Consider the following 72,089-nt stretch of genomic DNA (forward strand, 5'->3'; position numbering starts at 1 on the left):
TACGTATGGTAACTTCACAGTCAATAAATCAATAATTTGTTTTTCCATTGGCTAAAGGTTTTTCCTATAAAAAATTCTATCATATGATGTATTTTGTTTGTTACAGAAAAACAACTTCGGTTAGAGTAATATATTGGTCATTGGTTTTATGTTTAAAAATGATAAGAATCTATTGTCAATGTGCTCTAGGAAAGAAGTGGTGGGACTAGTAAAAATACTATCGTGAATAAACAAAATAACATAAATTCCTAGACGCCAAACAGCTCTTTTTCCCTAAACTTTCAGCATGTAAAAATAATCTAAAACGAAAGATATTAGTGTTCAATCCATAGTTTTTGCTGAGATGAATAATGACAATCTCGATGCCGTTTAAACTCAAGTTCAGCCCATCGAGGAATGGGATGGGAAAAGTCAGATATTCCAGAGTTGTATCATTCTGCTGTCATTGAAATGTGTATCTTAAGGGGGGCGGGAGGAAGAATATTCAAATATTTTCCGCAAAATCCATTCTCTACGTGCGAAGAACGGACATTCCAGCTGATTAGTAAATAATTATATCACTTTTAAATTTGGTGATATTTAGCAAGGTTCGTTTTGCTATCAATTTGAAAAATTATTTTTTAGGAAACAAAAAGGAGTAGTTTATTTATTTGTTTCTGAATTGTACATCCCAAGGTTGTGCCTTTCAGACGAAAGAAGACAATGAGAAATAAATACGGATTGTATGTAAGAAATGGTCAAATAATAACATATAACGTCCAACCCTTGTGTGAGATTCGAGCCAGCTTAGCTATAGTTAGGATTTGCGACTGAAAAACTAATACTTTAAGCCATAAATATAATGTTCCTATTGTTGTAATACTTACTTTCTATCTTATTATACGCGTATGACATTTAAAGGTTCATCACAGGATATGAAAGTTCTTCACCAAATCATATCTTCTGCAAATTGTTAACAATCAACATCCCAAGCTTCATCTTTATAGTAAAATATTTTATTCTTCTTGGATTATATCAAAATTTCTCTTTCCATCAGTGAATTGAAAATGTAAAGAAATCTTTAAGTTTTAGGTCCACGGTTATGCCGTCTAGGCTAAAGGAGATGGTGATGATGAGAAATGAATGAAATGGTGGATTGAAGAAAATGGGACGAAAGTGAGAATCTCGAGAAAATCCTCACACAGTGTTTGTCTAACACAAATTTTACTTGCATAAGTTGTGATCGAACCAAGAACCCCATGCACCAGGGGTGAACTCTCTACCATTTAGCTACCGCGGCCCTCTTCTCAATAATGTTCCTACGACATTAAAGTTGAGATTGTGTCGCCGCAAAAAGGTATCGCGAAAGTGATGTCTCGTCTTTTGCTATTGGAACACTTATGCAGGGGTGCATCCAAGAGGGGGACACAGGGTCCAGAACCCCCACACTTCCGAACTCACCATACATTTGTACACTTTCACAATAAAACCATAATTGTTTAACAGAGAAATTACTCATACAGCATGAAAATTTGATATTACACTTTAGAGATGGTACCGAGAAAGAGACGGACTTCTATAACCCGAGACAAGACCCAGAGGGAGGCCGAGATAGACCTCTATAAATCGAGACGAGACTTTGATCAGTCTCGAAAATCTCGAATATTGATAGCTATTAAAATTGCCTTTACGCAAAATTTGTTTCGTTGCTGTGTTAGAAAAAATGGGAACGGTTGACTGATGTAGAGTGGCTTATTTAGGGTGTGACTATCGGGCTCAGACCCCTCCCGAAATAAATTTGTGATCATTTTTTCGGATTGCACGTACAACACAAATGTTTCTTGCTCGTTCCTGAAGCCTCTCCTGAAAGAAAATCCACTGCTGATGTATATAGCCTTCTTTCTCTCTCTCTCTCTCTCTCTCTCTCTCTCTCTATCTATCTCTATATCTATCTATCTATATCTATATCTATATATCTATATCTATATCTATCTATCTATCTATCTATCTATCTATCTATCTATCTATCTATCTATCTATCTATCTATCTATCTATCTATCTATCTATCTATCTATCTATCTATCTATCTATAGCCGCGAATCTAGAATATCATCAAACGAGGGGCTGAACCATAGTTTGCCGCTTTATCCAGTGTAAAGAAAGCAGAACTGAAGCCAATTTTATACAGTGTATACTTGAGCGTCAAGAGAGAGCTATAATCCCTATAGCTCTCCCCTTGGATCCGCGTCCAGATATATAGAGCATTTTTATTATATCTATATCTATATCTATCTATCTATCTATATATATATATATATATATATATATATATATATATATATAGATAGATAGATAGATAGATAGATAGATAGAGATAGATAGATAGATAGATAGATAGATAGATAGATAGATAGATAGATAGATAGATAGATAGATAGATAGATAGATAGATAGATAGATAGATAGATAGATAGATAGATAGATAGATATAGATATAATAAAAATGCTAAAATTTTGTACTATGTTGTGTGAAATATTGAGCTGGAAATTCTTCTAGATACTCTACAATACCATTTGACAAACAAGCAACGTTGCTAAGACAACATATAGTTATATTTTCCCAATTTGCACTGCGTAAGTTATTACATATTTCTAATTTGGATATTAAGCAAAACTACAATACCACATAAATTATTCAGTGTAACAACGGACAATGCAGTATCACTAACATCAACATTTTGGAGATCTCTAATAACTCAAATGGCATGGACGGTGCACTGGGCATCAATTGTATCTTAGCGTTAAATACTATGATCATGGTATAACGTATTTCGAATGAATGAAGGAACAAAGTTACAAGAAATGGAAAATTTAACTTTTTCTAAAGACTTTACTTCGAAAATGGGCTGGCGTATCACATGTCTCATCATATAGATATTTCCAAAAGACTTAAATGATTAAGTGCCATTTGTGACAATTGTTATTTCAAACTGTTTCAGAGACACCAAATACATGAGTAGTGTTTATTATAGTGCTTAAAATGACGTATTTGTGTTAATTTTCACTAGCTAAGATAGGGTAAAAATGGATCCAAAATTTATCGAAAGTCGTACAGCGAAAAAAAAATAATTGACTATTCAATCCTTCATGTTGCAGCAAAACTATGAAAATTAATACAAAAGAAAACTAGGAAGTTAAGAATCATTTGTTTTTGCGAGAAAGAGAGAAAATAGATACAGATATTTTGAATTACTTATATACTTAAATAATATGTATGTCCATGTTTTGCAAGTAATTTTCAATCAATGTAAAATTTAAATGTTATGAACCACGATTAGGTTTCTCGAACAAAGATCACATGCGCTGCTGAGAGCTCATGAATAAGCTTAATCTATGTTACGGCACTGGATATATGCTTATGTAATGCATTATGACCTTATGAACTTGTATAAGAAATAGAATAGAAATTGAGACGCGAACTATGCGAAACAGGGGACTTTGAACCCAACTTGTTTGGTGATCCAACCCGAGACGACACATAGCAAAGATGAGTATCGTAGCTCCCACTAGGGAGTTCGTGTTATAAAATGTCAATTAAACACGGAGATGTGAAACGGTAGTAAAGCATTAGATCAATTTGATACAAAATGTATTGTAGTAATAATTTACCCTATTTGTTAAGATAATGGACCTTATATTCTGTTTTTAGTATGACAGCCAAAGCAAAAAAGTATTGGATAATAAATGAGAAATTGTAAAATTTCAATTTCGGTACTATTAAATACCGAATGCTGCTAAATGCTGCTATGTGTTGCCTTATCCGTTAGGAAGCATTGAACAATTCTGATTCAAAGGAAGGAAATAAACAACTGTATAGTACTGGATTTAATTTAATTGAGTTTAACTGTATAGGCAGTACTGAGGTTATATGAGACGAAGTCTATTGCTGAAAGTGAAATATAGGTTACTATTAGGGTTTTATCCTAGGTATGATATACCCATTGATGATTGAACCTATACCATGCATTTATTGTGAATATTCGCATTACTGTGAAGGTTTGCTTTCATTCAACTGTATGCTTGTCTCTTTTTGCATCTAATAATTTACACAAGGATTTTGTCTCTGATTTCCCTATGAATTTAATAATCGTATTATGTTTATATATATATATATATATATATATATATATATATATATATATATATATATATATATATATATATATATATATATATATATATATATATAAATTAACAAAATCAGTATATAACATCTGTATATTCCTTCTTGACCCACTTACTTGTTCTAGGGTTTACTTTATTTTCAAATTTAACCTTAGTTGCAGTTAAAAAAGGTTTTTTCTAATATACTTCTGTGTAAATAACAATTTTACCGCTGGTATTCTAGACGCCAGTAATGATCGAAGGGTATTTGGTTTGTTATATTAGCTACTAATGTCACATCCCATAACATCAACTCTTGTACACAGCGGTCTTTTAAACGTACTTAAAGGAAATATATGTCTGCCAGAAGATCTTGATCCTTATCAAGGTTTTTTTAAAAACAAATAGTTATTTTCATTCGAAAACAGATATTCGAAGTGAGCTAATGTCTTTTGCTGTTGGTCTTATCTTTAACATAATATGAAATACCTGGGTATATGTTGTTTTTAACTAACGTGTTAAATAACGATCTTGAAGAGTATATAAACTCAAAATTTACTAAACGTTTTATAGTTTTGTATATTCTATTGCAGAGAAACAACATTGATCATGAAGTCTGTAAGTAACAGTTTTCTCACTTAAAGTACATTAAATTGCATTTATTCAGTTCGTCTAAATCACACAAATTTGTTTCCACAATTAAGCAAGTCTTATTTAAAATAATGGATATGACAATTCTGGTGTAAACTACAGCAAACACAAAAAAATAACATCGCTGAGATCAATCCTGAGATGCATTGCATTTAATTTGTGGATAGTAAAGACACTTAATGTATAAAGCTTAGGATTTTCTTTTAATGTTCATAGTAGGTGTACTACAGTAGCAACACATAAGCAGTAGGTAGAGAGCAGTAGGTATTTTCTTAATGCGATATGTGCGAAACTGAAAAAATGGGTATATGTTTCTCCTCCTCAAAGAAACCTCAAATCTTTCGTTTCAGAGTCAGAAATCACGTTTATATTATAGCGAACTTTTTTTTTTTTTGCGAAATTTGGCTTTACTTGCGATAAATGCGAATAAAAACGAAAAAGATGAATTCTTGTTGATTATTGCTAATAATAACTAAAAAGAGTATTTCCAATATTATTTAATTTTAGAAAACGTTGCATTTACGAGAAAGTTCTGCGAGTTTATTTGATCCAGAAACTGCTTCACTTCGTAAAGATTTAGATATCAACAAAACTGACCTGTCGTTTAAACCGTTGACTGTTTTTTGTGATGAAAATGTTCATGATCTGTTGTTGGTTGCTTACCGTGAATTTAAAAGTAAAGTTGAAGTTCTCGACATTAGGGATAAGGAAGTTGACCTTGTATCATTGTTAAACAGTTTAAAAGTTAACCCCAGGTCTTTTGCTGTCAGTTCGTTACTTTCAATATAGTTGCCAGTCTCGAGTGTTGATGCCGAGAGATTCTTTTCCAAGTATAATATGATTGATTCTTACTGACAGGAGAACAATCTTAAGAGCCCTCACTACTTCTCGAGCATGTCAGATTTCAGTGTTCTGGGAGCGGGGAGAAGGGTAGTGTAGGTGTGGCCATTCGTCTGTCAGTCGAACTCGTCCTGTAGTGTTTCCACTTTGCATTAAATATCGTTATCGGTACTTAAATATTTTCCTCTTGTTTTGTCATTTGTTAGAAAAATTCTACCACATTCTCATAGGTGACGTATTCACACAAAAGATACTACAAATTTCTTACTGTTCTTCTTGCAGATTTCGTACAGAACGTTAACTTTCTTGTCGAATTATTTTTTTCCTTTAGACAATTCTTTCACATCAGATATGGTAACCTTGAAATTCCGCCCAAAATAGTTCTCATCAATAAAACGTGTAAATTTCGGTTATAAGTTTTCTTTAAAACTTTTCACTGTCTTTAAAACTTTTCACTGCTTGAAAACAATCATAGTGAATCTTCCTGACATCCCTACAGACACTGATCTCAGCATAAACGATGAATCCTATACTTCTGGGACAGTTTACTGCAATACTTCCGCGATGCTTGAATGACAATGAAGTTGCATTGTAGTCGACTTCGAAACTACCCTGTACTCTGCAACAGCGCTAGAGATATGAATAAGCGACATACCACACACACACAAATACACACACACACACTCACAACGTATGAACACAGGTTCTTCTTAGAAACGCGCGCGCAGACTTTTGATACCTGCCGGACAGATAGTAAAATTATTCCCGTACTCCACAGTCCATTGACACGGCTTCCAGCTGTGGAGGAGACCTTTCAGTTTGTCAAAAAGATGAAGGGACTTCATAATGAAAACTGCTATGTTGCGTTTCCTGAAGATTTGTTTTTTAGTCTCCCATTGTAAGAAAGCATATGCCCTATGCAATTTCAGAAACGTATATCACAATACTTCACACGCAAAAAATGCTAATACAGTGGCGTCACTAAAATATTTTGTTTGGGGGGCTGAAGATCTTTTGAGGGGCATACTCCCCAACAACCCAAAAACTCTGTTTAGTATTTTAGAATCATCTTCAATCAAGGACACAATGAAATTCGCTTTTGGGCGAGGGAAGGGGGGGAGGAGAATATTGTTGCTGCTCTACGCTTTCATATTTTTGTTATCATAGTCATGTTTATTTGTTTCACTTTTATCGTTGCGGAAATGCACATTCTTGTACTTCATCGATTCATTCAGATAAGAGGGTCACTACGAAAGGTTTGAGATACGCATTGTTGTGGCACAGTATTTGAATTCCAACAATTGCGTTCGGTAGTGGTATCCAGAGCGAAGAAGCGAAGCAAGTTTCAACTCGCCTCGCTTATCGGCATGGCCGTATCGCCTTCACTTGTTTGTTGATGTGAGCAGTGTTGCCAGATTGGGCTACAAGTAGCGGATTGGGCGATTTTTTAAGTACCCTCGCTACAAAAATTTCGAATTGGGCGACACGCTACTTTTTGGGCTACCTGTAATTATCTGTGGGCTATAAATCTTCAAAATACGCTACTTTTTTGTTTTGATATATAAAATTAAGGATCATGTTTTTTTTTTTTTTTTTTTTTTTTTAATTTTGTCATTGACGAATAAACCAATATTTCTTGTGAAACATTTATGTTTGTGTATTAGATATTGTAAGTCAAAGGATAATCGAATAGAATCTCAAATCCTGGGATTAATTCGTCACAGTTACTACTACAGACTGCATGATGCTGTTAAATATTTTTTTTTGTCTGATATTGATATCAGTATTCAACAATGCTTTGATATTACAACTGATGGTGCATCTAACCTGTGCGGTAATAATAATTCTCTTTGCATATGCATGAAAAACGATAACCCAAATATCATATTAATAATGTGCATCTGCATTCTCTTCATTTATCCTATTCACATGCATCAGAGGAATTATCTGAAACTATAGAGTATTTGATCAGAGAAACGTATAACTGGTTTCACAGATCTGCTCTGCTTAGTGATTCCTATATGGAGCTATATAAGTTGATAAACGATGGCGAGGAACTACTAATTCGTATTCTCCAAAATACGGAGATTCTACCAAATACTCGTAACTTTTCTCCTAAAATCTGTTTGTCTCACACACGACCGCCATTTTCCGCTCTACCATTAGAATTATTATCTAAGGGATCTCAGATTGGTGAGATAGAAAGTCAGTGGCGTTCTCTGCTGACAATGGACTGGGAAAATATTTTTCCTGATGGCATACCAACAAATGGAGCAGATTTATGGTGCAAAGCAAGAACCATTAAGAATTGTGCCGGTGATTTCGTTCTGAAATACCTGTCTAAATTTGCACTGGTTATGTATAAATACAGCTTGCCAATTAGTAATACGACAGCTGAAAGAGTGTTTTCGAGAGTAACTGTAACAAAAACAAAACTCCGAGACAGAATGGTACTATGGGGCTAGAACTTCTTTCGTCGATTCTCCTAGTTAAAATGATGTTTGAAAACTGAAATATACGCTGTTATAACTTCACATCATCAGCAAAAATCCTCAGATTTAATTCGTCAATCTATTACAAAGAACCAGCCGAAAACGAAGATGAAGAAACTACAGACATTGTTTTCTGCTATACAATTTTAGATAAAATGTAAGAGATAAATAATTCTGTACTTACTATATTATAAATTAATCTTATGATATATAAAATATTGCTGGGTTAGACAAAAATGAATATAAATTAGACTAAGCTTATTACTGAGCACTCATCAGCGTGTAATTTTTATTCCGAATGAACTGATTGTGTTCATTAAATTTATTTTTTATACCTGTTGATCGAGAATTGTGCAATGCCATTACGACTGTAATGTAGTGAAAAATAGATATCGGTGATACTTAGCATTAAATTTTATGCTTACTCTACCTAAATTATACATATCCTATCCCAACCTAACCTAACCATAAAGCAAATTTACCCCATCTCGTCTAACCAGACCTAATGGTACAAAATGTAACCTAACATAACCTAAATAAAAGTAAACTGTATATAAATTTACTTTAAATAACTTATATAATTGAAAACAAAATTTGAAGTCGCTACATCGCTAAATTCAAAAATAATGAGTCGCTCCGCCAAAAAAAGTCTCTTTTCGACAAGAGAAAGAAAACAGTCCTCTCTCTCTCTCTCTCTCTCTGTATATATATATATATATATAAATTAGTAAAACTAAATAGCTGCAATAGAATTTATTTTTATATTTGGGCTACAAGTAGTTCAAATCCGCTACTTTTGAAGCACAACCACGCTATTTTTTAATCTTCATATCTGGCAACACTGGATGTGAGCAGTATTCGGCTGTCTAGAATGGAGCTCGAAAGGGATTATTTTCGGGCAATGATCCTTTACGATTTTAAAAGTGGTTTGAACGAGACACAAAGCCTTGCCCGTTTGCAGGGGGAATTTGGGTACCTTGCTCCTTCCCGTGCTACAATTTTTCGGTGGTTTGGTGAAATCAGAAGAGGCCGGACATCGTTTAACCCGTAAGTACTATGGACCGTCTCTCAGACCGCTGCAACTTTTCGTATCATTATATCTTCCACAGTCTCACTACTACAAGTGGATCTTTTCGTCTACCTTCCTGTCTAGCAAATGGTTACGCATTGTAAAGTTCGTGTTGTAATTGATCCCCTGTGCGCGGCGCTGGAGGGGTCGAGCGGTCTCACAGACGTACTATAGTAGTTACGTGAGTATTTTTCTGTTCAGTTGTCTTTCGTTATCTACTGATTATTAGCAGTTTTGTGTCTTACCCTGTGGCACGGCTTGCACCACACATCAAATAATGACCCAGAGACTGGAAGACCTAAAATAATCATATTTTATAACATGAATAAAGGCGCAATGGATTCTCTAAACAAAAAATGTACAGATTACACATCAAGTCGTCGAACAAGACGATAGCCATTGACAATTTTCTTTATGCTGGTGGATGTTGCGTGTTGTGTCAATGCCTATGTCTTGCATCAAGTCTATGCTAAGTCTGCAGTCATTACAAGACTTGATTTCATGAAAACGTTGACAAAAGGACTTATTAGGGCTCACATAGAACGTAGATTGTTCATTGGACATCTGCCACGAGAACTGAGTTTTTCCATCAAAAGCATACTAAAGCTTTGAAAGTGAGTTTCCCACCATCGTGCACAAGGAATTGAAGAGGAAAACATAGTCTTCTATCCACTTGAGTTGTAAGCGGAAAGCAAAGATATTCGTGTCAGCGGTGTGGGCCGAGGTGCCAATTTCCTTGCAGTGCAGAAAAAATGATATAAGTGTCTACCTCAAGAAATAGCATGCTATTAGAAAAGTTAGTGCGATACTTTCTTTACCGGCAAAAGGTATTTTCTTTACTTTCGACATCGTATAAGAACTAAAAATAAGTTTTATTCATTGCCTTTTCACTACAAAAAATGTAACACTACAACTATAACAGCACTTTCTTGTAAGTTTTACAAAGCTAAAATTCCATGTTTTTCTCCGTTTTTACTGTATTTTTTATACTCAGTGCATCTATAAGAACACTTTACTTTAAATTAGTGTTATTTTGACTACATAGTAACGGAGAAAAAAATTGAATATTTCAACAATTACAATTCTAGAATAACAATGAAAGCATTGTTAAAATTTTGACTATGTTCTGTTTCTCATTGTTTTAAAAATATAAAGCTTTTTTTCCATCGTGAAATTACTATGTTTTATTTTTCTATATGCAACTAAGATATGTAGGATAGCATTTAAAAAAATATGCAATAAAACTACTATTTAGAAAATGTGAAACAACAATGCGGTCTGACAGACCGTTCCATAGTAGTTACGTGATTATTTTCGTCCATAGTACTTAAGGGTTAAAGATGAAGAGAGAGCTGGATGTCCGGCAACAGCTGTGTCAGATGAAAACATTGCCGGTGTGGAACAAATGATTCGAGAAAATCCTCGAACAACTTTCAAGAATATTGAATCTACAGTGAACACTGGATCGCCAGCAGTAACAAAAATTCTTCATGATCATCTTCGGCTCAGGAAGGTTTCATCTCGTTGGGTGCCTCACACTTTGACTGAACACAAGAAGCGCATGCGTGTGGAATGGTGTGAAGAAATGCTTGCAAGATTTGATGGAGGCAATTCTCGACGCGTCTCTGACATTGTTATTGGTGATGAGACTTGGATCTATCAATTGACCCTGAAAATAAACGCCAGTCTACAGTTTGGATCTTTCCAGACAAAAATTCACCCACAAAAGTGAAGCGACCGCAAAGTGTGGGAAAGAAGATGGTCGCAACTTTCTTTTCCAAATCTGGCCATGTTGCAACTGTTCCACTTGAAGAACAAATGACCGTTAATGCTCAGTGGTACACCACTGTTTGCCTAACAAAAGTGTTCCAGAAGCTTCGGGAACGGCGTCCAAGAACTGGATTTCGTGGGATCCTGCTTCATCATGACAACGCGTCCGCACACACGGCCAACATCACAATTCAGTTTTTAGAATCTACGGAGGTCAAACTTATGACTCATCCACCGTATAGCCCTGACCTGGCCCCGTGTGATTTTTTTCTATTCCCCAGGATCAAAGATCGCATGCGTGGGAAGAGATTTTGCAGCCCTGAAGAAGCTGTAGTGGCTTACGGGAATGAACTTTCAACATTTGAAGAAAAAGACTGGCAACACTGCTTCCAAAAGTGGTTTTCGAGAATGCAAAAGTGTGTACAGTGTAATGGTGAATACTTCGAGAAAATGTAAGTGTTAAATTGATTTTAAGTATGTAAGTTATTTCACATCTCAAAACTTTCGTAGTGACCCTCGTATAATCACGCAATTTTTTTCTTTCTTCATTTCCTTCTTTCCTTGATAGTTATTTTTCTTAAAAATACTTCATGAAAAACTTCTTTCTCAGCAATCTTATTTTTATATTCGACTTCTGACCTGCCTGAAATAGTAATACAATAAGATAAAAATAGGCAATAATAAATAACATATAAAATTTCTTAAAAGTTATCCATCTAAAATTTGCCGCATGAGATAGTTTATAGTTGAGACCTCACCTTGCGGAAACTAAGAAGTAAAGGAATGAGAAGTTCAGTTCACATAGTATTTCCAAGTGAGAAATACGATAGAAAAGCATAATTACGTCCAGTGGCGTATTTACGATTTTGTTTCGGAAGGGGCTTTCCTAACTTTCGGGTGGGGGAGCTTTGCCTGGAAATGTGAAAATTCTGCAAGATATTTCAGTTATTTTATTATAGTAAGATTTCAGGGGGGGAGGTTAAGCCCAGAAATCCCCCTAAATACGCCACTGATTACGTCATAATCATAATAGCTATCGCTTTTCTCAGCTAAATCTAACACATCAACAAGTATCTGTAGTCGCTCGCCGAAGTCTGAACTTCACATTGAGAACTCTATACAGAACGCGTTGCTGTTTGTTGAAGCAAAAAGAAGACAACCCAATATATCATAAGTCTACTGATGGCGTGTTAGAATCTTACTTTTGAAATAAATTTCTCAGTATATAACGTATTTTCAGTGTGAGATTTGGGAGGGGAGCTTGGAAGAAATTTCCGGGCTTTAACCCCCCAAATAAGGCCTAGTGACGCCACTGTACATATAGTCGTCTTCTGAAAATCAAAACGAAATTGGGTAAGTAAATATGTATATTTTTAAATAAAGTGCTTACATACTGAACTTGCATATAATAAAAAGTCTCATATCACAGAAACAGACACTTTGTATTGGGTCCACTACATAGTAAACAACAAGATGAAAAAAAAAGACACATGCTCAAATTGGTTATATTTACATATTATCCATACACTGAATAACTTACGTTTCGATTCTGTTCCTTTTCCCATCCCCTCTCTCTTTTGCAGGTACCGTAAGACACGGTTACTTTGCACACGATTTAAGGAATTTTAAAGAAAATCGCATGCAACTTAGAAACGTAATGATTTAGAACACTGTATTTTAAACATATTATAGCTAGATATGTGTGGAAAACATTCGTATAAGTTCATTAGTAAACATTCAGTATGACCATAGTTACTGAAATATAAACTTTGGTGAAAAGTAACCCCATAGTTGGGGTCACTTTGCACAACATACAAAAAAAAGTATGTTAACATACGAATATAACGTTTCTGTGCAATGTTTTCCCTTTAGTATTTATACATTATACTTTCTACACAAAAGTGCATACAGTTTACAACTATTGATATTAGAACGAGGGTACTGGTATCGATACTAAGTATGAATTACCAATATTTGTGAAGAAAATTATGTATTTGGTCTAGGAATTAATTCGTGCGGTTGGTACGCACACATTGAAGCTGTAGTACAAACACAAAATACATAAATACCTTAAGAAAAATATTGTCCATCGCTAGCCACCACTTTCGCCCATCTGTCAGGCAATGTACGGATTCCGTGGCTAAAGAAGTCCTCATCCTTGGAAGCGATCCAGTCAGAGACCCATGTTTCGATATCTTCTGAAGAAGTAAACCGCTGTACAATCAAATCGTTGTTCATGCAATCGAACAAGTAGTAGTCCGAAGGAGCAACGTCTGGTGAATACGGCGGGCGGGGTAAAACTTCCCATCCGACATTTTCTAAATAGGTTTTGACCGGTTTTGCGACATGTGGGCGAGCGTTATCATGTTGAACAATAAGTTTGTCATGTCTGTTCTCCCATTCTGGTCGTGTTCTGGCCAGAGCATGCTTCAAACGCATTAATTGTCGTCGATAACGTTCTCCATTCATAGTTTCACCCGGTTGCAGCAGCTCATAGTACACCACACCTTTCATATCCCACCATATGCACAGCATAACCTTTGCACAGTGAATATCTCGTTTTGGTTGTGATGGACCTGGTTCACCTGGTTTCACCCAGGCCTTTTTTCGTTTAGGGTTCTCGTAATGGATCCACTTCTCTTCACCCGTAATAATTCGATGCAGAAACCCCTTTCTGCTCTGTCGTTGAAGCAGCAATTCGCAAATGGTTTTTCGTCTTTCAACGTCTCTGTCTTTCAATTCATGTGGAACCCAATGTGACATCTTTTGAATCATTCCCATGGCTTTCAAGCGTTTGGAGACTGTTGTTTGATCAACGCCTAATGCTGCTGCAAGTTGTTCCTGCGTTTGACACGAATCCTGCTCGAGCAATGCTGTCAATTCTTCGTCTTGAAATTTTTTTGGCTATCCAGCTCGCTCTTGGTCTGCCAAGCCGAAATCACCACTTCTAAACCATGCAAACCACTTCTGACACGTTCGCTCAGCTAGAGCATGGTCACCATACACTTCCACCAAAATACGATGACTTTCAGTCGCACTTTTCTGCATGTTAAAGTAATGCAGCAGGACACCCCGCAAAAACACTTTATCAGGCACAAGTTGCGCCATGTTCACTTAACTACAAACTGGTGTTGTTGACGCTTTAATCCACTGCCCTATACTACGAACGATACGCGATGACAGGGGTTTGCAACACATGTGTGGATACACGGAACTGTGGGACGCTCCGTTCGTTGCGCCATCTCTTGTCCACCCGCACGAATTAATTCCTAGACCAAATATTTTCTGGTAGCGGCACAGGGACTACATTCTAATAGTTCAGCATATGTCCCACATAAATGCCAACTCAGGAACAGAAAAAAATCCCCGTGAACTGATTTGCCTGGGTTATTCCTTATACCCAAGAATATCATCCCAACCGTAATTAGTGGAAGATTTACGGAGTTTGAGACTTTCAGGCTGAAGTCCACCCAAATTGCATGATTTCTTTTTCAAAAAATCTAATGCTAATCATCGAGCCGTTGACAACCCTAAACTCGGGCCGAGCAGCTATGAACATGTTTGGCCGACGCTCTATGAGTTTTAACAACTTTTGGCTCAAGCCCGGAACTCAAACCCAGAACCTCGTAACCGATGTCCTTCCCTCCTGAAGACTCCTCGAATACCGAGATCGACAGTCAACTAGTTTTAAGTATTTCAGTCCAAACCGCCGACCTTTCATGGTTATACACAATGTTAATAATAATAATAATAATAATTAGTAGTAGTAGTAGTAGTAGTAGTAGTAGTAGTAGTAGTAGTAGTAGTAGTAGTATAATCATCATCATCATCATTGATAATTATACTGTCTATGTAGGATATTTGAAGAGAGTACTTGGAACTACACAGGGTTTAGCTCAAATTGGCTCGTTTTGGCTCGACTCGACTCGAAACTTGACCCAAATTCGAGTCGAGTTGGAAGAAATTTTTCGAGCCGAGTTTTCGAGTTGACCTCAAAGATATCTGTTTCAAGTTTAGTCGAGTTTCAAAGAAAACTCGCTCGTGCCCATCCCTGAGTATTACAGTCTTCATTGATAAATCAGTGGCCACCCCTAGAAACCTGGAACGGTGAAACGGATGTCAAATCAGGGAGTTTCTGGGGCAAACTTCTAATCTCCATACGTTGTTATTTATCATTATACCCATTATTACAATTTTGGCCTATTATGATTTGAAGCTAATTGAACTTTCATTCTCATTTGTGAAAATTGTATTATATGGAATATGATTACTTATCATCATTAACAGGAGATGGGCAAATATGGTTTTTCAGAGAGAAATGGAAAGTTTCGCCAGTAGGGACTGTTGCTGCCCTGATATTTCTGCTTTACTCTAGCAGAATTATAATCATTGATAATATTACCTCTGCCTTATATTAGCATGTTTCATAGTAAAATATATAATACTAAAAATATGCAAAATACAAGTCAATTACATACTATACAGTGACCCTGGTGGAATGAGTGGTTACGCTCGTCACATTCTAATCAGTGCTTGGGTTCAATTCTCTGTGGGACACAAGTGGCTCGTGTCTCACGTTAAACTATAGATCTCGTCCTTTGGACGTCATCATAATCCCATAGAAGATAATGGCAAACCACCATGGGCTTACCTTGCCAAGAGATATTCGGGTTAAAGATCTACTTTCGGGCAGAACACTCATCATCACATAATGTACATCGTTAGTTGTCTTCATTTTTTAAGTTCCGTTTACTTTCTACATCACTTTATGTGCAAGACTTTTTTTTTTTTTTGCGCTAGTAACCTCACCTTACGATACGTACAAGTAAAGTGAGACATTCATGAAAAACAAACAAACAAAAAGAAGAAAGAAAGAAAAGAAAAGAAATAAATAGTTGCAGGCACGTGTAATGTTAGATGCGTGGTATTCGCAAAAAAAAAAAAAAAAAAAAAAAAAAAGTTTTTAGTATTTGTTGCCAGGGTAACTCTATTATCACTGGCATGGTACTGTAACTTATCATTTAATATTAGCAATGTCCGTTGACTAAATACTAGCTCGGTTTCTGAAATGATGTTCGGGAAGAGAAACCGAAGTCAAATAGCAGTAATAGGTGAGACAATACCAAGAATGTATCTGCAGCACACCAACAAAATGAACTCAAAATTATAGCCTATTTGTGAGGTCCTAGAAAGGATAATGACTCCAGCTTTCTGAATTTCTCGTAACCTTCATTAGACCACCTGATTTTCTAGTCAGTAAAGTGTTTTTCCTTTGATTTTCCCTCAGTGATTTCGGTTGCTACTTTGCCACAGAACCGAGAATATTCAGGGCCGGCGAGAGGGGAGGGCAGGAGGGTCCAGAGCCCTGAGACCCGAGGCCCCAAAGGGGGCTCGGCGGCCGAGGATAAAGAATTACTAAATGTTGTATATTTTTACTCAGTTCGCTTCCAATCAGTGCGCTCTTTGTGTAACAATTTTTGTGTACTGTGGTCTTGCAAAGAAATGACAGGTGACCAGATCCAAGAACAAGCAGCTGCATTAGTCCAGCGATACCCAAAAGATTTAGGAGATGATCTTTCTGATGAACTACATAGCCTGAAATTGATATATTCGGCCAATTTTGGTGAGAAAACGCTTTCACCATGGGATCTCCTAAATAACATCAGAACTTTGAATCTAGAAACTTTATTTCCAAATCTGACAGTGGCCCTTCGTAAATTCGCCACAATCCTTGCTACCGTTGCTAGTGCAGAGCGCTCTTTCTCTTCGTTAAATAGAGTAAAAAATGTTTTACTCCCTACAATGTGTCAAGACAGATTATCAAGCTAAGGCTTGTTGGCATTGGAGACAGAACTTATCAAGTGTACCAAACTGGATGCTCTCATTGATGAATTCGCCCTGAAAAAGGCCAAAAAGGGAATTTTGTTGTAACTATACGTAGAAAAGGATAAATTGTACCTGTAACAGTTGTCTAGTAGTAATACATATAATAAATTTCTCATACAGACAATTACTATTAATATCACATTATTAATCACACTATAGTTAATTTGAGCAATATTTCATTGAAGTAACTAAATTAGGCCTAATGCCTCATATCTCTAGTTAAGGAAGACTAACTGCATAGCTTACTTCTATATAATTATTTATAGCAACAATTTGTGCAAAGATATACATAGTACAGGGTAGGTTGGATGGTTGAGAACATTTACTTTCTCAACTTTTATTAACTATTTAATACTTTTTTTTTGTATTTCCTTCACAAATTAGTTTGTTTTGAGCATTTGATTGAGCATTAGGGAGAACTTTTGCTATTACAAATAGATAAGTTACTTTTTTTCTATATTTTGGTACCATTGTATTTAAATATATAATTTTTTTATTCATTTTAGTTTTCAAGCCTTCAAAAATCTTAGAACCAACAAGTATAGGGTCTAACCAAAATCATAAATAGTGAATTAATTAGTTTTTTTTTTTTTTTTTTTTTTTTTTTTTTTTTTTTTTTTAACGAACAGTGAACATAGGCTAGGTTCAGAGTTCTTATTATTCACTTATTTGGAGATATAGCAATCCTGTTTAACATGTAAATTAAACGCATTAATGGTCTAATAAAGAGTTCAAAATAAGTCTTAATGTTCATTTTAGTTTACCTCCGTCCAAAGTGGTAAGTACGTAAAAAGTCATTTAAGGGGCCCGGGATTGCTCAGCCTCGGGGCCCGCGACCGCTCTCGCCGGCCCTGAGAATATTTATAAAACAAGAATGCCCTTCTGATAAGGATTGTGAACAGGGACGTACTCAGGGGGTGGGTCCTGGGGGTCCGGATCCCCCTGAAATTTCGACTTTTGTATAAATTTAGCCTAAGTTTAGGGGCAATTTTAGGAATTTTGATATAAAATACCCTCCTTTTGAGTTTGGACCCCCCCCGAAATAAATTCCTACGTACGGTACGCTACTGATTGTGAATTATGCCACCACCCCCGCCTACTTTACAATTTGCTTTCAAGCTCTTTACTTCTTCTTTCGCATAGGCAAAGTATCAAAATACTTATAGTCTTTACTGATGAGTGATAAACATAACAGTGATATACTTGATAAAAGAAAGACAGAATTTTTATGCTGAAGACGTCCAGTTGATAGAAAAGCCATCAACATTTAGGGTATTCGGTGCACTAAATTACAAATCAAAATCTTAAACTAACAACTTATCTAAAAATTTACTTAAAAATCTACCCAAGTAATGAATGAAAAATTAAGAAGAAAATTTTGTCAATAGTTTCAAAATTTACAAATGACATTTAACTTTGTTCGTTCCCTACAGGCAGCTAAATTTTTGCCTCGATTTTTCTTCCTTCTTGCAGAAAGATAAAGGCCGCTCTTCTTCCTTTTCTGAGATGGCATTTTCCTAACGATTACTTTCTTCAAAGCTGCACACAGTGCGGAAGCAAAACAAAAACACACTATGCGTTCGCCCTGGAATTCGGAGATTACAAACCTACCAACAGAGGAAAGGATTCCCGAACGTGACATAAGCAAGCAGCCGATTTCGAACGAACTGAACTCGTATTTCGCGCCTCCAAGAAGTTGAGTGAGGCAGACTGCAAGGAATAGTATCACTCCGCGCTGACGTCAGAAAGTGGGTGGGTCTATGCTTGCAGCAAACGCCGCCTATGCTGGCTAGATTTTTTTTTACGTACCATTTTCTTTTTTACGTAATAGTTTTGCTAATATGCATTCAAAATAGATTTTGATTTCAGGAACGTTTAGCAAAAGGTACAATCTACAAATCCCTGTTTTTACTTTTTCTTTTACTCAACAATTTGTTTCTCTGTTGAAGAGTAATTGATAGACAAGCTGTCAATTCGATATTTTATTAATACTTTTATTAATTAAAATTATTTTACCATGCTTATTGGAGGAAAGAACTACAGACAACTGTTACATACAATTTAATCTATCTAACAAAAAAAAAGAGCACAACGATATCTCACATGATAAGAGAATTAGAGCGAAAATAGATTACCATGGATTTAAATGGCAATAGCGAACTTGGACAGAATGCAATAACTCCTCTTAAAGAAGAATTTTTAATATTTTGATGCATGTTATTCTTTAACTAAGGATGACGTTAGAGGAAGTGTTTAAATTTTTACATTAATTTCTATATTTCAGTGAATACATTAGTTAGAATGTGCACCTAATCAAGATATATCCTCATTTTTGTATAGTATACACACCATACTACCAAAAATAAACTGTTTACAAGTTCCATAATTTTTTTTAAAAAAAAACTTGTGCTATATTTAGAAAAATAAATGCGACATAAACGCGAAAATTGTGATAATTAATGCTACAAAATATCAAAATTGTTGCGAAAAAGTTTCATCTCTAGCAACAGGGCACTATTAGAAGAACAAGGATAGTACTAATATTAAAAATATGTTTTCTCAAAGTGATACTTTTTTTTTTTTGTGACGGACTGTGTATACGTTAAGAGAAGGGTGCCGACCAAAAAGTGTTTTAAAAAAGTACCATTTTAGTCTTGCTGGTCAAATTTGATACTTCCTTATCATAAATAGAAAAAAATAATTATAATTGATTTAAAGCTTTCATTATCAGTGAGTTACAGGATGACTTGAAAGGGAGTACATAAAGTTTTAAATAACATAACTCTATTCTTTTACACAGTTCTATTAAATTTATACAATGATTCTTTTGTTTATGGTAAATCTGGATTATTTAATTAATAAGTAACATACTGTGTAATTTATTTTTGATATAGTTAATTATAACTTGAACTTGAAATAGTTTGAACGGACGCACGGACAGTTATAGAAAAATATCTTTTTTCGGTATGTACGGCTATGAAACGTGTAAGTTTGTTGAAATCTCGAATTCGATCTTTTTCACAGTCAATATGGTTTCTTCTCTTCTATCGTCGTTCAACAGTAAAAAGTAATAAGATACAATGCTTTTATAAAAATGCACTAGAAAAAATAAAATAATCTTTGGTTTGGCAAAATTAAGAAAAGCGACTAAAACTAGAAGCATTCGGTTGAGGTTGCTAAGGTTAGATCTAAGTTATCAAACTGAAATCATCAAATTATCAAACTTCAGTTTAAACTCCCACAATTATGTCCTTTAATCTCAGGGAGACAATGATTAGGGCAAGTGAATGATGAGGGATGGAATGAGAATGTGGAAGGAAATGGGAGTATCCCGAGAAAACCCACGGACACGATGTTGTCCACCGCACACCTCTTGGCCGAGGTTTGAACCAGGGATCCGAGGCACCAGAGGTAAGCGTTCTACCACTTCCACCACTGAGCAACTGTGCCTCCTTCTATATTCTTAATTGGATCAAACATTTGATTCAATGGTTTCTAGCACAAAGCTATTGGTTCAATTTCATCGTTTTATCGAATCAAGATATATATATATATATATATATATATATATATATATATATATATATATAGGGTGGTAGGTAACTCCACCGACAAACTGGGAGGTGATTCCTTATATGAAATTAAAGGAAAAAGTTTTAATAAACATGGGCGAGAATCGTCTCCTTTCAGAGTTATGAACCGCCGAAAATTCGAAACTTCACGTTTCGAAACGCTCTGCCTCAGAAACTACAGGACCGATACCAAGCGGTTTAAGGAATTACAAAGGAATTAGTAGGCCTATGCGAACTCTCTAAATACCCATGTTTTACCATCCTCCGTTATCGGCGAAACGAACTTTAAAAAGGAAATTGAGGTATAGGGATACTCCTTTAAATACTAATAACACGTTCGTTTCGCCGATAACGGAGGATGGTAAAACATGGATATTTAGATAGTTCGCGTACTAGTTCCTGTCTAATTCCTTAAACCGCTTGTTATAGGTCCTATAGTTTCTAAGGCTGGGCGTTTCGAAACATGGTTTTTCGAATGTTTGGCGGTTCATAACTCTGGAATGAGATGTTTTTCGACCTATGTTTATAAGAACTTTTTTCTTTCATTTCATATAAGGAATCACCTCCCAAAGTTTATCGGTGGAGTTACCTACCATCCTGTATATATATATATGTAGATAGATAGGTAGATAGATAGAGAGATAGAATAGATATCAGTGGCACATATACAGGGAGGTTCACTGGATCGGACTTCCCCTCCAAAATTTTTGTAACTTGACATACGTTTGTATATTTTCTTAATGAAACTATATGTGTTCATTACAGAAATATAGATACTTACCTCCCTCTTTATCTCTAACTCTTACTTTTCTTATACAAAACATCTACACAGTAGTTATATAATCTTTTTCTGAGAAAATAGATAGTAGTACTTAACAACCACTTTTCTTTTCTGGTGTAGAATAACACCGGTCCAATAGTACATAGACGGTATTTAACCCCCATTCAAAAAAAATCTCCCTTACCTACAATAATTTCCGGGTGAGCGTCTGATATAAGCTCTTTGATGCACTTTGTAAAATACTATTTCTTAAAAATTATTTTAAAACTATTAAATTATTTTAAAACATATTAACTATATGCATATTAACTATATTAACTATATTATGCATATTAATTATTTTAAAACATATTAACTATATGCATATTCTATATCCTGTAGTAAATTCTTTAATACTGTTTAACATGAATATCTTAACTAAGAACGTAATATCTGTGTAAGACAATAATTCCTAACTTTTTCTATAAATTCACAATATAAAGGTCTTGAGCCAAAAGAAAAATATCTACTCTACCATCTATTAAAGTAAAACGTATTAATTAGTTGACTTTAATTTTTCATGTACGGAATCTAAATACATTTGTGAGAACTTGAATGATTTTAGGGTAAATCGATAGCGCAAAAATATACCATCATTTTACCATTGATATCGAGTTTAGGTATCTGTACAAAGTTTCAAAGTTCTAGCTGGTATGGAAGTGGATGAAATTTAAGTTGCTACTAGACTTAAAACAAACAAATAAACAAATGTACAAAAAAAGAAAAAAACTAAAATATGCATTTACACAAAGTTTCTGCAATATGCCATAATACAAATGACACTATACATGATAATACAAGATATTAGTGACTCTCATAAATCGGTTTTTTGTAGTGCACAAACACTAGGTAGGAGGTTTTCTTGGAGATTGTTGGAACCAAAAGAACAAAATGAAGAAACTACTAAAGCTAAACTATTCTGCTCCTGCACAAAATAAAATATAGGTAAACATTTGACGTATTCCAATTCTACAGTTAATGGTGTATTATATGTAGAAATCTTATCACAGCGTAAAAGTCAAAATGACAAAGGTTTTAATATTTACAATGATTTAATGATTAATGCTTTAGTATAATAGGTCTATACATGATTTTATTATTCATGTAATGTTATTCTTGTCTCTTCCAGTTGTTACTGCTCCTTGTATGTGCAGCAGTCACATTAGCTGATGTCCCTGTGCTCCTGTCAGCACCAGCTACGGTCTATTCACCACCACCACTTCCAATCTATGCTCCACCACCTCCAGTCTATGCACCACCACCACCACCACCACCACCTCCTCCTCCTCCTCCTCCTCCTCCTCCCCCTCCACCACCGCCACCACCAGTTTATGCACCACCTGTACCAATCTACGCTCCGCCACCACCAGCACCAGTACCAGTGTATGTTCCACCTAAACCAGCTACAACGTATGGAGTACCTACAGTGGTTGCCACTGAGTTCATCTCTCAGCTACCTGTCGTAGAGGTCATTGGTTGAAGAAATAATATAGATGCCACACATTAAACACCATCATATGAGGAGAAAGAGAAATATCAGAAACCCTGTTATTTCCTTGGCTAAGAGTGGACTAAGACTGCGTGTGTGTATTAAGGAAGTTGTTGATGGAATGGATCAGAATTTTGCTTTGAATATGTGCTTGAAATGTCATGAAATTCAAAAAATATTGTTATTTGTTCTCTTAATTAAAAATAAAAATTCATACACATCAATGCACAGTCTCATTATATGCCCCAATTGGAATACTTCTGTATCCATTTAATAGTAAGGTATAGAAGTTATGTGAAGCGACGGTAAGCCGGATTGACCTGTCGACCCGACGTACAATTGTGTTTATGCTTGTCTGTCTATGTATTTCCTTGTCTGTTCAACGACAACTTACATGGCATTTATTCTGATTTAATTAAACTTACATATGCTTTCGTCCAGGGTTAGGAGTGTGTGCTATTGTTTTGGGTTGATAAGAGAGAAGGTAATAACATTTGAAAAATTAAAGCCAGTCCCTAAGTTCGAAACTTGCACCTTTTAATTATGTGACAACAAAGAAATTTTCTATTCTAGCCAGGGCTGCCAACTTTTCTGAAGAAAAAATAGGGACAGGACCATAGGTGTTGGAGTTCCCTTCCTATCCCCCTCTGGAGATGACTATACAAGTACGGCGAATCGTTGAAAACAATTTAAATAACCAGCTGAATAACACGAACCTGTAGAATGTGGTACCTTATTTTTTTTATTTTCCCACCCACTGTATAAGCAATATATGCAACAAATTGAAACCAAAACAATTGCAATTTATTTAATATAAACAAAGTTTAGAGAGAAAACTATATACAATTTGTTATATTGATTCTATACATAATACTATGTGTGTAACAGAATAAGTTATTCCTTTGTAAAAATGGCCCAGTAAAATATTAATTAACTTTGAAAATGGATAAATCAGGACAATATGCATCACGACGAGTGTCCGGTTGGGACGCGGGACAAATAAGTCAGAAATCGGTACAGTCCCGACAGAATCGAGACGGTTGGCAACCCTGATTCTAGCTTTTGTAAGCATTATTGAACTCGATGCAATGTGATCCATTTTTTTCGGAAAGGGAAGAGATAAAGGAGCTTCTCAATCATCTTCATTGCTTTGGGTTGGGATCAGTCAAGAACAAAAGATGAATATACTCCTCCTCCTCCCCTCAATTTTCCAAAAAATAAATTCTCATGATATCCTTCATAAAACATTTCAGATTTTTATGGAACTCAACTGTTACACATTAACTTCTATGTTTGATGTTTAAATTATTGAGAAGCAGGGGGATAGGTACATCTGTGTCTTAAATCAATTGCTTTACTAAAAATTATCCGATTTTCAAGAAACTTAGGATGTATTTCCTTTTAGTGCTTTGTTTGTGGCTCAAATTTCTTGAAGAAGAAAGAGTTAATTCACTCCATCACAAGATAATTTAAATATAACTTTCCATGGAACTCTCCCATTTATATGTAGTTAGGCATATATGTTCATTGTCGTTTCCTGATTATTTCCTATTTATTCCTTGGGATTGATATTCACCAGAGACAAAAGAGGGAATTCAGCTTAACGTTGAGAGCATTACCTAACCCATCAGCTGTTTCAGGGTAACCTATTTATTACTGGGGGATGAAGTTTATATAAAAGAGGGTGAATTCACCCTACCTTTAAGAGAATGTCTCAGGATAACTTTCCCAAAAATAGCAAGATTTTCATGAAACATAGTGAGAATTTTCTTTGGACCTTAACAACTACTTCTATTCGCTAAAATTGAAATTAGTCAAGAGTAACATGGTGAACCTTCCAATTTGAAAAATTATTTCACTCACTTCTACAGAAACTTTAGAACTTTTTCTTATATTATCCCAATAATATTAGTATTCAAAATGTGTACATTTATGTAAATTTCGTCATCCAATTATGTTTAAACCTAACTGAGAGAAATATGAATTTACAGTTAATTCTTCGTTTATTAATAGCAATCGGAAGTTCATAGCCATGTGAAAATTAGCTGTTATATATACCTAGTCTTTTCGTGTTTTCTAATCTCGCCTGACGCCTTGTCACGTACTGATTTCTGCAAAATAAGAATTTGAGGCAAGATGGGAATTCTCATCTTCCCTAATCCCTTCTCGCCTAAATTAATGACTAGGAATATTCCTTTTTAATTTTCTTTTTTTTTTTTTTTAACTAAAAAGGGAATTTATGTACTAAACCATCAGCACTACGAACCTGTGAAATCATAAAGCAAAACCATAATCATTTACTGTCTTTTTGTTATCGGTCTTGAAATTTTGCATGCAGACCATAAGTAAATATTACAAATAAAGTGGATAATCCTTTTGTGGACCAAGCTTCCATGCTAGCATTAACAAAAAGTAAATGTATCATTTTCACAATTTACGCGTACATAATGCAATAGCTTGATTATCCTAAAGAAACATTCTAAATCATAATTTAAGATTATTTACAATTTTACGGACAGGTAGACATTTTATTAAATGTTATTTTAACTATATAACACTAACTTACAGCATTAGAAACTCATTGGCTGCTGTTGAAATCGGTCAAGGATCGTGTCGCTACATTTAGCCTAATCCTCGTTTCGCCTAATCAATTATCTGACATTTTTATAGCAGATAAATTATAAGATTTGAGTCGGCCAATTTAGGCGAAAAAAGGATCCTCGTTTGGCCTAATCTTCGTTACGCCTAAAATGAAGGACAATTAAAAAAATTCGCGGAAATAAAACTGGAGGGAAATTTCGAAAGAATATTCCTTTGTATACTGAGAAAAATCCGTTCTCCGGACACTGCCATGAACCCGTGATATAGGGACATATTTTTTTAGTTAATATCGAAAACTATTCTAACATCTGATGTTTGGTCGCCTACAGATGGAGAACATTCCCCAAATAGTCCCTGGATGTGTATTACTTTTAAACCTTTTCCAAATAATACATGAATATTCTTTAAGCGTCCAAACTGACCAACACATTCCCAATATTTGACTTCAATATACACTGTAAAAAATGGTTGTGTTATTTCAACGACATGCCTATGTGTTAACGCGATTGTGTTCAAATATAACACAAACAGGTGGTTAGAACAACTCACTCTCCATTTGGAGTTGTGTGTCAAATGCCAGTAGTTGAAATGGCACAAAGCCTGTATGTTGAATTAACACAAGTGTAGAATATTTGGTGTTGTTTTCTGCGTGATTGCCAAATATGTTGGGCATCTAATTATAAAGGCTTATGTACTGAAGCTACAGACAAGCATAATAGAAAAGAAATATTTAAACAAATCCTGGTATTCACAAAATTTCAACATGTAAACCGCCTGATGTGTTCTCATTTGTTTTACATAATGTTTCTGAATAAATATGTCAACAGCAAGAAACAACACCGTATTACTGTGTCTCTTCCACATTGCACTAGAGGTCACAAGTCAACACGAGAAACTTTGTGTCAGAAATGGTGGAAAACAACTAGAAACACGATTGAGAAGAAATCATATTATAAGGATATACAGGTAGGTAAGCGTTTCCTATCATTCTTGAACAAGATGTTGGTGAAGGTTGTGTTTCGCACCATCAAGAAATACATCACATTAAATCATGGGGAGAACAACAAAACATTTTATGAAGATTTTCTAAATGAAATGTTCTGTAGTTTACTATTCTTATTTTAAAATTAGAATCTTCGGTAAGCGTAAACATGCACACCACAAGCTTTTCCAACACAGAAAAATGGATACATCAACACCACACAGAGTTCTTTCAACACCGAAATAAGTGTCGTAGTAACACAAAAGTGGAGTGGAACTAACACCAAAAACGGTGTTAGTGTGGTGGTATGACTTTGAATTTTAACACAGGGGTGTTGAATTAACACCAAAATGGTGTTACTTATATGGTTTTGACCTTGAATTATGACACAGATGGTGTGTTGAAATAACACAGAGACTGTGTTATATTGATTCTTGATATGGTGTAATATTAACACAAAATAATTAACACACTACACACTGTGTTACTTTCTTCGTGTTAGTAAAACACCGCTACAAGTAACACTCAACACGTCTTCCCACACTATCAACCCCACATGGTGTCGAATCAACACCGAAAATGCTAACCCAGATCCGAATTTAACACCACTCAACACCAGTTGTGTGCTAAAAACATAACATACATCCTTGTTATAAACTCCAACACTGCGGGGTCTGTGTTGAATTAACACTGCATAGTGGTAGTCACGCTGGAACCACTGCCCTGTGTTAAAATTGAGTTGAATTAACACAACCATTTTTTACTGTGTACAACGAACGTAAGAAGAATATTAGTGCAGTACAGGGATTATCATTCACAATTTAAGAAAAAAAAAAAAACACTAGAGAACCGATTCAAATTCAATCATTTCAAAACATAATTTAATGTGAACTTGGTTTCCCGTACCGTGAACAGAATCGATATGTAAAAATGTATTTCGGTTCTGTTCTCAGAATTACACCAAATTAAAACTTTATTTAGGTTCTGATACTAGAATTCAACTGGTTTTCGGTTCCTGGATTAGAGCTCAATGTGTTAATACTCTTAGTATGGAAGACATTACTTCAATCGTTAGGGAGCTCCTCCGTGGCTAAGTGGTTAGCGTACGCGCCTTTGGCGTGGGAGACCCGGGTTCGATTCCCGGCGGCAGCTCATGTGGTTCGGATTCCACGTTTATCAGTAGGTCCACGTCTCATATAGCCTCTCTGCTGAACAGGACGTTAAACTTAAAATCAACTCAACTCGTTCATTAGGAAAAGTAAGATAAATACTACATACTTCTCCTTCTCAAACTGTAGTTTAATTTTGTAATTGAATTCGGGTAATCATCCTGAAAGTGTTACCAAATACTTGTTACATCGTTAAGTTTGAACAGGATCTAAGGTCTATTTAAAAACGTGTTTTTTAGGAAATGAAAAGGACTTCATCTCTCTATATAAAAGAAGTTCTGACTCACTGATTAATTGTTGAACATCCATTCCAAACCGCTTAAGCGAGGAAATAGAAATTTGTACAGGATATAGGATTTGTGATATAAGGCTCCATCATGGAAGGATGTTTTGGAAGTTTGATAGGGATAAAGAGGAGTGGCAGTTATTATCTTAGAATTACCATACCTTGGAATCTTTGGGAAGGTTAGAGTCATGAAATTTGGTACATAAACTTCTCACTTAAAATAATTAGATATATCTTTCGCTTTTTATGGATATTTAAACTGCAAGGGAAGAGAAAGGCGTGAGAATTACAATTGTTATATACGATGTTAATATCAAGGAATCTGTTAAGGTTTGAGACATGAAATTCGGTATTCGGACTTCCCATTTAAGATAACTACACAAATGTTTCACAGTTTTTTTTTTAATATTTGCCCTAAAAGAGAAGGAAAAAAGCGGGAAGGAAAATGGGTGGGATACAACTGTTTTAATTATTTGGCCATGTCTCGAAATCTTTTAAGGTTAGAGACATGAAATTTGGTATTTAGATTTTTCATTTAAAATAGTTAAAGACGTGTTTCAGCTTTTTTAAAAAAATATATTAACCCTAAAAGGGAAGAAAAAAGGTGCGTGTAAAAAAAGGTTTGGGTTAGAATTGTTACAAAAAGATGATCATGTCTCGAAATTCGTTAAGGTTAGAGACATGAAATTTGGTATTTAGACTTTTCATTTAAAATAATTAAAGACACGTTTAAGCGATTTTAGATCCTTTTCTCCCAAGGAAGTGAGAAAAACGTCAGGAAGAAAAAAAAGTGCAGTTATAAAAATTCATATGAAAACATGGTCATATCTGGAAATCTCTTAAGAGTAGAGACATGCTAATTAAAGACTAGTTTCAGTATTTTTTGATGATTCCATTAGAAGGGAAGAAAAAAGGGCTTTGGTTCCAAGTGTTATAACAAGGTAGCCATATCTTAAAATCTCTTAGAAATATATTATGAATATAAAAAGGGCAAAGACCGAGGTGAAGCATCATCTCCACTGAAACAAAAGTTGGTATTGAATCTTGTCTTGCACTAATTCAATATAGTCAATACTTTTAATTTCGATATCCTAACCCTCACTACACTGTAAAAAATCGTTGTGTTATTTCAATGACATGCCTATGTGTTAACACGATTGTGTTAAAATATAACACAAACAAGTGGTTAGAACAACTCACTCTCCATTTGGAGTTGTGTGTCAAATGCCGGTAATTGAAATGACACACAGCCTGTGTGTTAAATTAACACAAGTGTAGAATCTTCGGTGTTGTTTTCTGCGTGGGCATCTAATTATAAAGGCTTATGAATTGAAGCTACCGACAAACGCAGTAGAAAGAAATACTTTTTTTTAAAATGCTAGCCAGAGGCTAGCTACCTTTTAGAGGGCTACACCCTCTTTCAAGGACGAGGTGTGAAGAGAAAAGGAGGCTGTAAAGGATAGGAGTTGGGCTAAGGGAGATAACTATATATCTTTATTTTAGAAACAAAACAAATCATATAAATTTTGGACATTATGATCTTTGCGATCATAATCATAATTAAGGTGCGGATGATAAACAAAATACAACGAATATATAGTTAAATCTAACAAATAATTGAAGAAATAATACTGTAAGTAAGTGCAGGTATAGACTTGAGTACATGGTAAATTAAGTGCAATGTGAAATAAATAGTGCTGTAATATAAATGTATATAAATAAACATATATATTGAGAGTAGAAAAGAGAATGAGAATGAGGGATGAGGTGAGGTGCAATCACGCCACAACACAAGATGAGAGCGGGTTAGCAGAACGAATGCAGTTATCTTCTGCCTAGGGGCTACTCTAGGCTGATGAAGACGAGATGAGCCCTGTTAGTTATGATGAGATCACTGTGCAAAAAAAGATGGAAAGATATGAGGAAGATGAGCATGCAAACGATAATCTTGTAGTATAAGATGGTCCAAATGGTCTGGGGGAGTTGTATAGCAATATAGTGTAAAAAGGAGATGGAGGGGGGTAAAGTGATAGCGTGGCGGTGATGAATAAAGAGCAAGATGGTGCATGGTTTCCAGAAGAAGAGGCTGATGTGTGGTATAGCGACCAGTTATAAATTTGAGACGGAGGGCTTCTAGATGTGAATAAAGAACGGGAAAAGAGATGCGTGAATAGAGTGCACGGGTAGTGCTTGGAAGAGTAATCCTGAAGGCAATACGAAATGCATGTCGCTCTAAAACGGCCAATTTGGTATAGTACGAAGGAGGTGCTGAAATCCAGGAGGTGAATCCGTAGGTCAAAACAGGTCGAAGGAAAACCTTATATGTATTAAGAACAGTATGGGGTTTTAGACCCCAGGTGGTGCCTGTTAAACGTTTGAGGAGATTGAGTCTGTTGTAGGCTTTAGTTGCGACATGTTTGAGGTGTTGCTTCCAAGTTAGATGATGGTCAAAGACAATGCCTAAGTATGTGACTGTTTTAGTGGCCAGAATAAGAGTATCTTGTACACGCAGTGACAACAGAGAAGGATTTCTATGGACTTTAGTGCGCTTACGTGGAGGTATGAAAACTATTGCTTGAGTCTTCGCTGCGTTGATCTTGAGATGCCATTTAGTACACCAGTGAACAAATCTGTCGATTGAGGCCTGTAAGATGACGTTGATGTGTGCGATAGTGTTTCCCAGAGCTAGAAATGCTGTATCATCGGCATATTGCAAAAGATGCACATCGGGAGGGAGATGCGGAAGATCAGCTACGAAGAGAATGTATAAAAGTGGAGAGAGAGCAGATCCTTTCGGTACACCAGAGAGAAGAAATATAGGGTGAGACAGTTGGTCATTGATGACGATGTAAGAAATTCGTCCAACGAGGAAATGATAGATAATGCGGATGTATGGCAGAGGAAGTTTAAAATGAATGAGTTTATATAGAAGGGCCAGATGCCACACTTTGTCAAACGCTTTCTCCAGATCAAAGAGAAGCAAACAAGAAGGTCGGATGGAGTTGAAATGGTTGGTGTTAAGAGTGGTGAGTCGCAACAGTTGATCGTTGATTGAGAAAGCTGGACGGAAGCCCGCTTGGTGAGTGGGTATTAACTGTCTGTCTAGTAGATATGGATGTAGACGCTTCACAAGGATCCTCTAGAAGATTTTACTGAATGTACTGGTTAATTGTATGGGCCGGTAAGATGATACAGCTGATGGTGGCTTATTGGGCTTCAAAAACATTAGTGTTTTGGAGACCTTCCATTCAACTGGGAAAAACCCAGTACGGAGGATGAATGTATATAGCAATGCCAAGAGAACATGGAGTACCATGGGTCCTTCTTTAATATGTCTGTAGGTAATGTTATCGAAACCAGGTGCTGTGTTCCGTTTCCGTTGATGGACAGATGTGAGTTCAGATGCTGTGATGGGGCTGGTAAGGACGTGCTCTGGAAGAGTGTGAGTGGTGTTTGGTTGAAGTATGCGAGAAGCTGGGTTGATTCTTTCGACGGGATGGGTGGAACCTGTGGGCTCTGGTGCTTGAGGTGTGAAGATTGTCTGAAGATAATCTGCAAATGCATTTGCTTTGTCCACATCTGAGTGCAAGGGTGTATCTTGGAGAAGTAACGGATAAGAGGGTTTGGTATGCTTACCACAGAGAGCGTTAAAACGTTTCCAGTAGCGCGTTGGATGAGAGATGTCAGAGAGATGATTGCAAGTTTTCACCCATTGCCGGAGTTTATACGCAGAGATGTAATTGTGCACTGTTCGTTGTAACTGGTAATGAAGCCTGAGAGCGTCGGGATTGCGTGTACGAAGATATTCACGATAGAATTGACGGGAGCGACGAACTAGAGCTAGATAGTGAGGAGGTAGTTTCGGGCGGTAGGGTATAGATTCGTTTTGCGGGATATATAGGGTAGAAGCCTTTTGGATAGTACTAGTGATGACAGTTACTTGATGGGAAAGGTCGCTATCGGTGGTTGGCTCTTCATAGTCGCTTAAGGCGTTAGAAATGTAGGTGCGGTAACCAGGCCAGTCAGCCTGATCATATCGTGGAGAGAAGCGAGGAGAAGGTAATGATTGACGAGTAGCGTGGCCAGTGTGATAAGTGACTTTGATAGGTGCGTGATCACTACCTAGTAAGTCTAGAACCGAAACTGTACAATGATTGATAATACTGGTGGATATTATTGCTATGTCGGGTGTAGTATCTGAAATGGGACGGGTTGCCGAAGGAAGATCAATGAGTGTGCCAGTGGTATTCGCTGTAATGAAATTGGTAAAGGCAATTTTCTCGGTAGCCGAGCGACTGTGAATGTTGATATCGGCAAGGATCATATAATGATGGTATGTGTTGGAAATGTGTGAGAAGAACTCGTGAGGGATTGGAACCCCTGGGCGAACATAAATGGTTGCAAGAGTAATGGTGATATTTTTGAAATAGAGTGTGGTGATGACATGTTCTGGAAGTTGCAGAAGAGGACAGTGGTTATGTCGAAAAGGTAATTTATTTAAGAGACCAATTGCAGCGCCACCATTAGCTCGGAGAAATGGAGGTCGATTATCATGTCGTAATAGTATGTAGCGAGGAATGCTGCATGTGGTAGATGGTTTCAGAAAGGTTTCATTTAAAAGAAAGGCGGAAACATGTTCTTCTAAAAGTAGCGTTTCGAAGACTGTTTTGTTCTTGATTAGAGAACGAATATTCAGAAATATAAATACAATATCCATAGTGGAGGAATTTAAACTGGAGTTTCAAGCCTGTTGGTATGAAAATAGACGTAGTTGTTGGAATAAGTAGCGTGAAGAGAAACATGAAATACAGATTTGGCAGCTTGAATGATGTGATGAAGAACGTGTTGTCTCTGAAAGGGATGGATGTTTTGGAGGGTGAGGGCGAGAAACTCTAGTAGTTTGCTGATAGTGACAGGTTCATCTACAGATTGGTTGGTAGAAGAATTTGAGGTTTCTGGAGTGCGTAGTGGAACAACGAGCTCAGGGTGTGCTGCTTGGGCCGATGGTTTTCCCTTGCAGTTATAACTGTAAGCAGGATGTTGGTCAGTACAAGTGGGACACTTAGGGGGTTGCGTCATGTTTGGACATGTTCGAGTGGAATGAGGTCCTGAGCAATAGCCACAAACATACGGATTTTACATGCGGAAGTAGGATGAGAGTTGTAAGTTTGGCACTTTTCACATCTGAGCGGTAATGGAGCAGATGATCGAGATAGTTCAACCCGATGGTTACGACTATAGATATAAGCCCCCTGGGTGAGCAGAGTGTCAATGGTGTCTTGCGACGATGTTAGTACCCGTACCATGTAGGTAGGACCAGAAGCATTGCGAATTCGCATAACTTTGCTCACCGTGTGACTCTCATATCTCATCATCGCTATACGATGGGTCGACGCCTCGAATGACTACAGAAAGTAGTGGCGGTCGTTTTGGCGGAGGAGGTTGCTTCTGACGGGTAGAGTTCAGAGGAGTAATGGATGCCTGTTTGCCAAATATCTCGAATGATGCTTTGTTACGAACTGTGATTGCAAAATTGGGATCTGGTGACTTTAAAATGATTCCATTCCGGGTTTTAATGACTTCAGAAAGCTGAGCGGGAGGGAGATACTTGCGAAGCTGAACAGTGACAAACTTTTCGTTGGTATACTTGGTGTCGAAGTTTTGTAAGAGAAAGGTATAAAGAGTAGGTTTTTGAGATGAAGATGAGTTGCTTGAATGAGATGAGTGATGGATGGTAGATGGTTCTGCTTCCATATTGGAGTTCTGGTCGTTAACTAAATGCGGTTTCTTTTTTGGTGGAGAGTTTTTCACTCGATCCGCGTAAAGTTCCTGGCCAAGTGGAGATCTGGAACGACTAGATGCGTTCGATGCTGTGGAGGCGTTTGATCGCTCAGAGGCACGTCGTTGGCGTTGTTTGTAGTCTCTCTGCTTCTCCACCTTCGTGGAAACAGCAGGGGGAGCTACGAACACCGGTGGTAAGCCTTCGTGTTTACCAGCTGATGAAAGACCAGGTTGAGAGCCAGGATCCGTCATAGTAAAAACCGCAGACTAGGCACAAGGCCTAAAACTACTCCGGAAGCCAACTGATGAGTATGAGTAGATGAGATGAGAGGGGCAAATGATGGTAAGACGACCCGTTCGGATAGCCATCAAGGGGGGATAATCCCTCTGCTCAAACCCGTAGCTCTATACGCCCTTGGCTTGATCAGTCTGACGTACAGTGCTCTCAGGAATGATTAGAGAAAAGATCCAGGAAGAGGAACAGGAAGGTAATACAAAACACAGCTGAGTAGACGTCTGGTACGTCAGCAGCTGATGAGAATCGATATAAATATCGATCCTGAGTATGAAAGAAATACTTAAACAAATCCGGGTATACGCAAAATTTCAAAATACAAACTGCGCGATGTGTTTTCAATTGTTTTACATAATGTTTCTGAAGAAACTCTAACAGCACAAAATGTGCTAGGCATGTTCCATTTATGTTTTCTAAATTTATCTCCCAAATTTGATGCATTTATTGCTTCTTTTTCTAAGCGATTGTGAACTAGAAGCAACAAACGCATCAAATGAATTGGATGGCAACTGTCACCGATCACTTGAAAGTGAATATGGAAGAACTATAAAATAAAGTAAATAGACAGTCGTCATTTTGTTATAAAATTAGGTTTACATGGTGAGCAGATTTTATCTTACCTCGAACGGTTATCGTCGAATATAAAGAAGCACTCTGATTAGCCAAATTCTAAAGACCTCAACAATTTTTCCCTCTACAAGTGACGTTTTCTTCATCGCCTCCGTGGCCAAGTGGGAAGAGCACGCGGCTAGTAATTGCAAGGTTGGTGGTTCGTGCCCCCCTCCTGGGCACTAGAGTACATTTTTTTTACTTGTTTAAAGTGTTTTTTCTAGACTCAGCATAATGTAAACACATTACACATATAGGCGATTTAACATATTTTTGGGAATCCACAATTTTGGTTCATTAACGCTTACGGCACGGCTCAACACCAGTTGTGTGTTAAAGACGTAACACGCCCCCTGTGTTAAAGGCCAACACCACGGGGTATGTGTTGAACTAACACCGCATAGTGGTAGTCACGTTACAACCACTGCCCTGTGTTAAAATTGAGTTGAATTAACACAACCATTTTTTACTGTGTAATAAATTAAGGTCCTCTGGGCTAGCAAAGAGTTTCCTTCAGAAAGTTTCTTACCTAAAACTCCTATTCTCACAGATTTCTTAACTAGAACTCCTGTTTTTACAGATTTCTTAACTTGAATTCGGGGCCGAGGTTGTTTAGAAGATAAAGCCTAGTTTGGCAAAAAAAAAAAAAAAAAAAAAAAAAAAAAAAGCTAGGATAAAGTGCTTACTTCTGGTGCATGCGGTCTTTTGTATGATTCCAACTCGCGGCAAGTATATTTTATGGTGGTCCAGGCCCGAAACCAGGCACAGAGGTTTGGGAGGGGGGGCATGAATATGCTAGGGGGCCAAGTCATTAAAAATTGTCTTACAAATATCTAAATTGTGTTTTTGTATTAATAATAGCATTTTGTATTGAGCTCTGGTGGAGCCACGAAAAGTTTAAGGGGGCCAGGCCCCCTAGCCTCCCTCTCGTTACAGGCCTATGGTGAACAAAGGCAGTGTACTTAGGATTTCTTGTGTGTTTTTTTATTTTTTTTTCGTTTCCTCCGTTTCATTATTCCACAATTTTGGTTTTTATCATCCCTGTCTCCTTGGCAACGGAGAGTAATAATGGAACGTTAAAATTAAAAAAAAAAAAATAGAAATTCTGTATTGTGTTTACTTTACACTTGTCAATCTTATAACCGGGGGGACGTTGGCTCAGTGGTAGAGCGTTCACCTCCGGTGCTTGGGGTTCCTGGTTCGACTTTGTGTTGGACAAACACCGTGCTCGTGGGTTTTCTCGGGGTTCTCCCATTTCCTCCCACTTTCTTCATTCCACCATTTCACTCATCTCTCATCATCACCGTCTCCTTTAGCCTAACCGGCATAATCATGGGACGTAAAACATAAAGATTTCATTTCATTTCATTTTTCAATCTTATAACCAGCTTCATAGTTGGTATCAGGTAATTATTGTGATGCTTGCATTGTCTAATTGTCTCCATCACTTTGTGTTTCTGTCTTTTCTCATCAAATATTTTCCTTAAAGATCTATATGTGCACTTCTCAATAATCGCACTAATTTTATAGAGCGCATTGGAAATTAGCAAATTAGCGTATTTTATTATTTTAATAAAATCTTTTAGACATGTTTAGTGTACATTCTGCTCTATATTTCATTTTTAACTTTAATTTATAAATGAGGTGAATATTATGTTTTTAATATACACTTTTTTGGTAATAATATAACCACTGATATTCTAGGCGCCAGTAAGGGTGGAAGAACATATGGCTTGTAGTATTATTTTGATACAGCTGATGATAATACATCCCATAGCAATTCTTGTACACCAGAACCTTAAAAACACTTCAGTAACAACATATGTCTACCAGAAGATCTTGATTATTATCAATGTAGGAAAAACTATTATTTTCTTACAAAAATACATATTCGTAATACATGATTGTCTCTGCCTTTCGAATGGATGTGTTATTTTCGAACATGTTAACATAACAATCTTCAAGAGTATAAAACCCAAAGGTTTACTGAAATTTTATATAGTTTGGTAGATTCTATTCTACAGAAACAACATTCACCATGCAGTCTGTAAGTATGAGTTTTCTAATTTTAAAAGATTTACTTGTTCGTTTATTCACTTAATCTAAATTATTCAAGTTTGTTTCGTAATTTTGACTTTTTAAATTACTTTTATTGTCTAACGAATTATGAATATTCTGCAGTAAATTATGAAAATGAAATGAAATGTTTAAGTTTAACGTCCCTAATGATACGGGATGAGACGGTGATAATGAGAGATGAGTGAAATGGTGGAATGAAGAAAGTGGGAGGAAACGGGAGAACCCCGAGAAAACCCATGAGCACGATGTTTGTCCACCACAAAGTCCACACGGCGTGAGCTGGGATCGAACCAGGGACCCCAAGCACCGGAGGTGAACGCTCTACCACTGAGCCAACGCGCCCCCTGCAGTAAATTATATATATATCATATAATTTAAATTATATATATATATCATATAATTTAAATTATATATATATCAACTACCTATAAAACATGGGGGAAATGTGTAAGGTAAGAAGAATATGTAAAAGCACCATTCCAGTTTTGCTGGTTAAGTCTGAAACTTTCTTGCTGCAAATAAGAATGTTGATTTTTCATCAATTCAATGGCAAATTTTAATTCAAGATAGATACAAAAACAACATTTATAAGCTAGGGTTAAGTTTGAAGGAGGGGGCTTGCTTTATGACAAAATTCCCTACTATGATAAATTTCAGTTAGCTGCACAGTCATACGAAAGGAGACAAATACTGAACAAAATTAAAAAAAAAAAAAAATATCCAATTAGTTAATGAATGAAGAGAGTAGAAGGAAAGTAAAAACCTTAAGTAATGCATGAAGGAAACGTGATTGTCTGCCAGAAATTAGCATGATTTTCTTTCTTTGTACTACGAACCTTTCGCACTACAGATGAACACAGTCCTTGCCTGTCCCAATATTAGTAGTACGCTATATGAATTTCATTCATTTGATAAAGACATTCATTATAATGAGAAATAAACTAAATAATGAAAATTGAAAGAATTTTTAAAATGTATTATCTAAGGTTTATCTTATATATTAAATACTCGTGAATTGTTAAGGAAATGTTCAAAATTTAATAAATTATAATCTACATTAATAAAAATTAAAAAGAAAAAAACGTTCGTTACATCATCAGGGAAGAACAGCTGAATCGTTTGAAATTAATTTTTGAGCAGTTATCACTTGGATGAGCTAGATTGTTAATATTTGATTTAGATTTAAAATGTATCTTCCACGGATAAACAAAGGAACTCGCAGTTTTAAAATATAGAGTATCTTACAATATTCTTCAGTTCGGGAGACACATATGCGAAAACTTCTCATTGAAAATAAGTTGTTCCACTGAGTTCGAACATTTCACTTTCAAAGTGTAGTTGTGAGTATAATTTCTATAGAATAATATTTTCGAATTTGTAAACGTCTTGTCACGTGGAAACTGGGAAACTGTTTGCAATGATTTTTCTATAAATAAATAAATAAATAAATAAAAATTGGTTTTGATTCCAATTTTGTTTACATGAATATATTTTAATTGTAAAATGTATACTAAAGAAAGAAAGGGTTAAAATATGTTTCGAATATTTACCATATAACTTACTGGACCCTGCGAAGAACCAACATTCAGATGTGTTTCAGTGTTTCCACAATTAAAAATTCAGTTCTACCTAACTATATTGATAGTGATAACGGAGGAAACACTGTCGAAATATGAACCATATAATAATCCATAGAATTTACTGAGCGGAAGAAAATTATAAATGTGAGTGTAAATGCTTGTGCTTAGTTCTCGATAAAATGGATTTTTTTAAAATATAAAGCTCCCCATTATGTCTCAAGTACGGCCATTGTACTGACTGTGAGCAGTGATGTCAATTTAGCCTTTTTTTGGCTAAATCTAGCGTATTTGGAGAGGCATATAGCCATACAAATCTACGAAATGATTATATAGCCTTAAATATAGCTTACTTTACGAAACTCTTTAGCCATTCTTGGCTTTTTCTATTAGCCGTTAATTTAATTCCAAAAATACTTTTTCTTTGAGAATAAAGTGCATTTTTTTTTAAAAAAAAAATAGCCTATTTACCATTATATATTATTGTATTAATTGATTTCTGTAGACAGATGGTGTAATATTACGCAATAAGCACTTGTTTTTCATTCTCCTCTCTCTCCATCCACAGATTTACTTAACAATACTTATTGACTCACGTGTCAGAAAGAATTTTAATGTAGCTCCCGTAAAGACCCCGTTTGCTACTTTTTAATTTTTATTTAATTTTCGGGTTTCGTTGCAAGAATGAAAGTTTCCTAATACAAATTTAGTAAACTGTTTGGTTCTTCAAGCTTCAGAGGTTGTTTTAGTTTATTAAGGGAAACAAATAGAATATCTAATTATCTTGAAAACTCTAAATGCAATCATGATGATACCTGTGCGTGTACGGGGAAATAAGGAGTGTTTATAAGGACTATGACCTACCGAAAGAAGTACTGCTGAAAATTGGGACAATGGCAAACACAAACACACTAATCCACAATCCAACGATGGTGCATCCAGTTCCAGCGCCTCGGTTAGCTGCGACGTAATCGATGATGACTTATTTCAATTCAATTGATAATATGGCTGTTGACTTTCACAAATCAGATGAGTTGTTGATGGATTTTATTGTAAAGTCATGTATGTCGTGTGTTAGTCTTCAGATAAATAAATTCAACATTTCAAATTCTACTATAACCCACTTATAATCCTACACACAAAAAAGGGAGTTTAAAATCTACAATGTAGGTTATAGGTTATAGTTCAAAATCTAGCCATTTCTGAAGGCCATTTAGCCTATTTTCTTTAGGGTTATTGGCAACACTGACTGTGAGTACAGTTAATGAGGTAATGAGGTTAAGCCTCAAAAGATAGTTAACTCTTAAATTTTAATTTCCGTTTAACTAAAATATTGTCCAAAGATAAGCTATGTACCGTATCAATTAATAAATTACATAAAGCTGAATAAAATTATTCTGGTAAATTCTTATGCGTAGTTTTCTAGAGTATGAAAAAATGAACTTTTGTGGCACGGGAAACATATCATTCATTGTCATTAGTAATTGAAAGTTCTAATTTTGCTTTTGTAAAAAGAAAAAAAAATGGCCCGTAATTTTTATTTTTCTTAGAATACAGCCTCATTTAAAAAGAAAAAAGATAAATAATTATTTTTCCAAAGTTATATTTAATATTGCAACCATATACAGAAAATTTCGCTGCTTTGACTTGAAGAAAGATCTCAACTATCCAGAAGATTTGCATTTGTTTAATTTGAAATTCCGTCTATAAATAAGGTATAACGTATGAGGCTTTAAAGAAAGAGATGGCGGGGAGATTTTATTTTTAACGTGTCCGTTTAAGAGCTCAGTTTTATTTCTAATCTTTGAAAAAAAATGTGGAAAGTGTATCTTAAGGGACAGCAAAAAGTTTCTAAATGTATTTCTCAACTATATGAATTATAAAAGTAAAATCTTTTTCTGATTACTGTAGATGAATCAGTTTTTATTAAAACAATGTCAGCGCAATGTTCGTAGGTTTCCTTAACAAAATATCACTCCACTGACACAAAAATTTTCCCTTTTCTTACCAAATTGTTGCTTTTCTTATCAAATTTTCCCTAGTTTGTTAAGTGTCCAATTCCTATGACATAGGTTATGTGATAATGTTAATTTAGCTGTATTGAAGGAAGTGTCAGCCATATTTCCTTTATTTACTTGCTTTTTTTTTTTTACTTCGATTGCTTATATTTTTCCTTAATTTTTTTAAACGAAAAAATACTCACACATGCACCAGCCAAAAATGGGTACAAATTATGCTACTTTGATCACTTACACATAAACTATTGTTATAGTATTGGTTTGTTTCTGAAGAACAAAGAAAAATTTAAGCATTTCTATTGGTCAAACAGTTGACGTGCTACGATTTCCCTGGATTTTCACGTTTTATCGAAACATTTCCTTTTTCTCTTTTTGCTAAATGTCCCTACGAAATTTCCCTAGATTAGGTAAATTTCCCCCAAATTGCGAACACTGTGTCAGCTATGAGGAAACACTTTATGAATCTGAAGGCCACAGTGTAGATTAAAAGCATTGAACGCTCAACACAATGTCGAGGGCTAGTGTGTCTTTACAGAAAAAAAAAAATAATTCTTCTCGCCCAAAAAGTTATAGTTTTAGTCCCATTTCTTCATTTCGTTCTGTATATATACAGGGGCGTCATTTCAGGCTTCGCTTGAGGGGGGCAAGAGCACCACCAACATAAGACTTTCACGTTTTATACTAGTATATTAGTAGAAAATCGATTAAGGTATTTGTATTCCTCAAAATCTTGGGGGGGGGGGTATTTCCCCCTCCTTCCCCCCAAATGACGCCCCTGTATATATACTCTGTATATTTTATTCCGTACATATCTATCTATCTATTCACACATACACACACACACACACACACACACATATATATATATATATATATATATATATATATATATATATATATATCAAATGCAGTAGTTCCTAACTTTTTTTAAAGGTGCAACATAAAAGTATCGAACTAGCACTGAACCAACCAATCATCTATTGAAGGAATATTAAGTAAGTGACGTTTTCTTACTCATATACGCAATCTAAATAATTTTATAAGAACTTAATTAATATTATGGTAAAGCAAAAACCAACAATATTCGAAAATGTTTAATTGATAGCGGATCAAAGTGTTTGTATAACATTTCAGAGTTCTAGTCGGTATCGAAGTCTCTGAAACTTATAAGTTGCAAAATTTGACTCTTAGCAAATAAACAAACAGGAAAGCATAAATTGCGATTAGACATACACTTCTTGCAATATGCTATAATATAAATGATACTACATACAATTATATTAGAAAAATTAATGAAGCTAAACTACTCTGCTTCTGCACAAAAAAATAAAGGTAAACATTTTTCATTTAATAACTCAATGTATGCTGAAATCTTATCAAAATATCAATGTTTTAATATTAGAATGACTTGAATTAAAATATTTTAAATTAATTATTAATGCATCATTAAAATATATATATGGTTTTATTATTAATGTAATGTTATGCTTGTTTCTTCCAGTTGTTGGTATTCCTTGCATGTGCAGCAGTCACATTAGCTGATGTTCCAGTGCTCCTGACAGCACCAGCTACCATCTATTCACCACCACCACTCCCAGTCTATGCTCCACCTCCTCCAGTCTATGCACCACCACCGCCACCACCACCACCTCCTCCTCCACCACCGCCACCACCAGTTTATGCACCACCTGTACCAATCTACGCTCCGCCACCACCAGCACCAGTACCAGTGTATGCTCCACCTAAGCCAGTTACAACGTATGGAGTTCCTACAGTTGTTGCCACTGAGTTTATTTCAGGGTTACCTGCCATTGAAGTCATTGGTTGAAGAAATAACGCAGTTGTCACCCTGAACAACATATGAAGAGATAGATAAATGTCAGAAACCTTATATTTTCTTGGCTAAGAGTGGGCTAACACTGCGTGTGCATGAAGGACAGTTGTTGATGGAATGGATTGGAATTCTGTTTTGAATGTGTGCTTGAAATTGTAGCATAAAATTCAATAATGTTATTGTTGTCATCATTAAAAATAAAAGAAAAATATATAAATCAATATACAATTTCATTATGTATCCAAACTGAAATACTTCTATATCCTCTTAGTAGTAAGATATACGTTAATTGTAACAGCAGCAAAACGGCTTCCAGCAATGGACTCAACATGAATATATGTTTCTTACCTGTTAAACTATGTGTCTTCCCGTCTGTTCTATGACAACTTATGTTATATACTTGAATATTACGTTATATATATATATATATATATATATATATATATATATATATATATATATATATATATATATATATATATATATATATTTGAATTTAATGAAACTTAAGGTGTGCTTTCGTCCATAATTAGAAAATGTGTCTATTGTTTAAGAATTTGGTGGTAATATTTTGAGGAGATATAGCCTGTTTTTAACTTAGACATTTTCATTATGTGATAACTAAAGCAAGTTTACTTTCTTATAGAATATATTATTTACTTATACGTGTTAGATGCAATGTGGTGCATGTCCTTTTGAAGAGCACAGAGATACTTTGCTGCTTGATGCAAAAGGATGAATTTATCTGCGTCTTGAAATAACATGCTTAAATATAACTTAAATAAGAAATTAGCCGATTTTCAAGAAACAATTCTTTGAGTCTTTTGTTTCTGATTGAATTGTTTGAAAGAAGAAAGGAGTGAAACCATCCCTCCATAAGATAATATAAATGTGTCTTTCCAAGAAAGTAAAAAAAACATGTATATGAGAGAGTCACTGAGTCTTACTAATATAACATATTTATTTATTATGGTATATCTGAGGATGAATTCACTCCAACTTGAAAGGCATGTTTCAAGGTATCCTTATTTATTCCTTGGGGTTGATGTCTATCAGCGGCGAAAATGTGAATTTATTCCAATTTTAAAATCGTGTTTAAGGTAACTTACATGAAAATAAAGTTTGTGAAACATTGCGAGAGTTTTGGTTGGTGTTTAACAATTAGTACTATTTGTTGAAATTAAAATTGGTCAATAATAAGATGGCACCTAGGTAGAAACTTCCAACTTTACTAAATTCTATAGTGCATTTCAATACGGATAACGTATGAAAACTTTAATGCTGATATTCTTTTGTTATATCATTCCAGTAATAATAATATTCATTCTTTTTTTCAACCAATTATATTTTAATCAAAGTAAGTGGGCAAGAATTTCATTTTGTTTTTCGTTTATTAATACTAAATTGGAAGTTCATAATTATGAGGGAATTATTTACTGTATACCCCGTTTTCTTCTCTTAAGCAAAATCATCTCAATGTACCTAAATATACAATAAAAGACAAATTCTGAACAAAGCATATATTAACTAATATGTAAATAATATCGTTATAGTTTCGGCAAATTAAATTTTCCTTCATCAGACACATTTGCCTTCATCAGATACTGTGTCTGATGAAGGAAAAGTTAATTTGTCGAAACTGTAATGCTATTATTTATTAATTAATATATGTTTTGGTTAGAATTTCTCTTTTATCGCATACAAGAAGTTCCAAAGCTAAAATGAGTGGTATTCAGATACCTAAATATCTAGCCTGTAGTTTTCATCAAATCATTATAGTATGTTATTTACTTCATCCAATTGTTTCGTCATCCGTACGTGTCAAATACCGAGATTTTATCTGAATTTTGAACAATATAATGTCATTACTTCTTCCATATTTTTTGTTTTGTTTTTAGAAAAGAATATTCTTTGTCCATGTCTGCACTTAGGGTAGCATGGAAAACATGAGGAAACAGAATTTTCTTGATGACATTTGAGGCCAGACAGAACTCTTTCTATTAAAGCAGATTGATTTTCGAACAAGACATGATATTTTCTAGTCGAATCCGCCTTAACCCTTGTATGCATGTTTACCTATAATTCCTTACATTACTATCAACAGCAAATTAGTTTTAGGTCGGTCACATTAATCGCTTTACATGCTTACTTCACGCATTTAGATGTATATAACCATGTGACTTCAATATAAGCTATATTGTCTTTTTTTGATGAAAATTAGCACCTGGTAACAACAAATATAGGTATATCTTTATGTTTGCCAAACCAATAACTAATCCGCAGAACAACTTTATTATGTCATTGAACTGTCGTATGTAGCCTTGACAACAAATTAGGAGATCAGAAAGTAGAACAAACATTTAATCTCAATCTGTTTCATGACCAAGATCCAGCAATCTCCTTTTCAATCTGTTCTGCTGAATGACAGAAAGTCTTAGAAACTCCAGCACCATCTTCAGAACCTCCTAATCTCCTCACAATTCTCATAAACCAAACAGTTTATGTCAATACCCCTTGATATTTAAAAAAAAGTTATAATAATTGAGTTGATCAATTTTCTTGGAAACATTTTATGTTATTATAATAGTTATTTTACGAAATGAAGTATAATCTTGCAAAATACGTGTTGTATTTTTTTATCTCAAGACACAATTATTAGCTATATTCGTTTGTTATATATAAAAAAGAGTGGTTTTTCGTTTTGCAATGTGAAATTACGGCAGACTTCCAAACTATGCGAATTCAATACTCAACTTTAAGTAGTAGGAATTACTGGTTGCAACAGAGTACTTAGATCACAGATAGAATCTGCTCCTCGGAGGCTGAATCCATATCCAAAAGCCATTAGGTCTACTCATTACCCCCTTACTGTTTTCGTTCTATAACGATAAATGTTGAAACATGTAATCATTAATTTTGAACTTAAAGCTTGAGAGTTACAGGATTAGATGGAACCTACTCTGGCAACGTTGAATTGTAGAAAACCGCTTCTGGATGTCATTTACAGTTTATTATATCAAAATCAGATTTGAAATCGAAAGTAGTACTAACTTGCACAAATCTCCGGTTTCTATAGTGTTGTGGGTTGCGGTGATATATATATATATATATATATATATATATATATATATATATATATATATATATATATATCGAGAGAGAGAGAGACTGTAGGTTGCAAAAAACCGTTTTTTGCTGCCAATTGCCGTTTCGGTTTTATAGTGATAAATGTTAAAACCGGAAATGGTTTTTGAACCACTTCCGGTTTAAATACAAGGTTAACGGAGGAGATGGAAACTACTTTGGGACGCTAAATCTATTGCATAAAACCCGCTTTCAGATCTCTCTTACCGATTTTGTGCTATTGAAATCAAAATTGACACCAATTTCCGCTTTGGTAGAGCGTTGTAGGCTGTGACAACATGTTCTCTTGAGAACCTGAATCGACTACAGGAAACTGCTTGTTGTTATCTATTTCCTTTTTTGATCTATGGCGATAAGACTTAGGCTATTTGAGAAAGCATTACCCCACGTAGCGAACGCGGCCAAGGTGGCTATTCAGTAATTTTACTTTCACCAGAATTGTAAATCATACTGTGAGCCAGTCAGGGTTTCCGGGACTTTTTGCCAGGTCCGCGTATGTAATAGCAGAGTTCCAATACTCTGCACAAACCATCTTCCATGCAGCTGTTTCTTGCTACAATCCATTTGCCTGGCAACACGTCTTTCCTTTTTTCCTTCCTTTTGAAATCTTTTAAACAGCAGGCGGTCTATTGTTCCGAAACGAACCAAATACGCTGGAGCTGACGTTTTATCCGCTTTTTTTTATTGCTTTCGTGTTTGTGATTAGCTATATACATTTAAATACATGGTCAGCGTATTTCAAGCGTACGCATGAGCAAAAAATACGCTTTGCGATCGCCTCAAATAGCCGGGTACTAAGTGTTGAAATTGGAAATGGTTAATTGGATCCACTTAAGGCTTGAATGAAGGTTTAACGGAGGGAAGCTCTTCTTGGAAACTTGAATCGATTACAAAAAAAAAAAAAAAAAAAAAAAAAAAAGAACGGTATCTCAATATCTCTTACAAATTTTGCTTTATGAAAATCAATATCGATACAGGAAGTAGTAGTAAATTCGAACTACAACAGATTTAGGTAGAGTGTTATGTAAAGTCATAATATGTTATCTTGAGACGCTGAGTCGTTTGAAAAAAAAACTTCTAGCTATCTATTCCCCTTTTCGTTCTAGATATTGAAACCGGAAAAGGTTAATTTGAACCACTTCCGGTTTGAATAGAGGATTAACGGAGAAGATGGAACTTATTCTTGGAACGCTGAATCTATTGCAAAACAACTGGTTCTCGATATCTCTTATCATTTTTCGCTGATACCTGTCGACAAATGGACGGACGGACGGACAAAGCCGTTTTATAAGACTTCCGACACTTATGTATAGCATAGTTTGGAAGACTAATAATAAAGAAAATTATGATCAATTGAAAGTAATAGCCATGATACTATCTTTGCAACGTCGTTATCATATATTTCAACTTTACTTGCGTGTTTTCATAATTTTGGAAGTCACTGATCACCTGTAAATACTGGTTAGCGTTCTTGTTTCTCAGTCGGGTGATTCCAGATTCAAGTCTCACGGCTACAGCCCTTCAGTCTAAGATTTTCCAGTATCTTTTCTTCAGGTAAATTGCACCTTAGGACTTGGATTTACTTCTTTTCAATTCTGATTACTTTTAACGGTTTCAGAGCAATTGGTTTCGGGAGATTGGCGTAGCTACAGGTTGCACACAATGATAACATTATCTGATTCTTTCTTGCTTCAGTTGTTACGCAGACTGAAACTTCCTTTATTCATTGAAAGAATATTTTAGTTGATTTTTAATACGCTTAAAATACAGCTAAATGAACTCACTTGATTGTTTTAGTGAGAGAGTGGGCTTTTCTTTATTTACTTTTGTACACAGTTCATATGAAAAGTTCTGCTTTAATTATCTTTGTGTACACTTATATGAAAAGTTCTAAGTGCGTCTATGTGTTATAAGGTGCATCGGAAAGTCTACTAATAAGCAATAACATGGTAGTGCACACAATATTAAATATAAAGGAGAATATGTGAAATAAAGTAGTAAACGATTCGGAAGAAAGGAAAAGCCATAGTATTATACACGTTGATTGATTGATTGAATGAATGAATGTATTTTAATTAACAACCTCCTAGACGTCGTGCCTATAAAGTGTGGGGATAATTGAAGAGTGACGTCCAGAAGTTGCTACCACTCATTATCCGGAATGAGTAGGTTCATGATTTACGTGAGAGGAATTTATAATAAACTCTATGATTTGTTTCATTCATGTATTTGTCTGAATAAGAACATAATGTCTGTGTGTATGTTTGTGTGAATGTAGCCTAACAATCAGATCACAAGTCGTAAACCACTGGAAATTGAATCACGATCAACACCGACATAGCTGAGATACACATACCTTCTTTATGCGATGACAGTCTGGACTGGTGATTCCGCATCACTGGATCTCCTGGGCACGGTTGTTGGCTGTGTGTGTGTTCTCCAGTGGAATACCAACTAGAGACCAACCATTCGTCGTCGACTGTGTTTGTACTTGAATGCGTATAGACTACTTCTGATACTTCAGCTCGGCGTCTGATCTGAGCTGATCTCCTCTGCTTTGCTTTTGATCCCAATCCTCTCTAACAACAGCTTTTTGTTCACCAATTCCAGACGCTGGAATTTGCTCTGTTGTTCAATTGTGTTTACCTCAGCTATTGTTGAAACATTTGTTTCAACCCGTGTTACATCGTGACCAAATTCCCAGACTAACAATCGCTGCAGATCTGAAAGTTGTGCCACATTCAAATTGTGTCAATGTTAACAAACTAGATTGCACATTGATGACATTACAATTTCAATTTCATTTTTATAAAACAAAACAAACAAACCATCTGACGATTTAGCGTCTCGCCATGATTTCAATAACAACACAACATAAATACAACCATTTACGTAAATAAACAAATGCACGTGTTTAATGTGACATAACATTATCACAATATTTTAATCTTTTCAATTTTGATTATAATAAATCTTTATCTCCGTCACAAAAATGAAATCTTTAATCCATATACCACTACATAATGGACATGCCAGCGTCGAGGATATTTATGCTCGTCACGAAGTATTATATAGGAAATCACGATGTGTAAGAAGAGCAAAATCAAATGTAAGTAACACCAAAAACACAAAATGTGATTATTAGCTTCCTATGTTTAGGGCCAATAGTGACAAGAGAATTCCTATTAGAAAAGGAGGAAATTATTGTTTGTTTTGTGATTAAAACACATGAGGTAAATGGGATTCAAACGATGTTTTTCCAAGTGATCCGGGTTTCAAATTGTAGCGAATAACCATCAAATATAAAATAACACATGTCTATAAGGGAAAATTGTAGCCCATGAATGAGAAAGAATGCAAACTAATACGAGGACACAGTGGCGGATCCAGGGGGGGTGATCGGGGCGATCTCCCACCCCCCGAGAAGAGGAAACTTGTTTATTTTGTATATAAATAAAACCCATCCCAAAGTTTGGAGCTCTTAAAAGTAGCTCTAAGTAGCAGTATTACAACCCACCGCCCCACCCCCCAGAAGTCCGTCCTGGATCCGCCCCTGCGAGGACATCAATAAAAAAAGCTGGCGCTACGTGTAGGAGTGCAGTGTTGAACATTGAGTATTGTTCAGAATATCCCCAGAAAATACTTAAGAGTATGAATGGTTATGAATATATATGGACTGATTGATTTGTATTACGATCAGCGAGGCTACATAGGTGAAGATCTACAGTTTAAAATAATATCTGAACCATTTTAGTGCGTTCGATGCTGTCTCACCTGGAACGAGTCCCAAGACCTCTTACAAGAAACTCACGTGCGCTAGTCGCTAGATCAACGATGAGAGAGAAGGCAAATTTGTTGGTGATGAAATGTATTTGTGAATGTTCAAATGGGAAGACATTGCCTAACATCTTCCTTATACACTACAATATTTAAGAATTGTTATTAAATATAATAAATTATTCTGGTATATATTGAATTTAATTTCTGGTGCAACAAAACTTGCAACGAAACTTGGTCCTCCCATTTGGCTCGTGATGCTCATGCCTTTTGGGTGATGTGTAGTCAGCACATTAACCCTCAGCTTTCTATTCGGGGAGTCGCTACTACTTTCTTTCAAGGAACTCTCCAATCGTTCTCACGACACTGGGATGGCGCCGCAATGCCAACACAATCTAATGAGTATGAATAGTATTAAATCTTCCCTCTGAACAGATAAACACTGCTTGAACTTCGCTCATCTCACGAGAAGCAGTATTTCAGTGTAGCCAGATCATTGGTGATACTATAGTGATCGCAACGAGTCGTAAAGCTTGATCAAGATTTAAAAATTTCACCACACTATAGAATCAGTAGCATCATTTTAGATTTGGTTTGTGGGGGGCAAGACCCCTTGATATAAGTAAAATTTTGCGTTTTTCACTGACTTACTACTATTCTATTGATAAAATCTATCTATCTATCTATCTATCTATCTATCTATATATATATATATATATATATATATATATATATATATATATATATCAAACTCGGGGGAGCAAATACCCCTCCCTGCTCCCCTAAATGACGCCCCTGTATAGAATGCAAGGGTGTATCCAGTGTTGTATTGCCGCTAAGTTTTGTTTTGTTTATTTTTTATTGATATTTTTGTTTTATATTTTTGCTAATATTATTGTTACAATTTAATTGGAATAATTATAATGTTCGTATTATGGTTCTTTAAGTGCTGTTTTCTTGTAGCTTGTTCGACCATGTCTTTTAAGTTTGACAATACTGTTGGTGTACTTCTTCTGTTTCACGTTTCTCAAGTGATCGTTCGAAATGCAGCCCCACGAATCGTACCGAATTCTTCCAATACATCACAATTGAGGCAAAGCAGTTCTGTGATTGACGTACGGCCCAAACTTCACGAGTCATTACGGGAACACTGAGGCTCAGTGGTAGAGCGTTCATCTCCGGTGCTTGGGGTCCCTGGTTCGATCCCAGCTCGCGCCGTGTAGACTTTGTGGTGGACAAACACCGTGCTCGTTGGTTTTCTCGGATTTCTCCCATCTGCTTCCACTCTCTTCATTCCACCATTTCACTCATCTTTCATCGTCACCGTCTCCTTTAGCCTACCGGCATAACCGTGAGGCGTAAAACTTAAAGATTTCATTTCATTTTTTTTTTCACGAGTCATTACGGTCTACAGAGCATATTAACTGTAGTTAATAGGGTCTAGTTATGCATTAGCAAAGAGTTGTTTTACGTCAAATTTTACGTGTGTGTTAGCGACTGCAACCTCTTGACCTTCCCCTTTGGAAAAAATCATTCGAGAGTCTCTGTCAACCCATGAATTTTTTTGCTACCTTTGTTGTTACATTCCAATAAAGAATTATATGCTATTAACTATTATTAAATTTACCCGCAAGGTTCATAAATTTTGCATTGTTGATGCTATCCTTACAGCTAAATGTATGACATCTTTCATGTCAGAGTCGATAAATTCTTCATATTATTTAAGCACTGGATTGGGATCTTAAGTCTTTAATAGATGACACCATCTGTGTTAATTATTTACATAATAAAGAAACCTTCAGCTAAGGCAAATATTTTGAATAAACTTTTCAGAAAAAAATTTTCTTATTAAATTTATATTGACGTAATGTGAGTAAGTACACATTCCTGGAACTATTTTTATACACTGAACAAAAATTTAAATTTTCACACAATTAGAACATCACAAATTGGGAATTAGGGTTCAAAACAGAAAGATAGTCGAAAATCAGTGTATTACTATGAGTATCCTTCCTCTATTGTGATTAATTCTGAGTTGCTTATGTTAAATTGTATTATGTACATAGAACACATTGAGAAATAAACTCTTTAAATAACTTGGGTCTCAATTTAGGTATAAAAGAAACATGTGTAGGGATGACTATAGGGGATGGATGGATGTTTACAATTCTTTTACATCTTATGTCACGAACCAAGACATACCCAATGTCACGAACCAAGACATACCCAAGAAAAGAGTTTAGAACATTCTTGCCAACCATATGAAGGTTTAAACTTTAATGTTGTGTACGATAATGCCCTTACGATAATAACTGAATATTATGATAATTTTAGAATGCATAATTTTTTGCAGTTTTTGAATGTACAAACAAATTATAAATGTTATTAAATAATTGTAAAACACTCACATTGCGGCTTTTAACAGTCAATCCCGCTAAAATAAATCAATACCAGTTTGAGAGTTGGCAAATGGCAACCCTACATTTATTCTTTAATTTTAATTACATTTATAAGGGGGTGAAAGTATTGTATTTGTACATACTAATTTAATGTGGATTTTTTTAAAAAAATGGTGAGAATAGTGACGCCAATTTGGAGTTCGAAACTGAGAATTAATAGATAAATTTCTTATATATTATTGCTATAATTATTAGTATTATACTTGTTTCTACGATTGTCTACAGCTGTCGACTTAGGTTGGGATGTATTCCAAGATGTCTCTGGATGGATTGTTTTCAGGTATGGATTCGAGCCCTGGGTCAGATTTGCGACAGGTTATCCCCTCTCTTCCCAGCGGTGTCAATTCACGCACGACCTGCTCCCAAAACTTCAAATACATCGATGGAGAGTTGGAACTTACTACGATTGCGTTCTTCAGAACGAGGTGGGGATGAGATGGAAGAACAATTTCGTCTGCCACTTTTTTTTTTTCTTGCTGCCGTGTACAAATTGGCCATCCAATCCGCCAGATCGACATAACATATATGCACATCATTTCTGCTGCACACAACATGTACAGTAGCAAGAATTATACTTCTACGCCAATTGAGTGAAAAGATATCTTGTCTTATATGGAACCATCCTGAAAATATATCTAATTTACGTCAAAAAACTGAGACTACTCAAAAAATTGGCAAACTTTGCCCCCCTCTGCCTATATAGCAACAATTACACATACTGGGTATTATCATGTAGTAGACTACTTTATTGCTATAATTAACAATTTTTATTGGTGTACCCCAAGGGTACTGATGGACTCCCGAAAGAACCTAAGGCAAAAAAAGTCACGAATTTTACCCTTCGCCGTGGTACCACCATATATATAAAGCGTATAAGGGTGGAAAGCTTCATTCTTCAGAAGTACAAGTCCGCAGAAAAAAAAAGAACTGCAACATGAGCATGTAAGTTTATTGTGAAACAACGAAGTCTTCTGCTCCAAAATAAAGTAAGCAGACGAGGACGCCGAGGTTTCTCCTGGCGTGACTCGTGACACTTAGACGTTGTGTTGATTCTAGTGCTCTCAACGGGTCGGGTCGGGTCGGGTTGAAGACCGACCCGACCCGACCCGTGACCCGAATTGACTGACCCGACCCGATAACCCGACCCGACCCGACTGACCCGAACCGTGATCCGATCTGATTGACCTGACCCGATAACCCGACCCGAGCTGACCCGGTTGACCCGACCCGACAACCCGACCCGAATAACCCGACCCGAGCTGACCCGATTGACCCGACCCGACAACCCGACCCGAATAACACGACCCGACAACCCGACCCGAGCTGACCCGATTGACCCGACCCGAATAACCCGACCCGAGCTGACCCGACTGACCCGACCCGACAACCCGACCCGAGTAGCCTGACCCGACAACCCGACCTGAACTGACCCGACTGACCCGACCCGATAACCCGACCCGAATTGACCCGACTGACCCGATCCGATAACCCGACCCGAATTGACCCGACCCGTTTGAGAGCACTATGGTCACGACACTGAGTGAACGCCAAAATGCACTCACATTGGGAAACTAGTTTTAAAAGCATAATTTTAGAAAATAAAGCATAAAGCATAATTTAAAATATATAGCACAATTCTTGGAAAATTCTCTTTAACTGAAAGTTTAACATACTGTGTTAATATTTTTAAAGCCAATATTTACAATGCAAAATCATTGAGAACAACAATGCAACAATGAAAAGCTTATTTTCATTTCTGTAAACTTTTCGGTGTAATCCTTTGATGTGGAGAAAAGAAAGTAAAAGAAGAAATTTTTCCGCCAACAATGAATAGTATGCAAGAACTCCATACTATATTGTTACAGTGACGACGCCAGCTTTAAGTTCTTAGGGGGGCAAAGGAGGGACAGATACATTTTCGGGGGGCGGCTATTTGCCAAAAATGACATATTTATTACGTTTGACTTATTTTACATTACATTGTGTATTTCGTTGCTGTTTTTATGTTAGATCTATATGATTATAAATTAAACTTATTTCAAATAAAATTTGTAACTAACAAATAAGTAACGTCTGCACATGAAATATTTTTCAATGAAACTTTTGAAGCCTAAACATAAATTGAATTACTTTCGCGTATGCTACAAGTAACACATTCGTCTATATGCTACGTATCTCTCTCTCTCTCTCTCTCTCTCTCTCTCTCTATATATATATATATATATATATATATATATATATATATATATATATATATATACATATCGAGAGAGAGAGAGAGAGAGAGAGACAGAGAGAGAATTTACGAGGAGCTGCTGAAAATGTCGTAGTCCAATCCAGAAGGAGTGTAGGTACTAGGTAGAAAAATGAAACCGTAGTTTAGAAAAACATATCTCTGTATGTACAAATATAAATTTTCATATTAATAATGAAATTCTTATTGTTTCTCAGGCCTCTGAAGTGATTATGTGTGCCAAAACAGATTTCCTTCATTGCCCCCCCCGTGAAAAAAACTAGCTACGCTACTGGACACCATGCACCAGAGATGAATTCTCTACCACTGAGCCACCGCGGCCCTGCTTGGGCTTGGTCGTCCATATCCAATCTCTCTTTTGGCGTTGCTTAAACAACTTCTAGTTTTGTTCTAAATCCAGACTCCATATTGGCGTAAATATTAATATTACAGTCGATTGGTAAAATCAATCTTCCACATTTAAAAATTAAAGTACACACAAGTAGAAAAATAAGCATTTATCATAAAAACACTAGCTGCAAGTGTTCAAAATAGATTTATGATTTCTATAAAATCAATTGAAAATTGCTATTTTTAATTAGGCAGCTAGTGAAAAACAGCAGCTTTCGACTCCAGCGGAGTTTAAACTCAACCTAAACTCAGTTGACCAAAGTGAACTGACCCGACTGACCCGACCCGATAACCCGACCCGATAACCCGACTGACCTGACCCGACAACCCGACCCGATAACCCGACCCGATAACCCGACTGACCCGACCCGACAACCCGACCCGAATAACCCGACCCGACAACCCGACCCGAGTTGACCCGATTGACCCGACCCGACAACCCGACCCGAATAACCCGACCCGAGCTGACCCGACTGACCCGACCCGACAACCCGACCCGATTAGCCTGACCCGACAACCCGACCCGAGCTGACCCGACTGACCCGACCCGATAACCCGACCCGAGTTGACCTGACCCGACCCGACCCGTTTGAGAGCACTAGTTGATTCCCTGCGCTGTTACGCGTAGCTTCACAATAAACTTACATGCTCATGTTGCAGGTCTTTTGCTGCGGAATGTACATTGATAAAGAGATTTAAAGCCTTGAAGGAGCAGTTGCGTCAATAGGCTTTCAAAGATTAAGGCTCAGTTCAGACGTGCAGAAAAGTCTGTTTCGGGCCCGCAACAGACTCGCAGCAGACTCGCGCGGGCGTCTCAGTCCAACCACTTCACATAGACTTAGAAAACAGCTCAGTTTATTTTCAGCTGCAGTTGAATGAAGATGGAAATTGAAAGAAGAAAACGTGCTGTTTTTGTATACTTAGCCATGCGTAAGCTCACGACTGCTTAAAGGTGAATTTTCTTTCATGTTTATTGATTTGCGCAATGACGAAGAAAAGTTCTTTAATTATTTTCGCATGAACTTGATGAACTCTTATCGAAAATAAGTGATAAAATTAAAGCAGAATATACTTTCATGAGACTTGCGATACCACCAATTGAAATGTTGGCTGTTACATTAATGAGTTGATTTTGAGTTTAACGTCCCGTTCAGCAGCGAGGCTATATGAGACGTGGACCTAATGATTAACGTGGAATCCGAACCACATGAGCTCCCGACGGGAATCGAACCCGCGCCTCCCACGACAAAGGCGCGTACGCTAACCGCTTAGCCACGTATGAGCTCTGGCTGTTACATTAAGGTAAGTTAATTATGTTAACTAATTATCGTTTGTAAGAGCTCAGAAAGTTAAACATTCGGAGACCTATTCATAGACATTTTCAGATGTAATTAGCAGCCAGTGGCGTAGTTTAACAACTGCGTGACTAATTTCTATTTTTTGACATAGTTGGTGGCTTTAAATTAAAAATGAGACATTTATTTGAGACTTCCCGAATATCCCACTCAAGAGGGGCGTTTCAATAATAGTAAAATTTTCCTTATTTATTCACAAATTACCGAATGTGAGGATTCGCTTCAGTTAGAGATGTAAAATTCGGCACGTAAACTCATATTAAAAATAATGAAGCACAGGCTTCAGCGTCTTTGAAAATTTTCTCTTGAAGGGGAGATGGGGGATTTCTATAGTAGTGGGATCCGGTGGCTCAGTGATGGTGTGTTCACCTCTGGTTCGATCCCAGCTTGCGTCAAGTGGGCTTTGTGGTGCAAGAAGCACCGTGTGCGTGAGTTTTCTCGGGGTTATCCCGTTTCCTTCAGCTTTATTCATTCCACCATTTCATTCATTTAGCATCATCATCAGTATTTCCTTTAGCCTACCTGGTATAATCGTGCGACGTAAAACTCAAGGATTTAATTTCATTCCTATAGTAGTGACATTTCCCGTTATATATTGAGAAAGTATAGGACTCGCTTAAATTGGAGATGTGAAATTCTTAATGTAAACTCTTAAATAAAAATAATGGATTTAGTGTTTCCGAATAATCCATTTCTAAGGTGAGAAAAAGCAAACATTTTTTATAATTGAAGCATTTAACGATAGAAGGTTTTGAGGAAATCCCCAATACCTGTAGCACACCAAAAGGAGGCAACGCAGCAAACGGAAGCAGAAACAGATGGGCTGATTATTTTGTAAGAAGCGACATAGGTAGAGTTCCATGGCAAGGTAACTTTGTTTAAGTTGTTCTTTATGTAAGAAAACATTCAGTTGTTATCTCTAGAATAGTAACGACGTGCACAATATTATCAATTGCACGAGAAACAAAAATATTTCTGTTACATCTCGAGCATGCTTTTTTATTTTTTTAACCACGAGTACCCTGATGTTCAACAATTTTCGTGTTAACTCTATTTCTTTTTTATTTAGTACATTAACAAATAAAGACAACAATTGTCAGCCGAAAAACGACGTTTTTTCTTTCTTTTCTGTTCTGCTATTATGTTGATGGTTGTTTTGGCCTTCGGCGTCCCTTTTGAGCGCAGAAGCTATATAATACGTGACCTCGACCCAAGAGCGCCCATGTTGTGGTTTTGAAGGGGGGCAAATATAAGCGATTTTTCAAATATAGTTTCATTTTTTGCTGCAACTAATGTAAAAATTCTATTGTTCGATATTCCGAAGTACAATTACCTCTTAGGGGAGGGCGAATGCCCCACCTTGCCCCCCTGATGAGCGTCCTTGCCTCGACCTAAAGTATAATGCAACGTACGTTATAAACAGTCGGTTCATTCCGACGTTAGTGACAAGAAATCTCATCAAAGAAACTGCATTAACAATAAAAAAGGTTTTTCTCCAAGCGTATTTGTTGTCCATTGTTATCACAAAAAAGTATTCATAGCCTCTCTGCTGGAAAGGGACGCTAAACGAAAATCAAATGCAAACACGACATGAATATTAGATTTTTACATTGAAAAGTAATAATAATACATACCAATGCTGTTTTTTTTCTTCTTCTGTTTTTTTTTTTCATTAAATTTCTCTCATAAGGTTTCACACACCTTATTCCATGAATCCCGTTTTTTTTTTTTTTTTTGTATTTCGTTAATGAATAGTTCTTCATTTAGTTCTTCGCTTTCCATTTCTGCGGGCGCGGGAAAGTCTACACGTATGGCTTGTCTCATTGCCAGCAATGGTTTTCCGACCCGCTACACTTGTGCGGACTAGCTGCGAGCCAGCAGTCTCCGCAACTCAATTTTTGCCCGCTGCGGGTCCGCAGCAGAGTCGTGCGGGAAAGTCTGCACGTGTGGCATGAATGATAAGAACCAATGTATTTCTGGCCCGCAACAGACTTTTCTGCACGTCTGAACCGAGATTAAAGGGGATAAATAACTGTTTAAACTCTGAATATATCTATTACTTTCTTTCTTTTTTTTTTTTTTTTTTTTTTTTTTTGAAGTGGCAGGCATAGTTGTTGAGAGCTCAATTTGTTAATACTCTTAGAATGAATCATTGTTAAAATATTAATTAAATACAAGATGTTTCTACTTCCCAAATTGTAGTTTAATTTTGTAATTGAATTCGGGTAACCATCGTAAAATATTACCAAATACTTTTTATATCGTTAAGTTTGAACGGCACATTAAAATCCATTTAAAACATGTTTTTTGAGAAATGAAAAGGACTTAATCTTTATATGAAAGAAGTCCTGACTGACTGATCAAGGACTAGGCCCAACCGCTTAAGTTAAAAACTTGAAATTTGGACAGAACATTGAATTTGTGATATAATGTTCCAATAAGGAAGGATTTTTGGAAATTCATGTGGAAGAGGGTAAAGACAAGTAAGTGTTAGTTATTCTCTTAGAATAGCTATGTTTTGGAATCTCTGAAGGTTAGAGCATTAAATTTGGTATATGAACTGATTTAAAATAGTTACTCATATCTTTCACGACTGTTTAATATTTGACACAGAAGGGAAGGAAAAAGAGTAATAATAAAAGTGTTATTATAAGATGTTGATATCTCGGTTAAAGACATGAAATTCGGTATTCGGACTTCCCATTAAAGACAACTAGACACGTTTTTCACTGTTTCTTGATATTTGTCGTAGAAAGAAAGGAAAAAGCAGGAACAGAAATAAGTGGGGTTACAACTGTTTTAATTGGATGGCCATATCTCGAAATTCGTTACGGTTAGTGACATAAAATTTGGTATTTAGACTTTTCATTTAAAATAATTAAAGACAGTTTTCAGCATTGTTAGATGTTTCTCTTAGGAGGGAAGAAAAATGTAGAGTTATAAAAATTCATAGAATAAGAAGACAATATCTCGAGGTCTCTAAAGGGTAGAAACATGCTAATACATAACAGAGGTTTCAGTATTGTTTGATGTTTCCGTTAGAAGGAAAGAAAAAAGGGTGGGGGTTGCAATTGTTATAATAAGATAGCTAGATTTCGAAATTCCCGTAATATAAGAAATTTGTTATGGATATTGGAAGTGTAAGGCCGTAGGATATTGGAAGTGCAACAAATATCAAATACATATGAAATTATATATAGGAATATCTACGGTTTGCACTTTGTTCATTTTTTCATTTATTACACATTTATAACAAAACAATGTATTTACTCTTTTACTATGTAATGTATTGAATGTATGTACTATTTTCTTTTATTATTCTGTATACGTTTGTTACTTTTCTTTTCACTTTGTTTATTCTTTCCTTTTTGTAATGTCTGTTTTTATTACTTTTACTGTGTAATTTTATAAGGAAAGTACCTGTAATACCTATTGTAAAGGGAGCAATAGCTCTGTAATAGGTAATAACGATAAATAAATAAATAAATAAATAATGCGGGGATCTGGGGGCAAAGTTTCCAGCTAGCCGAAAGCTAATATTACCATTATATTATAATTATATGGCAATCGAAGGATAATCTACACTGACAGAAAAGTTCTTTATTGAATCTTAGCTTCTGCTCATTCACTATGGTCAATATTGCTTAATATCCTAACCCTCGCTAGTAGATAAAGACCCTCTGGGCTAGCAAAAGGTCTCCTTCGCACGAGTTTCTTAACTAGAACTCTTATTTACATATATTTCTTAACTAGAACTCTTATTTGCATATATTTCTTAATTAAAACTCTTATTTGCATATATTTCTTAACTAGAACTCTTATTTGCATATATTTCTTAACTAGAACTTGGGACGAAGGTGGCTAATAGATAAAGTTTAATTTAACAAAAAAGAAAGAAAAGTAAAAGAAAGAAAGAAAAGAAAAAGAAAAAAACACGCTTAACTCTGGTGCTTGTGGCCTTTGGAATGATCCCACCTCGCTCCAAGTGGGTTTTTGTGCTAGACAGAGACCGTGTGCTTGGGATTTCTTGGTGACCCTTCGTTTTCTCTCACTTTCTTTATTACACGATTTCGTTTGATTTTTTTTTTATAATTAGTGTCTCCTTAGAGTCGAAGAGTAATCGTGGGACGTTAAAATTTAATTAGAAACCTAGAACTCGTGTATTCTGTCTATTTTACACTTGTCAATCTTATAGCTAGTTTGATAGTTGGTATCAGGTAATTATTGTGATGTTTCGCAATGACTAATTGCCTCCACCACCTGTGTGTTTGTGCCTTTCTTCACCAAATATTTTCCTTAAGTCTCTGTATTTGCATTTCTTAATAATGTCATTATTTTATTGAGCGCTTTGGAAATTAATAAATTAATATATTATATTGTTTTAATGATATCTTTTATCACACGTTTACATGTACATTCTGCTTCATGTTTCATCTTTAAATTTAATCTATAAACGAGGTACCGTAAATATTGTTTTTAATGTACACTTTTTTTGTTAATAGCATAATCTCTTATGGTCTAGGCGCCGGTGAGGCTGGAAGAATATATGTAATGTTATCTTGATATAGCTGACAATAGCAATTCTTGTTCACCACAACCTTAAAAACATTTCAGAAACAACATATGCCTACCAAAAGATCTTGATTATTATCAAGGTAGGAAAAAACTAGCTGTTTTCTTACAAAAATGCATATTCGTACCAAATACATAATTGTCTCCTTGCCTTCGGAACATATGTGCATTGTATAAAATCAATACGCTGTTGTGTGTTGTTTTCAATAACATGTTAACATAACAATCTTCAAGAGTATAAAACTCCAAGATTTACTGAAATTTTACATAGTTTGGAAGATTCTATTCCACAGAAACAACATTCATCATGAAGTCTGTAAGTATGAGTTTCCTAATTTTAAAACATTTACTTGTTCATTTATTCATTTAAAATAAATTATTCAAGTTTGTTTCACAATATTGACTTTTTTAAATTATATTTATTTGTCTAACGAAGTATCAATATTCTACATTAAATTATAAATGCCAGCTAGATATAAAACATGGGGAAATGTTTAGTCCAGAAAGAATATGTAAAAACATGACCTCAGTTTTGCTGGTAAAAACTGAGACTTCCTCGTTGCAGATAAGAATGTTACGGTAATTTTTCATTAATTCAATGACAAATTTTAACTCGATGATAGGGCCAAAAACAACTTTTTATAAGCTAGCGTTCACTTTGAGAAAAAAAAAACTTAATTTATCACAAAATGCCTTACAGACTACACATCTACTATTTGGAATCCGTCTCAATTAAAACAATCGTAAGCAATTAGAAAGAATACAGGCAAAATGTTTGAAATTTCCAACCTACAAAGAAACTCACATTTATCCTACTTACGACAGCAACAAAACCATTCTTGAGAACCTTCGTCTTCGAACACTAGAACAAAGACATGATTTGATTCATTTATCATTCATTCAGAAAGTAACTCAAAATATTATTGACTGTTCTGACTTAGTTTCTTCATTAAGTTTTCCCGTTTCTTCATTAAAAACACGTGAAATCACTGGCCTCTATTACTGTAAAAAAATAAAAAAACTAATAAATTGATGAAATCCGCAATCTGGAGAATAAAAGCTTCGTATAATAGAATGTGTATAAATAACGATGAATTGGATATGTGTGAATTGTTAAGGAAATGTTAAAAATTTAGTAAAGTTTAATCTACATAAATAAAACTTCAAAGGAAGTCATTTGTTACATCATCACGGAAGAACAGCTGAATCGTTTGGAATTAATTTTTGAGCACTTGGCACGAGCTAGATTGTTAACACTTGATTTTGATTTAAAAACGTATCTTCCACGAATAACGAAAGGAACTTCCAGTTGTAAAATAAGAGTATTTAACAAGCTACTTCAGTTCGGAATTCACATATTCGCAACCACACTTTAGAAGAGAAATTTTCGAACTCGACGGGACAAATCATTTTCAGTGACAAGTTTTCCGACGTCGGTCCAATGCCATAACCGCGAATGTGCTAAATTTGATTTTGAGTTATAAGCATTTTAATATTCAACGTACTCCGAAAAATCAGTATATAGGCTTAGGCACATGTTTTAGGAATTGACGATAACTTGTAATATATTCATATTTCACAAATGGGACTTTGGGATTGGAATCTGTGTGCCACAAGTAACATGAAACTGCACTTAGGTGAAAATAGCAAAATTTGCACATTCGCGGTTTTGGCATTGGACCGACGGCGGAAAACTTGTCACTGAAAATGATTTGTCCCGTCGAGTTCGAAAATTTCTCTTCTAAAGTGTGGTTGCGAATATAATTCTATAGAATAATATTTTTGAATTTATATACGCCTTGTGATGAGAAAACAATGATCTTTTTTTCTGAAAAATAAAAATAAAACTAAAAACTCAGGTTTTAAACTCCAACTTTATTTATATGAATGCACTTTGATTGTAAAGCGAATCTCAAGTGAGGACGTTGTTCAAATATAACTTTCAAATATTTACCATATAACTTACCGTATGAATAAGAAGCACTAAATGTTTTTTTCAGTGTTTTTACAATTTAAAATTAAGTTCTACCTAACTATAATGCTAACGTTAACGGAGGAAAAACTGTCCAAAGTATGAGGCATATATTAATCTAGAATTTAGTGAGTCGAAGAAAATGATTTAAGTCAGTGTAAATAATTATGCTTAGTTTTCGATAAAATGGATGAAAACTATTTCTTTTTATAAACATATATCTCTCCATTATGACTCAAACACGGCTGCAATATTGAGTACAGTTATTGAGATAATGAGATTAAACCTCAATGTATAATAACCTCTAAAAAATAAATTTTAATTTCTGTTTACCTAAAATATCGTAAAAAGAGAAGTTGGGTATCAGTCGAGAAATCATATTGAGCTAAACAAAATTATTTTGGTAAATTCCCAACAGTAGTTTTCGACAGTATAAAGACGTGAACCTTCGTGGCGCAAGAAGGTATGTTGTTCGTTGTCAATAATTCTTGAAAGTGTTTATTTTGCTTTCGTTAAAAATAGCATTGCTTAGTAACTTTTATTTTTGTTAGAATACACTTTAAAAAAAAAGAAAGAAACAACTCTTTTTTCAAAGCTATATACAATCTTGCAAACGTATACAATAAATTTTGCTGCTTTGTCTTGAAGAAAGGTCTCAACTATCCAAAAGTTTTGAATTTGCTTCATTTGAAATTTTATCTATGGATAAGGTATGACGTATGAGACTTTTCAGGGAGAAGTGAGCATGGAGATTAAAAAAGAAGAAAAAAACATGGCAGTCTAAGAGCAAATGTGTTCCTAATCTTTGAAAATTTTATGGAAAGAATATCTTAAGAGACAGGAAATAAGTTTCTAGATGAATTTATCAGCTATATGAATTATAAAAATAAAACCTTTTTTATTACTGTAGATCTATCAGTTTCTTTTCTTTCTTTCTTTCTTTTTATTTATTTATTTTATTTTTATTTATTTATTTTTTTTTGTTAAAACAATGTCAGCAGTGGGAAAACACCCTATGAAGGCCGTAGTGTTGATTAAAACCATTGTCACTCTTCATAAAACTAATTGCTAATATTTTTTAAAGAATAAAGAATAAAACTTATTCGCAGCCAAAGCATTATACTTTAGTCTCATTTCTTCGTTTTATTCCATATATATATATATATATATATATATATATATATATATATATATATATATATATATATATATATATATTGTAAGTTCTTTGAATTCACCTAATCACTTGAACTTGAAAATGACACTTGTGGAAGGCAATAGCTTGTAATTTTTCCGTCTCCAACTGTCTCCAACTAACACTGAACTAGCCTGTCATTTATCGAAGTAATATTAAATCTTGGAGTACCAAGATATAAATTTTACTTAAATGCCCAAGATGGGGTAAATTTGGTCCCCTAGGTTTTTGTGATTCTAGGTCAGGAAAGAGATAAAATGTTATTCTATTGTTACAATAGAAACAATGAAAATCTATTGTAAAGAGGAAAATATACCACAGAAGAGAAACCAATAAAATGAGGTTGGCGCCAAAACTCGCTTGCACGAAAACGCCATGCCCTCAGCGCCATCTACATTTGGCGGGATGTGAAAATTGGTTCTTCCCTCCTTTCGGAATATGACTGAAAACTCTTTTATTCCATGATTGACCAAGATGGGGTCATTTTAACCCCATTTTCCATTTCTGTAAATAAAAAGACAAATTAGACTCTACTATACTTTTAAGTTTACAAATGTATTCAAGAGACTCTTATAGAAACATTTCTAGAAGACCATTTCATCATATATTTTTTAACATGCAATAAAATTGACCCCATCTTGGTACTCCAAGGGTTAAGAACAGACGTTGCTTAATATACACTATCTAAATAAAATTATAATAACTTAATTAGTATTAGCATAAAACGCCAAGCAAAAGCAAACAATATTCGAAAATGTTGTATTGTTATTAAATTTAAATAACTGTATAAAACTGTCAGAGTTCTAGTTGGTATCGACATGTTTGAAACTAAAATTACAAAATTTGACTCTACCAAATAAACAAACAGGGAAGCAGAGATGTGATTTGACATACAGTAGTTGCAATATGTTGTAATATAAATGACACCACCGACGATAATCTAATATAAATAAAATAATTATGCCAAACTATTTTGCTTCTGCACAAAACAATATATACGTAAACATTTGAAGTATTTCCAATTTTTACTCAGTATCCCAATGTATGCTGAAATCTTTTCATTGTGGAAAACTCAAAACATCAAAGGTTATAATATGACTTCAATTAAAATCTTTTAAAATAATGATAAATGATTCAGTAAAATATAAATGATTTTATTATTCATGAAATGTTATTCTTGTCTCTTCCAGTTGTTAGTGCTCCTTGTATGTGCTGCAGTCACATTAGCTGATGTTCCAGTGCTCCTGTCAGCACCAGCTACCGTATATTCACTACCACCACTTCCAGTCTATGCTCCACCACCTCCAGTCTATGCACCACCACCACCACCTCCTCTCCCTCCTCCTCCTCCACCACCACCACCAGTTTATGCACCACCTGTACCAATCTACGCTCCGCCACCACCAGCTCCAGTACCAGTGTATGCTCCACCTAAGCCAGCTACAACGTATGGAGTTCCTACAGTTGTTGCCACTGAGTTTATTTCAGGGCTACCTGCTGTAGAAGTCATTGGTTGAAGAAATAAGGTAGATGTCACACACTAAATTCCAACATATTAGAAGGAAGATAAATATCAGAAACCTTGGTTAAGAGTGGATTAAAACTGCTTGTGCATAAAGAACAGTTGTTGATGAAATGAATCGTTATTCTGCTTTGAATGTGTGTTTGAAACTTTAGCATAAATTATATATATATATATATTGTTATAGCTCTTATCATTAAAAATAAAACAAAAACTATACAAATCAGTACATAATCTCATTATTCATCTAATTTAAAATACTTCTTTATCAATTTGGTACGTCGTAAGGTATATGTTAGTTGAAACAAGAGTAAACCGGCTTCTATCAATGAATGGACTCAACATGAATATATGTTGTTTTCTTGTCTTTGTCTGTGTCCCTGCTCCTCTGTTCCACGTTATATATATTTGAATTTAATGAAAGTTAACGTGTGTTTTCGTCCATAATTTGGAAAGTGTCTACTGTTTTAGGTGGAAATCTATAAGAATAAGTTGATAATATTTTGAAGACATATAAAGCCTGTCCTTAACCTGGATATTTTCACATATGCACATTTTCATTATGTGATAACAAAGCACTTTTTTTTAGCATTATTTGCTTAGAGACAATGCCCTGCACGTTCTTTTGAAGAGAAGAGAGACTTTGCTATTTGGAGTTGAAATCATGTAAGAGTAAGAGATGACTATACCTTCACCCCAATTTTCTAAAAAGAGATATTTCCACGATATACTTCGTAAAACATTCTAATTTTTATGGATCTCAGCTGTTGTATATTTAAAATGTTTAATGTTTAATTTATCAGACACAAAAGTATGAATTCATTTGTCTTAAAATAGCAAGCTTAAATATAACTCAAGTAAATAGAAAATAAAAAAAGATAGCCAATTATCCAAAAACAAAATCTTTGCTTCTTTCGGTTCTGATTGAAGTCGTTGAAAGAAGAAAGGAGAGAATCTACACCCGTCCATAAGATAATATAAATGTATCTTTCCAAGAAATAACCACATTTATATGAGACCTTCATAGAGACTTACGAGTATAACATATTTATTCCTTGGAGTCCATCAGAGGCTGAATTCACTCCAACCTGAAAGGCACGTTTCAAGATAGCCTACTTTTTCCTTGGGGTTGATGTCTATCAGCGGCAAAAAAGTGAATTCACTACAACTTCAAAATCATGTTTCAATGTTACTTACACAAAAATAATAGTTTTGTGAAACGTTGCAGATGTTTTGCTTGGTGCTTAACAATTAGTACTATTTGTTGAAATTGAAATTGGTCAAGACTAAGATGGTGGAAACTTTCAATTTGAAAAAGTATTTCACTAATTTCTATAGTGCATGGCACCATAGATAACGTATCGAAACTTTAATACTTATATTTTTCAATATATCATACGAGTATTAGTGTATTCTTTCAACCAATTATGTTAACCTGAGTTGGTGAGCAACAATTTACATTTTGTTCTTTGTTTATTAAGAGCAATTACAACAAAATACTTTGGTTTGTGTAATATTTACCTGTACCTTGGGCAGAAAGTACTCATACATATGCACTATACTTAGTAGAATGTTCATTTCTTATTAACAAAAGAAGATTGTTTTTAATATATGTAAGTGATTATTATTGGATAGTTGATGATATGAACATGTTTTATGGTTAACTAGTCAGTGAGTTTGTGTACTTAACAGTTTTAAGAAAAGGATATTATAAGTTATATCAAATAATAAACCAGTTTAACAGCGTTTATAGACGTTGTCAGTTTTATTAAAAAGGTGAGATTAATGGTATTTAAATATCGAAACTAATATTTTTATGCCAAAGAATTACTACCACTTCGGATTTTTATCCCAGCAAACGAACCAGGTTTACGACTATCTTTTGATAAGTCGTTATAAAAATTTGGTTTACCTCACCCGGGACTTTGTAAATTCAATTCCCGAAGAAGAGTAAGGCTGAATTTACTTTCATATTACAGTTAATGAATACGAACTTAACAATATTGCGAAGTGGTAAAGTAATCATAAGAAAAATGGACAACGAAACAATGCAGCAGGAATCAAATACTAGTGACAGCGATGAGACTAGTGTAACACCAGGATTGGCATCGGAAGATATCTTGTTAGCTTTACAGCGACAAATAATGCAGATGTCTACCGAGATAAAGCAGACCATGGAACAGAAATTCAACGAATCTAACAAGACCATGGAACAGAAATTCAACGAATCTAACAAGACCATGGAACAGAAGTTCAATGAAGCTAACAAACAAAATGAAGAATTAAAGCAGACCATGGAACAGAAATTCAACGAATCTAACAAGACCATGGAACATAAGATAGAACAGAAGTTTGACGAAGCTAACAAGCAATATGAAGAATTAAGTAGACGGATAGAACAGAAATCCGACGAAACGAAACAGACAATTGTCCAGGTGGTGAACGACATTTCCTCACAGTTCGAGGAAAAGTTAAAAAGGATATCCGATGATTGTCAAGAAAAGCACAATCAACAAAACCAAGAAATTAGTGCTGTAAAAAAAGATTTAGAAGTAATAGAATCTTCCATTAAACAGCAAAAGATCCAGGTCAGCAACAACTCTAATAACATACGTGTAAATACACAGTTGTTAGCTACTATTCAGGAAGAGATTAGAACGTTACAGGCTAAAGACAACATTTTCCGTAATAACTTGGGTAGTGATCGCTTTGAGTTGCCCCACTCACCAGAGATGAACTCGCCTTCGCCCGGATCTGATGAGGATATTATACTAGAAGAAAGTTGTCCGAAGAGCACTGATGAGCGAAACATAGATGGTGTCATGACACAGCACGTCACGGATAGGAACAATCACTCAACAAGAACAAGGAATGAGAAAAAGAAGGTAAAATTAAGTGTTAAAATGAGTGAAATCAGAGCTATGAGCAAATTCAGTGGTAAGTGTAATGAGAATGCTACTTCTTTCTTAGAGAAATTCCAAGACGAATGTAATGTAATGTCTATCGACCGATCACAATATATGAAATTAATACCCCATGTATTACTCCCACCTTGTTCCTTATGGTTTAAAGCAATACGTGATCACATTAGTACCTATGAGGAATTCAAAGCGGCATTGATCGCAAATTATGAAAATGACTTTTTGCTGGCAAATAGAGATGCCACCCTTAGAAATCAACACTTCAATCCTCGATTGCACAAATCTCTTGTAGAGTTTGTTGTAAATATCTACAACGACTTAAAGGTCGTTAATCCTTTGCAATCGGAATCGAGAATAATAGCATCGATTCGAAATTTGCTTCCATTTAAACTGCAACAGATCTTATTTTCCACACAGTGTATGAGTTTCAGCCATTTATTGATGCTTGTCCAATGCTACGAAACTCAATACCATGCCATGAACCCACAATCAGGAATGGGTAAAAGTAAGAATAATTCAGATCATTTGGTGCCTGTTCGGAATTTAAATATTCGGAGTGTGAATAATACAGGACCTAACCTAAGCCGAGTATACTCTAGCAATCCAAATGAGCAAAATAGACAAGGTTATGTAGGGAATCCGCTTAACCTAACTAATCATGGTAATTATGATGTCAGATCACTCAACAGCAGTAGATATAAAAATAATCGAAGTACTGAGCGAAATTCCAGAAATGCAGCGAACTACGTGGATAGACGTAATTGGAGATCAAGAGATGGGACTTCATACCAAAGTCAGAATCACGATGAAAGACATGTACAACACAATGTAGAACCTAATCATGATAGCGCAGTACAATGTACTTTATTAGAACCGTATGCAAGTTCGAATGTAACCTGATTACCGTTACTGAAATTAGGTTAAATTCATGTTAGTTGTAGATTCCTGTAAATTTTCATTTTAAGTTTATGTGTTAATATCAATAATGAAAACGATTCTTAAAAATACTTGAAATGCTTAAATAGAGTTTTAGGTAAACTGGAAAATTAATTTTCAAATGATTTTTATTCTTTCTTGTTAATATGAGGAATTATAATTCGATTTATAATTAATTAAAAGCAAAGATTATTTATATTAGATTGATTTATGTTGAAAACTTAATTGTCAAAGATTATGTTAAAAGGAAGCTCTATTCTATAAAATCAATTATCCAACGACTACCTTGAAAGAAATTCTTCTTTATTATAACATCTTAGTGCTACTATGTATACCTTTAAATGCAACATCCGACTTATTTGTTATTTAATGCGCCCGTAAAGATTAATATTATTTGTAACCCACGTTTGTCCTTTACATTTTTCGAAATCGCACCCGTCGACGATTAATTAAATAAGCGACGATATTTTAATAAGGAAATATATTAATAATATAGTGGATAATAATAAAATAAATATAATTAATGTAATTAAAAATAGGTATTTGATGAAATGAAAGAATTGTTATGAATGTATTTATATATATATGTATCTGTGAAATATAATGAATAGATATACAAGGTGCGATCAAAATATGATGGACATATATAATATAAGAACACTAATGTAAACGGACCAGTGGTTCTTGAAGATAAAAGCCAAGCCTACTCATGACTTTTATATTCAGTCCCTTTGTCGAGCGACATTTTTATACAACAAAATACTTTGGTTTGTGTAATATTTACCTGTACCTTGGGCAGAAAGTACTCATACATATGCACTATACTTAGTAGAATGTTCATTTCTTATTAACAAAAGAAGATTGTTTTTAATATATGTAAGTGATTATTATGGGATAGTTGATGATATGAACATGTTTTATGGTTAACTAGTCAGTGAGTTTGTGTACTTAACAGTTTTAAGAAAAGGATATTATAAGTTATATCAAATAATAAACCAGTTTAACAGCGTTTATAGACGTTGTCAGTTTTATTAAAAAGGTGAGATTAATGGTATTTAAATATCGAAACTAATATTTTTATGCCAAAGAATTACTACCACTTCGGATTTTTATCCCAGCAAACGAACCAGGTTTACGACTATCTTTTGATAAGTCGTTATACAATCGGAAATTCATAGTCATGAGGTAATTAGTAGTTGTATAACCCTTTTTTTTTTCTTTCAAGCAACATCGTCTCAATACCTAAATATCTAGCCTGTCGAGTTTTCAAATCATTATAGTGTGTTATTTAGTTCATCTAACTCTTTCTTCGTCAGTACGTGTCTTTTCCTTCAAATACCAAAATTTTATCTGAACTTTGAATAACATAATTTGTATTTGTATTTGTATTTATTTCTTTTGTATGAACTTACAAGTACGAGGAATGTCCTCAAGTAAGTGTAACATGCGTCATATGTACAAAAAATTTACATGAGTCATTAGTTCCTCGATATTTTTGTTTTGCTTTTAGAATGTTCCTTATCCATGTATGCACTTGGAGTAGCATGGAAGACATGAGGAAACAGAACTTTCTTGACGACATTCGAGACGAGACAGAGCTCTTCCAATTCAAGCAGATTCATTTTCGAACGAGAGTGAATATTTTCTAGTGGAGCATACCTCATCCCTTGTCTTGTGTGCATCTCTACCTATAATTCCCTCCGTTACTATCAATAGCAATTACCGTTTTACATGCTTACTTGACGCATTTACAGACACATAGCTATATGATTTCAATATAACTCGTATTGGGTGAAAATCATGACCCGGAAACAACAAATTTAGGAATTTTGAACCAATGTTTCTTTATGTTTCTGAAACCAATAATTAATCCACAGAACAACTTCATTATGTCATTGAACTGTCGTATATATATATCCTTGACAACAAATTAGAAGATCACAACGTAGAACAGACATTTAATCTTGATCTATTTCTCGATCTGTTTCTAGAAATCTTCTTCACCAACCTCTTACACTGAATGATAAAAAGTCTTAGGAACTCCAACACCGTCTTTGAAACCTTCCAATCTCCTAACAATTCTCAGAAATAGTATTGTTTAAGATGAAAGATTATGAGACATATATAACCACAGTTTATGTCAAAACCCCTTCATGTTTAGAAAAGTTATAATAATTGAGTTAATAAATTTTGTTGGAAACATTTTTATGTTCTTATAATAATTATTTGTTGAAATGAACAATAATAATATATAAAGTGATTTTCCGTTTTACAATGTGAAACTACGACAGACTTCCAAACTATACGAATTGAATACTCAACTTGAAGCAGTACATCTATAATTACTGGTTGCAATAGTGTAATTAGGTCACAGATAGTACCTGCTCCTCGGTTGCTGAATCCACATTGAAAACAAATTGGTCTACTCATTACCCTTATTGTTTTTGTTGCATTGTTTTCTTTGTTTTTGTTTTTGTTTTTGTTGTATTGTTGTTGTTGTATTGTTGAAACAGAAAATCATTAATTTTAAACTTAAGGTTTGAATAGAAAATTAAGGGAAGAGATGGAACCAGGCCCATATCTACGGGGGTCTAGGGGTGCCATTCCCCCTAAATTTTTACTGGCCCTCTCTAACATTTTCACGGTAGGTTTGCAAATGAACTATAATATGGTGATGAACTATAATACGGTTGGATCAGGCCCCAATACATTTTTGGGCTGGCTACCGGCCTGCATGGAACTTACTTTTGTGGCGATGAATCGATTGCGAAAAATACACTTCTGGATATCATTTACAGTTTTCTAAAAAAATATGACAATTAGATTTGAAACCGAAAGTACTACTAAATTTCAGAATTTTCCGATTTCATCGGAGTGTTTGCTGGTTGCTAATATGTCTTATATACTATGAGACACTTTATCAGCTGCAGAAAACCATTTGATGACAAATGTTAAAACCGGAACTAGCTATTTTGAACCACTTTCGGCTTAAAAGAGACAACTTAGGAGATGAAAACTATTTTTGGGACTCTGAATTGATTATAAAAAATCAATTCTCATATCTCTTGTTGTTTACGGTCCTCTGGAAACAACATTGAGACTGAAGGTAGTAATAAATTTCAACCAATTCCCGCTTTGGTAGAGTATTGCAGGTTGTGACGACATGTTCTCTTGAGACCCTAAATCGACTGAAGAAAACTTCTTGTTGTTACCTATTACTAGAGATGCAAGGGCTCGAAAAAAAACCGGCTTTTTTGAAAAAAAAACTCGATTTTTTCTGCTTCGCTTTTTTGCTTGGGAAATTTTGGGCTTTTTTCAAAATTTTGCTTTAAACTGATAAAGCAGACTTTGTTTCGCTTCTCTACAACAAAAAAACTCATTTAACTAGTGGTTGATGCACATAATAATATGAAACCTCGAAAATAAACCATGAATTTCAAAAAGATTATTTTAAATTCTTAACATATTTACATTATGAATTCCAAACGATTAACCAATATATGTAATAATTAACCTCCTATATACAATAAGTACTTTAAGAAATGATACACAAATAACTAGCAAAATTGTATGTAGTATTTTTACTTCAAAATATCACACATCCTCTTTTTGAAGCAAAATAAAGAAA

General features: G+C 35.1%; 3 protein-coding genes across 3 annotated transcripts; all 3 read left to right on the top strand.

Annotated features, from left to right (window-relative positions):
* The first annotated feature begins 4,606 nt into the window (after positions 1 to 4,606).
* Positions 4,607 to 22,957, top strand: LOC145686601 (uncharacterized). Its single transcript, XM_081760057.1, has 2 exons — positions 4,607 to 4,762; positions 22,374 to 22,957. The coding sequence occupies exons 1-2, from the start codon at positions 4,754 to 4,756 to the stop codon at positions 22,722 to 22,724; spliced, it is 360 nt and encodes a 119-aa protein (XP_081616183.1). The 5' UTR covers positions 4,607 to 4,753; the 3' UTR covers positions 22,725 to 22,957.
* Positions 22,958 to 36,346: 13,389 nt separating this feature from the next.
* On the top strand, positions 36,347 to 42,185 carry LOC145686602 (uncharacterized). Its single transcript, XM_081760059.1, has 2 exons — positions 36,347 to 36,503; positions 41,632 to 42,185. The coding sequence occupies exons 1-2, from the start codon at positions 36,495 to 36,497 to the stop codon at positions 41,956 to 41,958; spliced, it is 336 nt and encodes a 111-aa protein (XP_081616185.1). The 5' UTR covers positions 36,347 to 36,494; the 3' UTR covers positions 41,959 to 42,185.
* Positions 42,186 to 60,074: 17,889 nt separating this feature from the next.
* LOC145686603 (uncharacterized) lies at positions 60,075 to 64,830 on the top strand. Its single transcript, XM_081760060.1, has 2 exons — positions 60,075 to 60,231; positions 64,273 to 64,830. Exons 1-2 carry the CDS (start codon positions 60,223 to 60,225, stop codon positions 64,597 to 64,599), a joined length of 336 nt encoding a protein of 111 aa, XP_081616186.1. The 5' UTR covers positions 60,075 to 60,222; the 3' UTR covers positions 64,600 to 64,830.
* The last annotated feature ends 7,259 nt before the right edge of the window (positions 64,831 to 72,089 follow it).

Source organism: Thermobia domestica, chromosome 5, assembly GCF_964235325.1.
Source record: "Thermobia domestica chromosome 5, izTheDome1.hap1.1, whole genome shotgun sequence".
NCBI classification, from domain to species: domain Eukaryota; kingdom Metazoa; phylum Arthropoda; class Insecta; order Zygentoma; family Lepismatidae; genus Thermobia; species Thermobia domestica.